We start from the raw sequence: 72,089 nt of genomic DNA on the forward strand, positions 1-72,089 counted from the left end.
CCACTCCAGAGCATTTACTATGTGCTTATACTCCGACAAACTTTTCTTCGCACCGCTGACAAAGCCTCCATGCACAGCCCCCCCCGGTAATTACATCGATAGTAATTTTGCGTCTAGGTGGTGTAGTAGCTTCCCGATAAACCTCAGTGTGTGCCTATTGGTAGGTGTCATCTTGCATTGACGAATCACCCTGTTTTCGATATTTTATCTGTCTCGTCGGCGGGGGTTGTTGACGGCTTTTAATTGCTTGAGATCGATATTGAGATAGGTGTCCTTTTCTAATGAGATCTTCAATATTCTCTTTCAACTGAATACATTACTCAGTATAATGGCCGACATCCTTATGGAACATGCAGTATTTCTTCACATCTCGACCCTTGGTTATCATTTACGCCGGCCGATTCCAATCTTCCTTGTGTTGGTTAATCGAATATATAGCGACCCTGGGTGTGTTCAGCTGAGTGTAATTATTGTATCGCCCCAGGCCTCTGGCGGGCCTATTCGCTTTCTGTTGATTTTGTTGTTGCAGTCGATTTATCCCACCGACATGTGTTTCAGGTGCTATATAAGTGCTTTGTTGTCGAGGTGGTTCCACCGATGCTATTTGGCTGCTGGTTTTCAGGAGCTTTTCGCTCTTGATATATTCATGAGCCTTGCTGAATGCGGTACCGATATTAGGGAAGGATTTTCGTGCCATGTACCTCTTGAAATCGCTGTTAGTCAAGCCGTTCATTAAGGCCATAACAGCTATTTCTTGCTGCAATATTGGTATAGTGTTAGCTTCATTATTAAAACGCCGGATGAAGTCCTTAGAGACTCATCTTTCCTTCTTAACCGTCATAAGCTCCCCTAACGTTCTTTGCCTCGCGCTGTTACTTATGTATTAGCCCGTGAACAACTCTACCAAGTATCGAAGCAGTCTATAGACCCCGGTTCCAGATTAGAGAATCAATCCGATGTCGCTCCTGTCAACGTCATGGGAAAAACCTTGCACCAGACGGCGTCGGTGTCGGTATACTTCAGCATGTGGCTCTCAAATGCCGCCACATATCTCTTAGGATCCCCCTTGCCGTCATACATGCATGACGGCATTTTGATCTTTTCCATTTGCTGGTCAAGGATTTCCTGAGTGAAGGGGGATATCCTTGGCCTGACTATAGCTCGACATATACGTCTTGGCGGCCCACTGTTGGCTTCTTACCGGTAAGATCTTGCCGGTAAGATCCTGAATCTCCCATTTGCATAGTTTGAGTGGCCTGTTGCTCGGGCGGTGTCACTGTCGCATTGGGTTGTGGTGCAACGGGTTGAGGCCGAGGTTGAGGTTGCGGCTCTGCATGATTGAATTGTCTTTCGAGGTTAACGACCACAGGTATTATCGGCATATTCCTCCCTTCCCTTGTGGCCGTTATTTCGGCCTGTTTTCTTTTTCGGGACATTGCTTGATGACCCTAGCTGTTATCTCTAGCTCCTATGGAGTAAATTCTCCCAAGGGGTATGGGGTTGGTGCTCGAATTCATTCCACTGTCATTGGTGTGTTTGTAGCGTGTTTGTGAAGAAGGTGGGTTTTGTCTTCCACTACAATCTCGGGCATACTGTTGATGATTTTATTGGCGTTGGCGTTCAGAATGCCGCTATCATAATTTCGGTTTTCAGTTTCCGGTGTTGGTTTCATTGTTTCCTTCCATGACTGTTAGAGGTCTTTTTGGACGATAAACGTTATTAATATCCCCTCCTTCTAGCTCTAATTGTTCTGGGTGATTTCCGATATCGTGATGTCTTGGGGTCGGTAAAGGTTTACCGTCCAAATTAATGCCTGCACAGTCAATACAGATTAGCTAGCCCGAGGGTTATCCGGGAATAACCACTCCGATGCTAAAGTTAGCAATCTGGGAAGAAGAAGGAATAAAAAGAGAAAGAGAGTTAGAGAGAGAAAGAAAGAGAGATTGTACCTTTATTATGAAAATGTGCTTGGGTATATATAGGAAAATAACCAGGCTGGTGCCACCTCTCAGCGTAGATGACAAACCGACCTTGTAGGTAACAGGTGCCTACGTGGTCTGAAACAACTCTCCACGTGGCCGAAATAAAGGCCGTTATGGATATTGAGCGATCGCGATAATTATTAGGTTGTTATCGGCTAATTAATATCTTTATTGGCTCCCTCCTGTACAATTTGTACGGAGTATTATTATATATATACAGTACTAGGTATACATTTACAAATAATTTAAACTCCGTTTAAAGTATTTTAAAATTATACTTCACAAATTAATTCAATAGCATAGGTATACATTTACAAATAATTTAAACCCCGTTTGAAGTATTTTAAACTTATACTTCATAAATTAATTCAATAGCATAGGTATACATTTACAAATAATTTAAACCCCGTTTGAAGTATTTTAAAATTATACTTTGCAAATTAGTTCAATAGTACAACATTTTAGATACAAATCATGCACACAATTATTTGTATAAATTGACAACAAATAAAAAAAAACATTTTTATAATTAATGCTCCGTACGTATATATACACAATATACACTACGTACGTACGTATGTCTTCGTACAAAACATCAAAATGTAAAGGCATTATAGGACTAAACATTAGCATTGGATTCCATTTTATTTCATTCATTCATTTCTCTTATCCTCAACACCTCAACATCTCTATCAGACTCTCACTCTCCAAAACATGGAGGGAGGAGGCGAATATTCGTCGTCGTCACCATCATCGTACATGATCCCAAACATCGAAATGCCGCCGTATCTTCCACCATCAATGCTAGAAGAACGGGTAAACTGGGACGTATTCTTAAGCTTTCGAGGCGAAGATACACGTCACAACTTCACAACACTACTGCGTGACGCCCTCGAAAGCAAGGGCTTAAGACCCTTCATGGACGACAAAGGCATGGAGAAAGGTGATACTATAAAGCCTACCCTGGATGAAGCTATAGTGGACTCCGCTCTTGCGGTGGCCATTATATCTCCTAGGTACGCTGACTCACGGTGGTGTCTCGACGAGCTGTCGAGACTTTTCGAGTGTCAAAAACGGGTCATACCCGTTTTCTACGGAGTTGACCCGTCTGATGTTCGGAGGCAGCGAGGGGAGCTTGGTAAGGGGTTTGAGAAACTTATAAATGATGAAGCGAAGAAGATTAGTGAAGCTGATATTGAGAAGTGGAGAAGTGCTTTGAAAGATGCCGGTAATATTTCTGGTTATACAGGCTATTCTCCAAGGTAATAATTAATTAATTAGAGGCAAAAGCTGACTGACTTGGTATTAGATAAGCTAACTAATAATATATATATTAAATTAAAATGAACTCTATTTCCAAATTAATGCTACTTTATAAAATATTTTAAATATTTTCGTTAGCAAAATCCTTAATTAAATCTAATTAATTCGGTTTTTTTAATTTGAGTTGATTCATGTTTGATTAGGGGATTTTGCTCCCACCAATCGGAATGCGCCACGTGGGCCAATCAGGTCCTGCCAAGTGTCCCCCAGTTGGACCTCTCAGGGCTTGTCACGTGGCACACGCTTATTCGTCCACCCTGGACTTATTATGTCATGACACGTGGCATACTCCATGCCTAATGGAGAAGCCGGTCACCTAGGCCCAACTTCCGAAGGAAGCCCAATCAGTCCAAGGTTAACCTAAACCTAGATTGGCACGTTTCCCGAGGTTATAAATACCTCCCTTAATCCTCATTAAGAGAGATTACGCAGATTACACACATTAAACACTCTCACCTAGAGAGACCCAATCACTTTAATTTCCGCATTAATTACTCCTTAATCAAGTACTAACTTGACCGTCGGAGGCGGATCTCCAATCATCCGGAGCATCCGTTTGTTTTGCAGGTACTGGCGTCTGGTTCCAGTCTCGGAATTGTAACTCTCCCGGAGGACATCAGAAAACCCCGAAACATTTTGGCGCCGTCTGTGGGGAGAGTACTTCTGAGATGGCACCCACGTTTGTACCGGCTCCTGAAGAGAGACGTCCCCTGGACGATCCTCTAGTTCAGTCGAACCACGATACTGAGAATGAATTTGAAGTTGAAGCTCACACAGCTTCAGACGGGACCCTAAGGGCCCGACGTACCCGTCATACCGAAAGGAGGGAACGGGAACATCTTCAAACTAGAAGCGAGCCAGCAGGCGCACCGCCTGTTCGGCAGCAGCCGACTGATGGGTCTGCTCCCATCACAGGGAACGAACTCATGACCTTCATGAGGGACTTCAAGGGAGAAATTCAAGAGTTGATCAACAAGAAGCCGCCTGCTCTGGACAAGGAGCAGTCGGCTAAGAAACCCTCCACTTCACGGAAGAGGAAGCCAGTTCAAGGGCGAGAGGCGACCCCTCATCCTAAATCTAGGAAGTGGGAGCCACCTGCCCTTGATTTCACAAAATACCGTTTTCCTACTCCAGGAAATAGGAAACCTGTTCGTCATATTCAGGCGGACGGGTCGAGGAAAACATACACAGACGCTCGGCTACTGCTAGAGCAGAAGAAGAGTGACCGATTGTCAGAGTCGGCCACTACTTCAAACTTCCAAGACAGTCTGCGAAATACCTCGATGAGGCATACTCAGTCGTATCATGAGAGTAAGTCAGGCGGCACCTCCCGTCTGCGAAATACCGCAACAACAATATTTTTTACAGCCACCTCCGTTTGGTGGACATGCAGCAAAAAATGTCCAACCTATGGACTGGCAGCTACAGTTGCTTAGACTTGGTGAACAACCGTCGGCCTTCTCCAAGGAAATTACTGAAGCCTCTCAGCCGACCAAAGTGAAAAATGTATTAGTAGGCGCCTATGACGGCACTACTAACCCAGAAGACCATCTGATGGCATTCACCAACCTGATGTACCTTCAAGGGTTGGATGATCCCACTTGGTGCAAGTGTTTCCCAGCGACTCTCAAAGGAATCGCACAACAATGGTTCGGCAACCTGCCGACTGGTTGTGTAAATAACTTCAAGACGCTTTCTTACTTATTCACCTCCAACTTCGCCATGAACATCCCTGCGAAGAAGACGACCCTTGATTTAGGAACAATTCAGCAGGGCGAGAAGGAGGGGCTTCGTTCTTACATCAGGCGATTTAACCTGATGAGAATACAGATTCAAGGGTTACCGGATGAAGTAGCCTATACTGACTTTTTCAGAGGTCTCAAAGACGGGTCGACCTTCAAATTTGATTTGGTCCGAAAGAGGGTGGAGACTCTTCAAGAGGCCTTGATTGAAGCGGAAGCCTATATACAGGCGACTGATCTTTGTAGTACGGTAAAACAGTCAGACGGGAAAAGGTCCGACAAAAGAGAAGGACGACAGAAGCAGTCGTCAAACAAAGACGAGAAGAGAAAAGAGGTCTGGGCAACTGATTCCTCTAAACAGCCGTCCCAGAAGAAGAAAAAAGAATTCAAACCATACTCCCCAAAGTATGTGTTTAACAAGGATAGCCAATTTATCCTAAAGGAAATCAAGGGACAGATCTCAATTGAGAAGCCGGTCCCCATGAAGGGTTCTGCAAACAATCGGAACCAAGAAAAATTCTGTGATTATCATGAAGATGTTGGTCATCACACCAATGAATGCATCAGTCTCATGTAGTATCTGGACCGCCTGGCTGAGCAAGGTGACCTTGACACTTATGTCAAGAAATCTACGGGGAACACTTCCTCGAAAAAGCAGTCGACCAAAAAGAATCAACAGGCCGACAGCTCCGATACAGATGATGCAGTCGTCTACACCATTGCAGGCGGCTTCTCAGGAGGCGGCCCCACTATTAGGGGCAACAAAGACAATATCAGACGGTTAGATGTAAATTCCGTTCACCAAGAACGACCCTCCAAATATTCATTTCCTGAGATTGTCATCACTGAAGAAGATCTAGGAGGGGTAAGAGGGCCGCATGACGACCCTATCGTTATTGAATGTAAAGTGGCCAACCAGAGAGTTGGCCGAATCCTCATAGATACCGGAAGCTCCTCAGATCTCATCAGTAGCAAATGTCTGTCGAAACTAAAATATCAGACTGCTTGCATACATCCGGCATCCCACCCTTTAGTAGGGTTTGGAGGAGGAGTCGTCCACCCAGTGGGACGAGTGGATTTACCCATCCGCCTGGGCGAAAAAGGGGAAGGACGACACATGGTAGTCTGGTTCCTGGTAGTAGAAGAACTATCGGCCTACAACATGATTCTGGGACGACCAACCCTGAATAATTCTAAGGCTGTTATAATCTCATCTCTTATGTTGCTCAAGTTTGAGAGGGATAATGGAACAGTCGGGTCCCTAAGGGGAGATCAGAGGATGGCCCGAGAGTGCTATCTCTCGGATGTCAAGCCCACTGTTATGGCCACTGGGTCGAGAGGTGGAAAAATAGACCTTGACAATGTCAAGGAGAGTGCGCCTGTTCAAGAAGCAGGCGACAAGAAGAGAAAGGCATCCCAGACAGGGGCCGCAAGAAAAGACAGAAAATAGCAATCATTGGCAGAGGAGCGGTCTGATGAATTCCGCCCTCAGCCAGCTGGTGAGCATACGGACCTGATCTTAGATGACTCGCGTCCTGACAGAACAATCAAGGTTGGGACGACTACTCTAAGGGACCTGGGTGACGACTTTCACAAACTATTGAAAGAATACAAGGACATCTTTGCATTCGAAGTCCATGAAATGCCAGGCATTAGTCCTGATCTGGCGGTACATAAACTGGCCGTGGATCCGAAAAATAAGCTGGTACGACAGAAGAAGCGGAACCATGGCGAAGAAAGAAGTCAGGCGGCAGCCGCCGAAGTTAAAAAATTACTTGATGCAGGGTTCATTCGGCAATGTTTCTTCCCAGACTGGGTTGCAAATGTGGTGCTTTTTAAAAAGCCGAATGGCACCTGGCGAATGTGTGTAGACTACACAGACTTAAACAAGGCGTGCCCCAAAGACAGTTACCCTCTGCCTAAAATTGATAACCTGGTCGACTCAACAGCCGGCCATGCTTTGATGAGCTTTATGGACGCCTACTCTGGTTTCCATCAAATTCCTTTATGGAAGAAAGATAAGGAGAAGACGGCCTTCGTCACTGATCAGGGGTTATACTGTTACACGGTCATGCCGTTTGGTCTTAAGAATGCCCCGGCCACTTTCCAGCGAATGATAAACACTGTGTTCTTTGATCAGATTGGGAGAAATGTCGAGGCATATATTGATGATATGATTGTCAAGTCTAAACTTCAAAAAGATAATCTGTCGGACCTCCGAGAAACTTTCGCCACACTTAGGCGGCACCATGTCATGCTCAATCCCAAGAAATGTGTCTTTGGAGTTGAGTCTGGGAAATTTCTCGGATTCCTTATCAATCAGAGAGGAATAAAGGCGAACCCTGAGAAGGTGCAGGCGGTCATCGACATGCAGTCGCCTCGTACCATCCGAGAGGTTCAAAAGTTAACAGGTTGTCTGGCGGCCTTGGGAAGATTTCTAAGCCGATCAGGCGACAAATGCCTATACTTTTTCCAGGCAATTAAGAAAAAGGCAAGGTTTGAATGGGGGCCGGATGCTGAGGCGGCCTTCCAGAAATTGAAAGTTCACTTGCATTCCTTGCCGAGGCTGGTCAGCCCTTTGCCCAAAGAAGTACTCTACATGTACCTGGCCGTCTCTGATCATGCGTTAAGCGCTGTTCTCCTTGCTGAAAGAGACGGCTGTCAGCTCCTAGTCTACTTTGTCAGTCACGTACTGAAAAATGCCGAGTTGAGGTATCCCTTAGTGGAGAAATTTGGTCTTGCACTCTTCATGGCTGTTAAAAAATTGAAGCCCTACTTTTTGGCACATGCAGTCGTCGTGTATACAAACCAACCTATCAAGCGGCCACTGACCGTCATGGAGTCGTCAGGCCGAATGATCAAATGGGCCATAGAAATACAGAGCCTCGAAGTTACCTTCGAGCCTAGAAAAGTAGTGAAGGGGCAAGCCTTTGCTGACTTTATTGTTGAGATGACTCGTCCTCCTGACTCTCAAGTTCCAGACCAAGTCTGGAAGGTATATGTGGATGGGAGCTCTACTGCAAATGGTTGTGGAGCAGGCGTCATATGTCAGTCGCCAGAGGGCGACAGGTACGAGTATGCTCTACGCTTCAGTTTTCAGGCCTTAAACAATGAGGCAGAATATGAAGCTTTACTAGCCGGAATCCGCATGTGCAAGGCGGCAGGGGCAAGAAAAATAGACGCCTGTTCCGATTCACAATTGATAGTGAGTCAGTACAATGGCGAATACGAAGCAACCCATCCGGCCATGATCAAGTATTTACAGGCGGTCCGACAAGCAGTCGGCTCCCTTGAGGATTTCCATCTGACCCAAGTGCCGAGATCAGAAAACAACCAGGCGGATGCACTTTCAAAATTAGCATCATCCGCCTCCTGTGATACTCCTCGAACTGTTTTTTGGGAAGTAATGGAGAGGAGAAGCATTGAGGAAGACCCTATTAGAATCTTAGACAGAAGCTCAACCTGGATGGATCCAATCAGGGCATATCTGACAAATGGTACCCTGCCGGATGATCATCAACAGGCGGCAGCACTGAAAAAACGAGCAACCCGTTTTGAAATAATAAAGGGAGAACTTCACAAAAGGGGGTACCTTCAACCCTTCTTAAAGTGTGTTACTCTAGAAAAGGGGCGAGAGATACTAGATGATCTTCACTCTGGTTACTGTGCTTCCCATATAGGCGGTAGGACGCTTGCTCAACGGGCAAGGCGGCAGGGCTACTTTTGGCCTACTTTAGAAGCAGATGCGATGGAGATGGTGAAAAAATGTGACAAGTGCCAAAGGTTTGGCAAAATAATTCACCGTCCGGCTACTGACCTCACTACCATTCATAGCCCACTACCGTTTGCTAAGTGGGGCATGGATATTAAGGGTCCATATACGCCTGCTACAGGCGGAAGGAGGTACATACTTGTTGCCGTCGACTACTTCACTAAATGCGTAGAGGCGGAGGCTGTAAAGGGAATCAAGACGAAGGATGTAATTTCATTCATTTGGAAAAATGTCATCACTCGGTTTGGGGTTCCCATGTCTATGGTTTTTGATAATGGTCCCCAATTTGAGACGCCTGTTCTCAAAAGCTGGTTGGGTGACCAAGGAATTGCACACTACTTTGCATCTGTCGGCCGTCCACAAACAAACGGCCAGGTAGAAGCCTTTAATAAAATCATCTCAGACGGTCTCAAGAAAAAGATTGAACGAGCAGGCGGCCTATGGGCGGATGAATTACCACATGTTCTCTGGGCCATTAGGACGACTGAAAAAGGGGCGACTGGAGAAACTCCATTCCTCCTAACTTATGGTGCGGAAGCTGTTCTTTCAATTGAACACTACGAGCCGACTCTTCGAGTAATGCTATATGACGAAGAGACAAACTGGGAAGCCATGCACCTGGCATTAGACTCACTTTCTGAAAAGAGGGGCAATGCTGTCTTGCGCCATGAAATTTACCGCCTGAGAATGACTAGATCATACAACAAAAAAGTACACAGGCGTCCACTCAAAGTGGGGGACTTTGTACTTAGAAAAATGGAAGCAGTTGGAAGGGCTAATGAGTCTGGCAAACTAACTCCCAACTGGGAAGGACCCTACCGAATCTGTGAAGAGGTCAGGGACGGTACCTACCGTCTGGAAACACCAGACGGCCAACCGTTGCCTCGAACTTGGAATGTAGATAATCTTAAGAAATATTTCTTTTGAATGATGTAAATAGTTAAGGGCTACTTAATAAAAGTTTGCATACTTAATATTCAATTTTGTACTAAGAGGGGCACGCCTACTAACAAACAGTCGGCTACTCTTCATACTCAGTTTTCATTTTTACTTAAGAGGGGCATGCCTACTGACAAACAGTCGGCTACTCTCCATGTTTAATTTTTATTCTTACTTAAGAGGGGCACGTCGCTTGTTTCACTCAACCGGCTACACTCCCATAATATAGTTCACCAAGAACTATCAAAGGCTCATAGCTAAAATGATCAGACCAGGCGCCAAGCCAACTGATCAAAATATAAAAACTCAATTCGACCTGTCCCAACGTTATAGCAGGCGTTCGACGACATCCATCCGGATGAAATTCGTCGCAGAGAGCAGCTCCCTTTTTGGGTGGAACATTGTTCTATAAAATCATTACACGGCACCTATACGACTGCCTAACCTAGACAACCACGTGGCCGTTTCCCGGACAAGGATATCTCTCACTTAACTGACTAATCACGTCAAGCAAGTGTTCGCAGTAACCATCCGGGTCAACCGACCGACTGAACTATTTGGGATAAGAACAGTTGGTATTTTATGAGTTAAAAGCCAACAAACATTGGCGAATAAAGGGGAACAACCGGTACCCACCGCTTGATACCTCTACTACTCAGTTACTTGGCGACTAGGTAACAATCATGTTTACTTGGTCACTCCTTAAAAATTTAGTGTGAAACTTAAAAGGTGTTCATACAACACCTGTTCACACTAGATTAAATATGGCGGGGAACAGTCGGCCTAGACGACCTAAAGTCTCTAGCCTAAAAACATGACAAGTAGGAAACCACTTTCCTACTTGGTTAATTTTACAAATGACAGGACCGCCTGCCTAAAGGGGATCCAGTCTTTAAAATGGTTCGAATACCGATTGGATAAATGGCCGACTGATTGTCTAGCCTGGAAACAGACAACCAGTCGTCCAGGGGCATAGGCGGCGTGACTAACTATCCGTACCTGTCTGCAACTATCGGCCATGTAAAACAGTCGTTATAGTGTACAATTGGATATCAGAATATTAAATACTTAAACAAATTTGAAGCAAAACAAAAATATTCATTAAAAGGAAGCCGGTCATTAAAGACCGGCAAAATATTCAGAGCCCCGGCCCCCTGGCCAGGTAAATACAAACAAACGGCACGCAGGCCGGGGAAAGAAGACATAAAGCTTATGAAGGGGGCAGATCTTCAATATTAGCAGCTGCCGCCTGGTCAGCACTCTTTTTGCTGGACTCGGCTTCAGCTGCATCCTTCTTCGATGCATTACCCCCAAGCGGCACAAGCGCCACTACCGACTGCTCCTCCTCCTCCAACGCCTCTTCCTCAGCAGCCGCCAGGATCTCTTGATTATATCTATCAGAACATTGGCGGTACGTTTTTTCCTAGGAGGCAAAGTCGGCATTGGGGAAGAGGCGGCCCCAAGTCATGCGCTGGATTTGAGTAGAGTCTTCCATCATCTCCCGGACCAGCTCTTTCTTTTCTTGCTCGGCCTTTTCCGAGAGCTCCTGAGTAAGACTCTTCTCCTGGGTCACCAGGCGTTCCTTTACGCTCGCCAAGGATTTCTCCAAGGTTTCGTATGAGGACATCTTTTGGCGAAGAGGTCTCAGCTCGGTCTTGAGGTTGTTGATGGTCGCCTCCAGCTCGCTATTCCTCTTCTGGGCCGCCTCTAACTGAGCCCGGATAGCGGCGGTAGCCTGCGCCCGATAATAAAGAATATCAATTGTCAGAACTTCATTTTGGGAAATTTGAAACATTGCCTTATCACAGTCAGAGGCGGCCATAGCTTTTGCAGCCTTTACCTCTTTGTTCTTCCGGTCAAGCGGCTTGCGAAGGCCGTTCACTCGGAGCAGGGCCTAAGTAAAAAGGGGAACAGGCGTCAGTTTCCAAACAAAAAAGAAAACAGGTGTCCTGGAATTCAAATACTCAAAAATATGCCAAGTATACCTCAGCAAGGACCCCTGCAATCCCGTCTAGGTCAAGGGTGCCGACACCCCTGACCGCTTCCCTTTCAGCTGGAGGTACGGCCTTGATCATAGACTTGGCCACTTCGACCAAGTCAAGATCTTGAGGGCCGGCTGCATCAAGCATAAACAAACGGATTAGACCTAGTAAAGGAGGGAGCAAGTCTAAAATTTACAAGGACAATTTCATACTTCTAGGTGGCCCAGCTGGAGTTTTAGAAGAAGTGGCCGGCTGTTTCTCAGTCGCCGCATGTTTCCTGGCAGAACCAGGAGAGCTCACAACAGTCGTCCTCCGGGCCTTGGGGTCCGGCTGTTGGGAAGAAGAAGCTCTTGGAGCGCCCGTCTAAAAAAGAAGAAAAGAGTCAGTTTATGCATAAACACAACTCCAAAAAGAGGGTGAAAGGTTCGAAGCCCACCAAGGGTGCCCCCTTGTTGGGGGAGTCGGTTGAAGACTGTTACATGATGGAGGCCCGCAACATGGTCGCCGCAGTCTTGGAGGCGGTAATTTTGCTCATGGCGTCCGCTGCAAAAACAAATAGCAAAGTTAATAGAAGTCATAACAAGAAATGCACGGAACAACAGAGTATTCGACAGGCCGGCTACCTCTTGAGCATCGACTGCTGAGGCCACAGGCGGCCAAAAAGTACTTGTCGTAGAGCCATTTGAAGCTCGGGACGCAGTGCAGGGGTACTTGCTCTCGTACCCCTGAAGTAGAGTTCACCTTCGACTCTACTTTGAAGAGTCCTTTATCTAGGATCTCTTTCTTAGCCTTGGGGGGAACAGGCGGCATGCTGCAGCCGCCTGCAAGAAGGGGCGGATTCCTGTTCCACCTGTTGAAGCGCTTGTTCAGCTCTGTGTCTGAACTCTCAATGATAAGGAAGGTGCTCCGCCAGTCCTTCCATTTGTTTGCTTTACCTCTCGTCATGAGGTAGCCCCTGTGGCTCGTCAATTGATACCAGCCGGTACCGCCTGCCTTAGGGGTCCGGCTGAGGTAGTTCATGTAGGCGAAAGCCTCGAAGTTCGGCTCCACCCCGTGCAGTTCGCACCCGGCCACATAGCCGAGTACGTTGACCCAGGAGTTCGGGGCTAACTGCCATAACCCCAACTCATACCCATCCAAGATCCGCTGAACAGCCGGATGTAGTGGGAAGCGCAGCCCAGCCTTGATGGCCGCCTCGTAGCAGCCAAAGCAGGCGCCATCATAACTGGTACCAGCCGGCCAGACGAATGTGTCTTCTGGATCCGGCACGAACAATAAAAATCCGGGGCCATTGTGTGGTTTGCGATAAAGCTCTCCACTTTCTCTTGCATGGCCGTGATCCGGCCCCGAGGTACCGTGCAGTAGTAGGGGGTATTTTGCTCTCGGTGAGAGGCGGATGGCTCCGCCCAATCGTCCCCCTTCTCAACTACGTGAGAAAGCCTCGCCTCTTGTAGGCGACTGTTTTTCTCTTCTGTGTCCAGAGAAGCATGGCCAGAAGAGCTAGACTCGGAATCGTCCTCTGACGAGTCCGAAGAGGTCGACTCGTCCCCTCTCCCGGAGGGGCCCGCCTCCTCTCCTTTAAAAGGAGCAGGAGAGAATGTAGAATTGTCAACTGTAAAATGGGAAGGGGTCACTTTGACTCCTCCCTCAGAACTGCCGGCTTTCAAGCCGCTTTGTTTCACTTCCACATCTGGCGCCTGGTCAGATGTTTCAATAATCAGCACCCTGTGGGAGGAGCTGTCTGAGTTTGAGATCCTAGCAGTCTTTTTTGTTCTGGCCATCATGCTCTGCATAGACACAGATACAGTCGGACTTTGTATAAAGGGCAAAGATGGGTCCAGAAAAGGGCAGGCGACACTCTTAGTCCTAGATTCAGCCGTCCCCGGTGACCGGCTGATCACTAACCTAGGTCGAGTCGTGTGCTTCCGTGGTGCCATTTCAAAAAAGAATAAAGTAAAGAGAAAATTAAGAGTAAGAGAACCGACGGTTACCTGAACGAGTGACGATTGATGAAGTTCTGAAAATCCTTTGCAGTTGGCTTGTCAGAGCAGGCGGTAGGCAGAAAGGGTCCAAAATGTCAGAGCAAGTTCAGGGGTCCGAATGTTCTCTCACAAAGTTTTCAAGTGTGAAAATGACCGAAGTCAACACTCCTTTATATAGGCGAAGTGAGAAGGCGAAGGGTCACTTCCAGAATTCAAAATTTTGGCGGGAGAATCTCTCGGACTCTCGCCGAGTGACACCTGTAGCAGGCCGTCGCCTGTTACAGGGCGACACCTGGCACAGGTAACACATGACCAGTCACGTGCCACCTGTGAGGGGCAAATGATTAGGGGATTTTGCTCCCACCAATCGGAATGCGCCACGTGGGCCAATCAGGTCCTGCCAAGTGTCCCCCAGTTGGACCTCTCAGGGCTTGCCACGTGGCACACGCTTATTCGTCCACCCTGGACTTATTATGTCATGACATGTGGCATACTCCATGCCTAATGGAGAAGCCGGTCACCTAGGCCCAACTTCCGAGGGAAGCCCAATCAGCCCAAGGTTAACCTAAACCTAGATTGGCACGTTTCCCGAGGTTATAAATACCTCCCTTAATCCTCATTAAGGGAGATTACGCAAATTACACACATTAAACACTCTCACCTAGAGAGACCCAATCACTTTAATTTCCGCATTAATTACTCCTTAATCAAGTACTAACTTGACCGTCGGAGGCGGATCTCCAATCATCCGGAGCATCCGTTTGTTTTGCAGGTACAGGCGTCTGGTTCCAGTCTCGGAATTTTAACTCTCCCGGAGGACATCAGAAAACCCCGAAACAATGTTCATAATACCAAACACATAAATTAATAAATTGAGTCGGCAGCACATTTGTATTGTCGTTTTTCGTCACTTGTTTATCATTAATAATGTGAGGGGAGTAGCCCCTTAGCCTTATATAGTGGTGGTAACTCTTGAATTCTTTCAATGTGGGATTTCATTACCACTACACTCCCCTTTTAGTGTTTAGTGTGGGACAAGAGAATGCTCACATGTAGGTTGTTCATGGGCTCAACACTCCCCCTCACATGTGAGCTGTCCATAGTGTTTGGCCTAGTATACCTTAGCCATTAAGGCCCCGATCGTGGTTCTAGCTCTAATACCATGTTAAATACGGGTATGGGCCGCATCCGTCACGGGAGAGTGTAAGTCTACTGCTTTTACAAGACCAAGGAGGTTCCACCTCAAAACCATATGGTAATGAGGGGAGTAGCCCCTTAGCCTTATATAGTGGTGGTAACTCTTGAATTTTTTCAATGTGGGATTTCATTACCACTACACTCCCCTTTTAGTGTTTAGTGTTTTAGTTGTGGGACAAGAGAATGCTCACATGTGGATTGTTAATGGGATCAACACATATATTTATTACTCTATAGGCTATACTCTATAATATCATATGTACGTAGCTAAGATATAAACTTATTGACTCTTCATTCTTAGTTCTCATTGTAAAAAAAAAATAAAATAAAATAAAATAAAATAAAAGAAACCCTTATTGACTCCTTAAAACTTCATCCGTAAGGCGATTCTCTTAGCATAATCATCATATTAACGTCTACTCTTATTCACAACTAGTTGGGATTAATCAATACAATCTCATAAATCTTACGTAAATCATTATCTATATGGTATGTACAAGGTTTTCAGAATTCTGTACCTTAATTAAAATCATCTAAAATACAGTAATGAGTTAACAATTATGGTATAATTTCAATTAGTTTAGTGTTAAATTTACATTTAACTTGTTTTACTGTCAGCTAATTATTAAGTCTTTTTTTTAAATGCTCAAACACATATGACTTGTGAGGCCTTGTTTGGTTGCACCAATTTTATGTAGGCACTCAAAATTTCCACTCGCATGATATTAATAGTGTTGGTTAACAAAAAAAATTGCAAAATGGAGGAAATAGAAATTCCTAGGAATTCCAATTCAATTTCCCACATAACGTGAGAATTCATTTACCTACCTCCCTTAAGGTTATTCAAATTTTATAGGAATTCAGCAAAACAAACTAAATTAATTTCCTAGAAATTTGAGAAGGGAAATAATTTTCCATGAATTATAAATTACTATTTCCCATTATAACCAAAGGAGTATTGTGCAATTATTGAGTTGTTTCATAGTGGTAGTAGTCTTTTGATGTGACTTGTGACAAGACTTCCATAATGCCAAATGAAAACTTGGTCCCTACTCCGTATCTCTTTTTAAGTTGAGGATCTTGAATTATGCATTATTTTATTCCCAAAAAAAATAAAATTATGCATTATTTGAAAAATAAATTATAAGTCTAAATAAGTACGAGTAATGCTTCCTCTATCTTATAAATTTATAATCATTGAGATCTTATTAGATTTGTCTTAGTATATTTTGTTAGTATTTTTTTTTGTTTTGAAATAAGTATATTTTGCTAGTATTTAATTTTTAATTTAATTTATGTTTTTTATATGTATAAAAAAGCAGATATAGACATTTTAAAATGCATTTTAAAAACCTTAAAAAGTCAAATGAGATAAAATGTACTTTCTCCGTTTTTTTTACTTACAACACACCCTTTAGCGCGGTAATTAAGAAATGTGGATTTTAAATGATATAATAAACTTTAAAATAGGATGAGTGGTTGTTAGGAGTGTAATTTAGTGGGCCATGTGCTTTAAATAAAGAAAATAATATAGTTTTTTCCTAAATTAACTTTCCTTTTATAGTGTGTTGTAAGTATTGTGACATTTCCTTTTAAAAAAGTGTTACAAGTAAAAAAAATGGAGGAAGTACAATATATTTTTCCAAGAGTAAAAATAAGTAAAAGACGTATGTGAAATGTTAACATCATGACATTAAAGAAAAAGAAAAAGAAATTAGTCTCTTTCAGTCTGTTATCATCCCTTTTGGGTCAAAATATGAAATTTTTTTGGAACTCCTTGGAAAAAATTGAAATATGTAAATGCTTTTGGTATATGAAGTATTTCCTAAAATCTTATACGAGTACTCCATAGTTTGTCAAAATATACCTTTTGACTAATACGAGTAAGAAAATGGGAATATCTCTTTGATGCGAGTAATATTTAATTTTTTAATTTTCTTTTTGGTAATGTTATATCATTGAAATATCAAATATAATTAGAGTAAGGGTTTGTTTACTTCAACTTAATTTCAATTTATTTCACTTCAGTTCAGCTATAATTAGTTATGTTCAGTTCCTAATTTTCTTCTCTCATAAAATATTCAGCTCCAATCAATTCACATTAGCTCAAATCAGTTAAGTTTAGATAAATTCAGTAAATCAGAGCAAACCCTAATTACGGACTTACGAGCATTTAATTAAACTCTTTAAATCTTTAATCATGATTAGATTTTTAACATTTAAAAAAAAATAAAAATAAACCACCCCCTCAACCACCAACCAGCCAGCCGCCGACACGCCCAGCCCCTCCATTTCGTACTCTCCAGTGACTCCTTCAACATATCTATGGTTGATTTCGACGATTTCTCAGGTTCAATCGATGTCTCGATTTCTTCATTCGTATTCTCAATCGATTTAAGCTTCACTTTTAATTGCTTACGCTGCTTTCCATAACCCTTGAAACCATGGCTTTTCAAGTTTTCATCGTCGTTTATCGGCAGGTAGAACTTCGCCGAAATTAGATTTCAAGCTTGTCAAAGAAGCTAGCATGGTCTTGAACTCTTGACTAAGTTTCCGGTGACCTCTGCGACGGTGGAGTCGTCGGCGGCGATAATAAGGTTGAATGCAAATCGGTGTAAGAGGGAGTTGTTTGTTTTTAGGGGAGTGGGGAGGGGATGGGTTTTATTTTAAGAAAATCATTTATAATTTAATCGTTAAAAAAAAAAAAAAACTATAGTTAAAATTTAATAATTTTTTTTATTATTTATATTCATATCATTCAACAAAAATTAAATATTAATTAAGATTTATATCAGGGAAATAATGCGGTTTGGGATAATCGTCCGAGCCTAAAACTACTTACTATACTTAAAAATTATTATTTTAAAAATATAGTGTAAGAGTGCATACTATTCTTGCTTAACTACAATGATACTTTTCATGTTTATATCTGAAATATTTTGAATGGTTTAGCGTTTTAATATTGTTGGATAAAGATCAATGCCTATATTTTGTGATTTTTTCTACCCTTTACCTCTATTAATATATGGTCATCTAATTTTGAATTTTCTAGTGGAAGTTGTAACCAAGAATATAAAATAAAAATATGGCCCCTTATTATTTTATTTTTCCTCTATCAATCTGTCCTGTTATTTGCAGATATAATTTTTTTTGGTTACGTGACAAATAACCAAGTATCATTAGTTCATCACCCTTGGTGGCTCTCTATGCAACGCCTTCCTTCAATTCCTTAATGTTCCTACTAATAAAACTTAATTTCAAATACAATGGCAGTGATGAAAGTGAGGATGTTATACAACGTATAGCTCTACAAGTCTGGAGTGAGTTAAAGAACACTCCAGAGTATGTGGTGAAACTTGCAGTTGGGTTGGATTCTCGTGTTGACAAAGTGATTGAAACGTTAGATCTTCGCTCACAGGGTGTTCGGTTTTTGGGAATCCATGGAACGCCAGGAATAGGCAAAACAACATTGGCTAAGGCGGTCTTCAATAAACTCGTCGTAAAGTTTAAGCATCGCTGCTATGTTTCCAATGTCAGAGAACAACTATGTACTAAAGAGGGTCTTATGGGTGTTCAAGACAAACTCATAAGTGATCTTTCCTTAAAAACAATGTTACCTGTGAAAGAAGACAATGTTGTGAATAGACAAAAGATCAAGATGATAATTAATGTGAACCGAGTCCTGGTTGTGTTGGATGATGTCTCTGAAGCAGGCCAGCTTGAAAAACTTGGCATTGTAAGAGAATGGTTTGTAGACGAGAGCAGGATAATTGTTACAAGTAGAAATGTGAACGTGTTACATGATTTTGCTCTTAATGATCGTGAACTATATGAAGCAGAGGAGCTTGATCCAGGGGAATCACTTGAACTTTTTAGCATACATGCTTTAGGAAGAACGGATCCTACACAAGAGTTTCGAGATGTTTCTGAGAGGATTGTTTCTCTAACGGGTGGACTTCCTTTGGCGTTAGAGGTGTTTGGTTCTTCCTTGGTTAAGAAGACAAAAAAGGAGTGGGAGGATGCTTTAATGAAATTAAAAACATTTCGACCATCTAATCTTCAGCAGGTGTTGAAATTCAGCTATGATGGGCTAGATGACCAAGAGAAAACCGTATTTCTTGACCTTTCGTGTTTATTAATTCAAATGAACCTAAAACGAGAGGATGTTGTAGATATATTAGAAGGTTGTGGCTTAAGGGCTGAGTTAGCAATAGGTAACCTTGTTACAAAATCACTCTTGAAGATAACAAAAGATAAGGAGCTGTGGATGCATGATCAAATTCGGGACATGGGAAGGCAAATAGTCATAGAGGAAAGCTTTCAAGATACTGGAGAGCGTAGCAGACTGTGGGACTATGAGGAGATAATGCATGTCTTGCGCCATGAAAATGTATACTCTCTCTCTTTTATATTGACATTGAGTAATAGTTTAACAAAATACAAAAAAAATTTGCATTAGATTAGTTGTTTAGTTTTTTTCAATGAACCAATGATGCATCACAGGTACTGAGTACTGAGTTTCAAAATATTTCAATGATACTGAGTATTCACTCTTGATCATGGTGTTTCAGAGACATATATACTTAAATTTGTGCAATGTGATGTATCACAGGTAACAGATGCAGTACGGGGAATTGTTCTGGACATAGAAAAGCCTCCTCTATGCTCCCTTGTTATAAAGAGTTATTGGAACAACTTCAAAAGGAATCCTGGTATCAGTACTTTTGTCAGGTACGTTAAAGAAAAATTCAAGGGACTACTTTCACAGCATCTAACAGATGAGGATCAAAAACCTGCTCTTCAAACAATTTGGTTTAAGAAGATGGTACATCTGAAACTGCTTCAAATAAATTACGCAAACTTGCAAGGAAACTTCAAATATATGTCCTCTGAGCTGAGGTGGCTGCAATGGAAAGGATGCTCTCAAAAGACATTTCCTGCTACTATGCCAGAGCAAATTCGTGTGCTTGATCTTTCGGAAAGCAGAATAGAACATTTGTGGTACTCAGATCAGGCATGTTGGGGTTTCAATTTCAACAAGGTAACTGTCACACTGAAGTGTTTAATGCTGACATAACTCGTAGTAGACCACCTCACCTTAAGTTTTGAGCTTTCTCTCTTACCATAAAGTCTTTATTCTGTTGTAAATTTGGAATATTCTTGGCTTGGCTTTCAGGTGGTTGGGAACTTGGTGGTGATAAATCTCTATGGTTGCCCTTGCCTTAAAGCTCTTCCTGACATGTCTGGACATCGACATTTGAAAAAGCTTACACTTGAGCTTTGTATGGGACTGACTAAAATTCATGAGTCAATCGGAAATATGAGCTCTCTTGTTCACTTGAATCTAAGAAGATGCTCAAATTTGGTTGATTTTCCAAGAGATGTGACGGGGATGAAAGGTCTCAGGGAGCTACTTCTATCTGAATGCAGAAAGTTCACAGGACTTCCCCATGATGTTCGTAGCATGACATCGTTGATCCAACTACATCTCGACAACACAGCAATTTCTGAGCTGCCTGAATATTTATTTCACCTATCACAGCTTGAAGATCTTAGTCTACAAAGTTGCTACCAGATAACAAGGCTGCCTGAAGAGATAGGGTCTCTTATCTCTCTGAAAAAGTTCTCACTTTCTCATACTAATCTTAAAGAGTTACCTGTATCTATTGGATCCATGACAAGCCTCGAGGAATTAAGTTTGTATTCCTGTTCCTCGCTTACAGCCCTTCCTGAATCAGTGGGAAGGCTCAAATCTTTGACTGAGTTGCACCTTAATTCTACTTCAATCCAGGAACTTCCTTCGTCCATTTGTGCACTATCCTGTCTGAAAGTCTTATCACTTGAAATGTGTCATTCTCTTGTCAAGCTGCCTGATTCAGTAGCAGGATTAGCTTCTATTGTCGATCTCAAGTTAACTAATACACCGATTAAATCACTGCCAGATGATATTGGTTGCTTAAAATTTATTGAGAAGCTTGAGATGACTGGTTGTAGTTTCCTTGAAAAACTACCAGAATCAATCGGGAAAATGTCAAATCTTACCAGGCTCACTGTTGCAGGCGCCGATTTAATACAGCTGCCAGAGTCCATAGGGGAGTTGGAGAATCTTACATGGTTAAACTTGAATAATTGTCAAAAGCTATGCAGCCTACCCGAGTCTATCGGATCACTGGGGTCCTTGTGTGTATTTATGATGGAGGAAACTGCCGTGACATGTTTGCCGGAAAGCTTTGGGTTGCTTGGTGACTTAAGGGTATTGAAAATGAAGAAGTCTTCCAATAAACTCGCAAGGCTTAGTGAACTTCCTGCTTCTTTCTGCAAGCTTTCCAATTTGGAAGAATTTGATGCTCGGACTTGTGGAATTTGTGGTCAGATAAGTAATGATTTTAACAAGTTATCCAAGCTGGAGATTTTGAATCTTGGATACAATGATTTTCACAGCCTTCCTGTGACACTGGAGGGCCTTAGTGCTTTACAGAAGCTATTGCTGCGCAACTGTACTGAGCTGAGGTCCCTTCCTCAACTTCCATCAACTTTGGTAGAACTAAATGCGGCTGATTGTTATGAACTAATGTGTATAAGTGACCTCTCAAATCTTGAAAGATTACAAGAAATACAGCTTGCAAACTGCAACAAAGTTATCGACGTTCCAGGTCTTGAATGCTTGAAGTCTTTGAGAAGGTTGTTTATGGGGGGCTGTAACAAAGCAATTAAATCAGCTGTCCGGAGAAGACTACGCAAGGTATCAGTACTCTTTCTTTATCAAATTGCATTTTTCAATCAGATTGATTAGAGTTTTCAGTCATTTGTCACTAACAGTCATCCAAGACAGCAACTGTGGATTCTGAATCGTTTAAGAAGTAAAGCGAGTTGCTGGTAATATTGTATGTATTGTGTTTTTCTGCAGGCAACTTTGAGGAATTTGAACAATCTGAGTGTTCCGGGAAGTGAAATTCCTGACTGGTTTTCTCAGGCTGCTGTCACTTTTGCAGCTCATCCAAACCTTGCAATAAAAAATGTGATTGTCGCTCTTGTAGTGTCTGTGGATCCTAGAGTATTAGATGAGATACGAGTTCATCAGTATCCTGGCATCACTGATATTCAGGCTTGTATATTTAGACTCGGAGAACCCATTTTCCGTACTACACTATACTTAATGGGAGTTCCACGCACGCAGGAAGATCAGCTCTATATGTGCAGATTCAAGGCATATAATCCTTTGGTTTCTTTGTTAAAAGGAGGAGATATAATAAAGGGAGAGTGGAGGAGAGGAACTGTCACCGGAATTGAGATCAAAAGGTGGGGAATTCATCTAGTTTTTGAAAATGATGATGATTTTGATGGTGATGAGGACTCGTTGTCAGTAGTCAAAAGCCATCAATCTGTATCCCAGAGGCTACTGAACTTTTTTCGCTCCATGGATCAATGATGTCAAAAGTTCTGCAGCAGCTGTAACTTTTAAATCATGGATGGTGGTAGAATGAGTATGTTTTCAGTATGATGTGAGCTTGAAGGTCTATATACATGATTATTTCTAGATTATATAAGATAATATTGCGATGAAACATGACCGAGTAGTTCTTTAACGGTTGTTTTCATGGAAGGTTGTGCATGATTTAGTAGTGTTACGCTTCTCATTCTATGATCTTCCAGCAGTACTGCTTATTTGACGCGACCTTCACTGAAAGTGTTACTAAGGAGTATGGAGTGCTAATGATATTACAATCTGGTTTATGATCAGGCTAGTATTTTGGTATCTCTCACAATATTCACAATAAATGTTTTGGATAATTATACTTACAAACTGCTCAATAGACCATATATCAATTGAAAAATTACCATGACTTGTTCACAACTTATTCATAAATATAGTAACTACTAAACACTTGATAAAGCGAGTTTTAAACAGTCCTAAATTGCGAACTAAGGAAGCAAGAACTTATGGGCTAGAAATTATGGCAATCAGTTTTCACCATCCCAAAGCTCCTCAATTGTATATATAGGACCTAAAGGTGAAGTGTAATCCAGTCCATCACATGTCCTGCCTTGTGGGATACAACAAATCCTCTCATGGTCATCTGAGCTCAGTTCAAAGTCGAAAATTTCAAGGTTCTGTTTCATCCTGTCTTTATTGAAGCTCTTCACGACGACTGTAATGCCAAGCTCATATGCCCACCTCAGTGCAACCTACAAACAATAACTTGTTAGGGGACTTCTGAGTATAAAGGACTAAATAAGATGTTATAAGAGAGCCTAACTACTCCAATGTATGATGATTTGAAGAAAAGTACCTGAGCAACACTCTTTCCTTTAGCCTTTGCTATGTCTTTGAGTATATCGGATCCCATTACTCCGTTGTGTCCTCCAAGAGGGCCACCCAACGGCGAGTATGCTGTTACTATTATTCTTTTCTCCTTGCAGAAGTCTATTAGTTCCTTTTGTTGCCATGTAGGGTTAACTTCCACCTTTACAAATATTTTGACAGTATAACATTGTTATATTGATCTTATATATGAATCTTTAAACAATTTTAGCTATAAATCTGAGTATTTGTGATAATGTTATATGTATTCAAAGTAAACCCGAATCACATTACATTTATGGAGCAAGTAGGCTAGTGGCCTTGCAACACAAATGCCAGCAATTATTTTGAGACGGAGGGAGTAATACATTATACAAATTATAACGTAGAGGACTCACCTGGTTGACTGCTGGTGGTATGGTTGCAGTTGCCATAAGCTGTTTAAGCTTCTTTTTTGTAAAATTGCTAACACCAATGGCTTTGGCGACGCCAAGTCGTTGGCACTCTTCCATGGCAGTCCACACACCCTTGATGTCAAAAGGAAGGAACTCGTCCTTCTTAATGGGATAGGCGGGTGGTCCTGGCTTGGCGCTTACAGGCCAATGTATAAGGTATAGATCCAAGTAGTCCAACTTCATGTTCCTGTATAAAGGATAGAAACAATAATGTAAGCTACCTTTATTTCTTGGAAAATTAAGGCTATTCCAAGATAATTTAATGCTAGGTTTTACTGATTTTGTATTCCAACAATAGTATGAAGTAGTTACTGGTTACATATACTATTTCAAGATCAATTAAGGCTAGGTTATACTAATGTTGTATTCCCTCCCATCCAAAATGAACTACTCGTTTATAATATGCATCTTAATTTTGGTTTTTAGTATTCTTCGAGAAACACAAGGAAACTCAAATCAATCTTCGTGAAAAACAAAAATTATTTGTTCATTACATGACATTTCATTAAATTATTTATTTAGTATTGCGGGGCCCACTTTTAAGGAAAAAGTTTTTAATTTATTTATGAGAATGTCATGTGATAAACAAAATTTGTTGATCTCAAAGATCAACTTGTATTTTCTCTAGAAAAACTAGTCTGATCCGTCATAGGTGGATCTAGGGGGGCCTACCCAGGCCTTGGCACCCCCTATGCCTAGATTTTGATGCATATAAATAAAAAAATTTGTGTAAAATGTATAAGTTTTATAATTGATTAGTAACTTAATGTATAGATATGGAAGGTCAAGGGTTCAATTCCCTTTTGTTTGCACATTTCTTTTTTTTTTTTCCCTTGTGGTGGCTTTATTAATTGAAATACTTTATAACTTCGGCCCGATCTATAAGTAAATTCTAGATCCGCCCTTGTGATCCGTCTCTTTTAACATAAATGTTAAATCAATCTAAGGGAAGATAATCACATAATTTCAACCTAATTCCTTAGAAAGTTAGAATGAACTTTAATCATATGTGTTCTAAAGGGACGACAAATTTAATCTATCATACAATAGTTTATTGGAAAAAACAATTGTTTGAAGTATAAGGAACAACTTACTGTAGGCTAGTTTTGAGAGCAGGAACAACAAGGTTAGGATGTCCAACACTAACCCACAACTTAGAAGTGATAAAGAGGTCCTCTCTTGACTTAACCATCCCACGTTTAAGCAACTCAGAAATGCCCTTCCCTAGAGCCTTTTCAGTGAAATAGATGGTAGCCGTGTCAAAGTGCCGGTAGCCTACTTCCACCGCGTCTAACACGACATCTTTTGTTACTTCATCGGGTACCGGAGGGTTCTAGGCCATGCCTAGACCCAAAACAGGCATTGACACTCCACCATGACTTAGCTGAATTGTTGGAATTTTTGGTGAAGTTGCCTCACTTGCCATGTTTTTTTCTTCCCTACTCTAAATTTCCCCTGATTTTTTGTTTAGTGTTGTAGTAAGAGTAGCTAGTAAGCTGAGTGTAGTGTCTTTATTATTGATGATCACAAGTTTGTGGGGTAATTGCCTAATTGGGTACAAGTACCTTTTTCTTTGGGTTGTATTTTGTGGGAGCCAAGTGCCACGTTAATGTTGGATTTGTTAGATTTGATATATATGTAATTGTTACTAACATGTGAGAGTAACAGAGGACACATGTAGCATTTTAATTTGAACTCGTGCATGTACAACTTTCAATTGATCAATTGATGCTGCCAATTTCATGATCATATGTTTGATCTTTTAGTCATGGTTGGTTGAGTCTAGACCACAATCATATTCAAAGGTAGAGTAGAACAACATCTTGTATATACCTGTTTATAATCTCATGTGAGTGGTCTTACGTTATAAGGGAAAAATAAAAAATACTTTATAAGTCTGAAGAGTTACTTTGATTATCACCAATAAATTAAGTATGAAGTCTCTTCTAGACATACAAATGACTAAATTTGTTGCGTTGTCAAGCTTATTTCATATTGCGTGACATCTTGATCAGTATCATGTATAGAGTTTCATTATTAATTAGGAAAAATATTCAAACTACAACAATAATACCAATCTTGTCCTTTGGAGCCTTGTACAATTATGAAATAAATTAACAACTTATTTACATAAGTTACACATATGGATATAGGACTATAGTCAGGAGTAAGATTAGAGCTGTTAATAGCTGACCCGATCCGAAATTAACTGACCCATCTGAACCCGAAAAATAGTGACCCAAACCCTACCTGACTCGACCTAAAACAAACCCTAGACCCCAATTGACCTGAGTATGTGAGACCCGAACCCAAACATGAACCGACCTGGAGATGACCCGACCCAAATGTAACCTGTAGATTATTAACCTGAACCGAAGCCGACTTGAACCGAAATTGACCCAAACTCGATTTAGCCCATCAAAACCCAAATTTAACCCAACTTGTTACTAACTCGACTTGAATTCAACCTGACCCGTTCTTTACTCGACCCGAATGTAACCCGACCTATTACAAATCCGACCCGAAATCAACCCGACTTGTTATTGACCCGACCCAAATTCAACCCGACTTGTTATTGAACCGACTCGAATTTTACTCAACCTATTACTAACCCGACCCAAAAATTCAACCCGATCTGTTACTCACCCGACCCAAAATCAACATGACTTGTTATTGACCCGACCTAAATTCAACCCAAATTGTTCCTGACCTGATTTCAAATCACCTTAAATTCAATTTAGACCACCTTGTTAGTTAAACTTGAATATGACCCAACTTGAAAATGACCTGACCTGATTGTAACTCGGAAATCATTGACTAGAACATAACCCGAATTGAACCCAAGAATGACTCGACTTGGAAATGACCCAACCTAATTATAACCCGTAAATTATTGACTTGAACCGAACCCGACATAAACTCGAGAATGACCCGACTTGATTATAACCCGCAAATTATTGACTTGAACCGAACCCACTCAAACCCGGCCTGATTCTAACCCGCAAATTATAGACTTGAACCAAACCCAACTCAAACCCGAGAATTACCCTAACCTATTTTAACCCGTGAAAACCCGAATTAAACCCGACCTATTGTTCACCCGACCCAAATGGAACCTGACCTGTTATGAACCCGACCTAAACCTGACCCAAACCCGATAAAATGTATGACCCGACTCAAGCATGACCCAACCCGAACCTGACCCACATAGGTTACGACATTAACCCGAATTGACCCGACCCGAGTTCACCCGACCCAAACCCGACCCGTTTACCCGAATTGACAGCTCTAAGCAAGATCATGACAATTATTAAAATTACAACATAACAATAATTAATTGTAGGACATTGTGTCAAAAAAAAAAAGAAAAAAGAAAAATAAAATGTAGGACATCAAGTGCAATTTGTCACATCTCACATGCTTATTTATTAGTAAAGTGGTCTCAAATTGAAGATCTCCATCCCAAAGCTCCTGGAATGTGCGGTAAGGCCCAATGGGTGAAAGGTAATCCAATCCAGTCAATGTTCTACCTTGTGGGATTTTACCAATCTTCTCGCTGTCTTCTGAGCTCAATTCCCAGTCAAATATTTGAAGGTTTTCTATCATCCATTCCTTGATAAAACTACTCACCACTATTGCTATGCCTTGCTCATATAGTCATATCCCCATCTCAATGCAATCTTAATAATACCAATGAACCATGCTTGCATGTAGAGCACAAATTCATTAGTAGCTGGTTTCTTGGCTAGTTTTTTTTTAGCTAGTTTGTTATTGTTAATTGTTCACTACTGACTTGTTCAACGATGAATGGATATGTTCGTGTAAATCATATAACATTTGTTATACATGTAGGCGTATATGATGCAGTAAAAAAGAGCATTATTTTAATCATGTGATTATATTTTTTTGTTGATTTGAAATTTAGAAATTAGCAAAAAGCATTAAATGAAAAAATAAATAAAAATGAAATACCACAACTCCATACACATAACTCCAATAGCGCAAATACACCTAAGTACATGTAAGTATGCAGAAAATGTGGGTAAGAAGCTCATGCTAGCATTGAAGATGGGTAAGAAGCTCAAGTTGGATGAGATAATCCTTGAATCTGATTGCAAATTCATCATTGACAAACTGTCTAAGGGTACTGTGCTCTCGGCTGACATTGATAAAGTCCTTGGTGATATTATCCTTTTGTGCTCCACGTTTAAATCTGTTTCGTGGTCTCATGTCAAGCGTGACGGCAATTGTGTTGCGCATTATCTAGCTAAGCTTATTCCTTTTGGTATCGAGCAATCTTGGGTTAATCATTGTCCTCAAGAAGTTGCTCCGTATGTACTTATGGACCGTATTGTTGCTAATTAATATATGAGCTTAGCTTGTTTTCAAAAAAAAAAAAAAAAAAGCAGAAAATGTGGGATTGATTTCAATTTTTTTTTTCTTAATGTAACAAGCAATAATCAACATGGTTTGATAGATTCTCAATTCACTATGTGATCAAACTTGTCAGTGATCCCGAACATGTAGTCATAATTGAATGAAATTTTTTATTGAAGGTGATACCAAAAAGAATATAATGATAAAAGAAGTAACAAAAATTAGGGATCATAATATGAATGAATCACCTATCTGTGCAACAGATTTTCCTTTGGCTTTTGCAATTTCTTGGAGAACATACATTATTCTCCATCACCAACTTGTGCTCCTCAAGAGGACTGCCCAATGGTGAGTGTGCTATCACCAAGATTCCATTGGTCTTGCAAAATTTTATGAGTTCCTTTTGTTGCCATTTAGGATTAACTTCGACCTTTTTCAAAATTTGCCACACATTTTTGTTATGTCTTTTCCTCTCCGATAGTCTTCAATTTCCATTTATTTCCGGAGGTTCAAATAAAACAAACATGGTCAAGAGTACTAGTAACGACATACCATATTAAGAATGATTATATGGAGTACCATTGTCTATATTCTAAACATATGCAATGATTTTCCGAGTATGAACTTTGACCATAAACTTAAATATTACTGCGTCGTGAATTGATACAATAACATAATAATATACAAGTATAAGTATATTAAGATTTAGCACAGTGGCATAAATTTCAATACAAATATTTTAACTATATAATTTTGTACTTATTTATAATTTTTAAGAGAGTAGAAGTGAAGTGGAAAATAATGTGTTTTTAATTTATATTTAAAGAAAAGAAGGTATATATACAAATTGTTAAAATCCATACTTTATTTTGAACTTTTCTATAGCCATTTTATTTTCCATTCATTCTAATATTATACATTACATTTGATTTTATGATCAAACTTTATTGTTTAATTCTAATTTGTATATTTGTGCATTGTCAAAACGATTATGATTTCTATGTATGTAATGCACTTATATACTTGTGCATTGTACGTCAATATGTGTTTAGTTAATAGCAAGAATGTTGATTATAACTCACCTGATTGACTGCAAGTGGGATGGTGGCTATGGCTAGAAGTTGCTTGAGCTTTTTACGAGTGAAATTGCACTCGTTGATTGCCTTAGTGAGGCCTAGCCTTTGGTACTCTTCCTGTCTTCCATGGCCGTCCAAACACCTTAGCTTAAGGTCTAATGGTAGGAAATCTTCCTCCTGTAGGGGATACTTAGCTTTGGTTAGAGGTGTGTATTATTCGGATAAAAACCAATCCAATCCAATCCAAACTGAATTATCAATTGGATGGGATCCAACTTTTAAATCGGATTGGATCAGATTGAATTTTTTTTAAAATTCAGATTTTCGGATTGGATCATATTGACCTTGTTCGGATCCAAAAAACCGAAATAACCGAATTATAAAAGCGTTATTTTACAATCAGATATTGTTATATTAATCATGTTAAACTATGTTTATGATTATAATAATATTAATTATGTAAACCTATGTTTTCAATACTTGTATAAATCATGTACTACTATACTTTCAAGAATTGAATTTTATTATTGCAATTTTATTTTTATAATCGCATTAGACCCAACAAAAAAAATCAGCAACGTATTTTAATTCGGATTTTCAGATTGGATCGGATTGGACTTGGTATGTAATTTGAATCGGATTGGATTTGAAAATTAAAAACCGAAATTTATTTCGGATCGGATTGGATTTGGGCTAAATCCAAACCAAAAACCGAATGGACACCCCTAACTTTGGTGGTATTGGCTTTCCACTTACTGGCTAATGTATCATAGGTATTCCAAATTCAAAGCCCTATAAATGTACCAAATGTAGGGATTTAGGTACTATAATGCGGAATTTCACGAATCATATTCGTTTGCACCTAAATAGGATCTACAAGCATAACACATAAAAAATCACATATACATACCTTTGACGGGTGATTTCCACAAGAGATGACTGTCAATTAGGGAGATAATAGAGCCCCAAGCGTTGCTCCTCTACTTAGTGCACGGGATAGGATTGAACCTCCACTACTGCTAGGTAGTTGAGCACGAACACTTCGAACCACTTTCTACTGAGAGGGGAGGAGGAAACCGACCACGAACACCACCACACCACCACCGTGCGCCACCTTGCACTAGGGGGGCTATACAGTTGTATGGACGGGAGGAAGGGAGTAATAGTTGCTCATATATATTTCGTGTAAATTTAATATATTATAAATGTTCATTTTAGATGGACTTTATGTTCATTTGTAGAATGATTAATGTTGAAATTATAATAATTAAAAATTTAAAACTAAAGATGAATTATCAATTAGATTATGGATCGAAACCTCAATTATCAATTAATATTGCTTATTTCAATTCATTAATTAAAATTTTATTTACTGATTTTTTTCTATACATGAAATGTAATCTATAGTATATGTTCATTTTAGGATGAATTCATGTTCAATTGTAGAAGGAATAATATTCAAATTATATATCATTAAAATTAAAGATATATAAATGTGACTTGTGGAATCAAAACGTCAATAATCAAGTAATATTACTTCATTCTTTAATTAAAACGGATAGTTGGAGAATTTTAGATAGTAAATTTAAGCTACAGTAAATGTTCATTTAAATGGAATTCATGTTCATTTGTAGAAGGAATAATGGTCAAATATAAAGACAAATTATCAATTTATTAATGGAATTGAATAATCCATTATTAATTATTATAACTTAATTCTTTAATTAAAACTCTTATGTGGTGAATTTTGGCTAATAAATTAAATCTATTCTAATTATTCATTTTAGATGTAATTTATTTTTATTTATGGTCATTTTCACATTGATATTTTAATTAAACTTGATACATGTTTATTCTCATATATATGTGTTAAAGAATATTCATTTGAAATTTAATACATGTTCATTTTCATATTGAAAGATGTTCATTTGCAATTTAATACTTGTTCATTCTCGTATCTAAACATGTTCATTCTCACATTAAAAGATACGAAGTATTTGTTTTTATTTTAATACTTGTTTGTTATCAGAAAAATGCTCAATTAAATTTCAATATTTGTTCATTACCGTATTAAAAGATGTTTGGTTGACTTTTAATACTTAGTTCATTTTTATATTGAAAGATGTTTATTTAGATTTTAATATTTGTTCATTCTCATACTAAATTATGTTTTTTCTAGCAATGTGTTCAAATTTGTATTTGTAAATGCTTATTATATTATCTTGCTTTGTTTATGGCGTGCATTTATTAGTACTAACGTATTCTTTTTAAAAAATTCTCTTATTACACGGGATGGATAATTAAATAAAAAGTTGAAGACGATAATAAATATATTGAGAAAAAAAAATATGTATCAAGAAAAGCACACAAACATCATACAACAAGGAGGATGATTCTATATAGTAGTATCTTTATTCACACTAAATGTATTAAATCAAAAGACGATGTTTAATTTGTAAAGCACATATGTAATACGTACATTATTTAAGTTTAATTTTTTTAAAAATTTTCCCTTGAAGTTTTTATTTTTATTTATTAAATTATTTATATCTACATTAAAAAAGTTGAGAAAAAAAGTTCCCTTTTATGCTTAAGAGACAATAAATATATATTTATTTAAAATAATATTTTTATTGTAATTGAATTACTTTTATTATTGAAAGATATTTTTTCACGAAATTTATTAAATTAATTAAATAACAAGGCAAATTAATAAAAAAATTATTTAACAAAAAATTTGAAAATAGTACGTCGTATTAACAAAATTGAACATTTAATGATGCAAAATTGAACATTTACATATATAAAAATGAACATTTTTCATGTGATCCGAAGTTGAAAAACTGAAAATGACGTCATTAGAAAGAGAAAGGGTGTGCAGGTAGTGCTACCTGCATTTGAGTGTAGGCAAAAAATTTGTATTTAAAACCCATTTGGTCGGCCACTCCACGATGCACAATAATGGGCTTCCTTATTTTGTCAATCCATCTTCCTTTTGTGTGACCTTATAGAATCCATTCGATTGAGCTTTAGAGTATTTGACTAGCCCAAAGATCATTGATCACGTCTAGCAACAGATAATGACGTCCCAAAAGAACGAACTTAATTATCTTCATAATTTGGTCCATTATATATCTAGTATTTGCACTTGACGAAAATATAAATCCTTCAACAACACTCGACATCATCACATGCTCTGGTTTCAATACTTCAGTGCATGATTTTGTCATAAATTTTATAATTGATAGGTTGTATATATATATATTTTTTTTGAGACACAAGCTTCTCAAAAGTTAGGTTTCAATTAATGTGTTAGATGATTGTTTAAAAAAAAGGTTAAAAAGGTACTCGTACGTAATTTAAGACAAATTAAATTAAATTAACATAACCTTTTAATTCATATATATCAAGACACTAAATGCTTCCTAACAACAAAGGTTTGCAAGCTAAGGTTTAGGCTCTTTATATTTATCCTCACATAAGTTTTTTCACGAAAACTAATATGAAAATATTTAGACAATTTCATTGTCAATAAAGGATAATCAATTTTGATTCACAATTCCAATAAGTGTGTTCTAATAAACTAAGTTCGAAGCCAATAAAATTTATAATTGTATAAGTCAATTTTTCATGTCTAATATTTCGTAATTAGTTTATTCAAGTAATTTTTCAATAGTTAGGGGAGAACACAACTTTATTACCAGTGTTGCTTTCAGTGAACCCAATATTTATGATGAATCTATCGATCCAAATTGCTTATTTTAGCTTTTCATTTTAACATACAAAGTTACAACCACTATATTATCAACAATACTATAACATGCAATTTTAAATGATGTTAGTTCTAGTTTCTAATATTGCTGATCAATTCTCATTTTATCATGCATGTTTAATGTGAACTAATCTCAAATTCTCATTCATCAATGTAAAATATAAATTTTATTTTAAAAAAGATTAATAATTATCTAATCTCACTAACTAATTCAAAGTTAATTAAATGATCTTAGGGTTGATGATTGTACAACGGAAGCAAATTAAGGATGTAGAGATTGATAAATAATAAGGAGATAGATAAAGCCAATATAAGTAGATTCAAATTGGATACACAATATTTAACGTGGGAAAAATTATAAAAAAACCCACGAACGACGAGTGTCGAAATAATCCACTATATGAAAAATAGGAGAGTACAAAAACCCTTGAAAAGGTGAGTATTACAAGAAACTCTCACTATAGTAACTCACAAAGGAGTAATACAAATAATGAATAGTGGATTATGGAGATTGTGTGTTGGTAGAAACTCCGATCATGATAGTTATCTTAGAAAGTAGTATTTGTAGGTAAATTCTCTCTAAGCATGGAGGGACACTCATAGAGTGTATGAGAGTATCAGAGTATTGAAGGATATATAGGTGGAAACATACTCCAAATGATGCCCAACACCTTATATTTATAGGTGATGTAAGGAGGTGGAGGAAGTGTGTGGAATTTTCTTTACACAGTTGTCCACATAAATATAGAACTTTCTTGACCATTCATTGCTTCTAGATTCTTCCACCATTCTCCATCAATTTCTCGATTATTTTAGAATTTTGTACAAACCTTGACATATAATGAATTGGGCTATGGAATTTGGGCCACACTTAACCCACCAAATGCCATTGATTAAAAGTCGCACTAACAAAGTACAAAGTATATTTGATTTGGAACGAATATAATATAATGTGTAACTTTGTTAATAAGCAATAGGAAAAATTGATGGGAATAATCCCACCTTTGGGGCATCCGCGAAAAATAATCCCACCTTTGGGATATTTTTAAATATTCCGACCATTATACTAAATCTGCTCAAAATGGTCCCAAGTGACTTGTAACCGGTTGATTAGGTAATTTTATTTTTAATTAACCCTAATCTACACATGTCACAACGTTATTGGTCAAGAAAAAAACTTTTACTTTTATTTTTTTTTGAAGAAATAATTATTACTTTTTTTTTGGATTCTTTCCCTAAAAAATGTTGATTTTTTTTATCTAATTCCCAAAATACAGCTATTTTTTAAAAATTTCCCACTATACCGTCCACGTCATCGGTTTAGTATGACTTTTTTTATTTACTGTTTTATTGCAAAACCGCTACTTCAAGTAGCGGTTTATACTTGGTATCAATTTTAAGCGAAGCAAGTTTCCTTTCTTCGCTCTAAATCTCTACAGCCAACCAACCTTCTAGAGTTCTAGTATGTTAAGGAGAGCGCCTCAATCACCATGGCAGGAGCAATCCGCCGCCGACTAACCTCCACCATCGAGCCGCTCCTGCGACAATTCTGCTACTGTTTTAATTTATCCTAATTTTGTTGGTGAATTGTTAGTTAGTTGCCTTAACGTTTTTTTTTTCAATTGAATTATTATGATTGTCAAATAATTATCAGAATCGTAAGTTTGATGAATGAAATTAGAATTGAGAGAAAGATGTGAGAGATGAATTTGGAAATAAATGGAGTTTGATTGACAAGTGATGGTTTCAGGGATGGTTTTCGTTGAGAAAAATGTATGTGAGTGTGTAGACACCCATTTGTGTCTCCCCAAAACCAAACCCGGTGATGAGTACCTTTCACGTCGAATCATAATCGAATGAAGTGAAAGTGTGGAAAGTTTAGTGTTGCGGATAGTTTTAATTCTTTTTTCTTCTATCTGTTTTTGAAAATTTATTTTAAGAAAACAGCCAATCCAATTTGGTTGGTTCATGATATGGGTCCAATAGTAGTGTAGTTGGATGGGGCTTGACAAGAGCTTTGATATATTATAAGCCCAATTCCGATGAATATTGAGGAAGTTATGGCCAATTTAATAAACTGGGCCCGGTTTGAGCCTCATGTGCGGCCCAATGATCTGGGGAGGGCCTAATATGATTTATCATTCCTAATGCAATTAGGTATGGTTTTAGTCTTCTAGATTCTTCTAGAAGGTTATTTTCATTCCTAATTCAATTAGCATTGATAAATTGACTTTTGTTGACTTTTTAGAGTTTTAATTAAAATCAAAGAGCATTTTTGAGGGAAATACGATTTTATCCTCCTGTACGGCAATTTTTATCTGATTTTAAGAAAACGCGTGAAATTCCAGATCAGCGACAAACGCCAGCTGTAGTGCCTGGCGCTACGCTTGGCTCCTGGCGCTAATGTTGGCGCTGGTTCAATTTTATGTGCGCCAGACTCTGTTTTGATATTTTATCTTTTTGGCTGATTTTCTCTATAAATAACATATTAAAAACTCCTTTTTTGATAACCAGTTTTCATCAACAATCATCTATAACCAATTTTGATTAACCAACTCTCATCAAGATTCTCTTGATTAGTCTCTCTCTCTCTCTCTCTTTTCTAAACTAGCTTCTCTCAAATATAAAAATTCCGCATTCATTAGATCTAGAAACACCTAGCCATATTCGAAGTTGCCTTCGCCCTAGACGTGAAAGGTTTAATTTCTAAGGGTTTGGTCCCAAATCTCTCTTTCAATTATTTAATTTAATTGTTTGTTTATTATTTTCCTTGAATTTACTAACGTGTGTATTTTGTTATTAGTGTAGGGAATAATTTCAAGCTTTTAAAATCCCACTAGCTCGAACCCCACTGTGATCATACACTAAAGTACGGTGGCGTCCAAAAGGGAAGAAGATAGAGCAAAAGAGTCGCCAACAAGTTTTTAAGGAACTTGTAAACCGTTCATAGGATGAAGGTTACACCCCTTAACAATCCAAGAGATCGTCAACTCCATAAGGTCATGAAACAAATAAGGGTCCGGGGATGAAGGTACAAATCCAACCTAAAAAAGATTGAACCTGCCCTAATAATAGGCCTCTACTTTATTCTGATCGTATTCATGTGCGCTTTTTAATTAACATGCAATCATTAGATTAACCCTAAACATGTTTATCTATGTTGGTTGAATATAATGCACAAATAAACTATTATTGGCGATCACTTGAATTTATAATCACATTAACCCTAAACAAGATTATTAATTATCTTATTAAGCGTGATTACAAGTATAAAATTCCCTTTAACATGCAATAAAGGTGATCAAGCAATAAAAAAAAATCAAGCAACATAATAATAAATTATCATAATAATAATTAAAATCATCATAAATCATAACAAATATAATCATAATCATGTTCATGTTAATATTAAAGCATAATAGAAGCAAGATCCTAGGCATGATACTAACAAGATTAATAACAAACCCTAACATGTCACTAAGCAAATAAAAATCAAATCTTTAACCCTAACATGATACTAACAATCATAAATATTAGGAAGAGCATAGGAAGCATCATAGGAATCATATTCAATATTAAAAATACCCTAGACATGATACTAGGAATATAATAATAACAATATAAACATGATTTCTACATCATAACATCAATTAAAACCATTAAAGCACTTACTTTGATGCCTCGTACCTCTTTCTAATAACAAAATACACACGTTAGTAACTTCAAGGAAAATAATAATCAAAACAATTAAATTAAATAATTGAAAGAGATATTTGGGACCAAACCCTCAGAAATTAAAAACCTTTCACGTTTAAGGACGAAGGAAACTTCGAATATGGCTAGGTGTTTCTTGATCTTTTGAATGAGGAATTTTGTATGAAAACAAAGAAAGAATTGAAAGAAAGATGAATGGAAGAGAATGCTAATTAAAACTTGTGAATGAGGAGAATTGGTGAATAATAGATGTAGATGATGAATGAAAACAGAGTTTTTGATACGATATTTATAGAGAAAATCAGCGAAAAAAGATAATTTAACAAAACAGAGCCTGACGCACGCAAAACAAGGTTGGCGCCAACCTTGGCTAGCTGGCGCCAGCCTGGTTCCAGGCGCCAATGCCTGGGGTTGGACGCCAAACTGGATTTTAACGCGTTTTCGAAAATCTGATAAATTTCCCGTACTAGAGGATAAAATAATATAATTTCTTCGAAAATGCTATTTGATTTTGATTAAAACTCTGAAAAGTCAACAAAGTCAATTTATCAATGCTAATTGAATTAGGAATGAAAAGAACCTTCTAGAAGATTCTTGAAGACTAAAACCATTCCTAATTGCATTAGGAATGATAAATCACATTAGGCCCTCCCCAAGATCATTGGGCCGCACATAAAGCTCAAACCGGGCCCAGTTTAGTAAATTGGCCATAATTTCCTCAATATTCATCGGAATTGGGCTTATAATATATCGTTGGAAAGGTCTTTGCAAGCCCCATCCAACTACACTACTATAAGACCCATATCATGGACCAACCAAACTTTATTGGCTGTTTTCTTAAAATAAAGTTTTTAAAAAAAACAGAGAGAAGAGAACAGAAATAAAAACTTTCCGCAACACTAGACCTTTCCACACTTTCGTTTCATTCGATTATGATTCGACGTGAAAGGTACTCATCACTGGGTTTGGTTTTGGGGAGACACAAACGGGTGTCTACAATTAGAAAGAGGTACGAGGCATCAAAGGAAGTACTTTAATGGTTTTATTGATGTTATGATGTAGAGTTTATGCTTAGTTTGTTATTATGATATTCCTAGTATCATGTCTAGGGCAATTTTAATATCAAGTATGATTAAAAGTACGATGTCTTTTATGTTCTTCCTAATATTTATTCATGTTAGTATCATGTTAGGGTTAAAGATTTGATTTTTATTGCTTAGTGACATGCTAGGGTTTGTTATTAATCTTGTTAGTATCATGCCTAGGATCTTGCTATTATTATGCTTTAACATGATTTATGATTTATAATTATAATTGTTATAATTATTGTTATGATGATTATTTTTTAATTATGATTGTTATGATTATAATTATTGATTATTATGATTATTATGTTGCATGATATTTATTTTTTATTGCTTGATCACCTTTTTTATGCATGTTAAAGGGAATTTGTACTTGTAATCATGCTATATAAGATAATTATTAATCTTGTTAGGGTTAATGTGATTATAATTCAAGTGATCCCCAATAATAGTTTTATTTGTGCATTAATATTCAACCAACATAGATAAACAGGTTTAGGGTAAACCTATTGATTATATGTTAATTAGAAAGCGCATATGAATACGATCAGAATAAAGTAGAGGCCTATTATTAGGGCAGGTTCAATCTCTTTTAGGTTGGATTTGTACCTTCATCCCCGAACCCTTATTTGGTTCAAGACCTTATGGAGTTGACAATCTCTTGGATCGTTAAGGGGTGTAACCTTCACCCTGTGAACGGTTTACAAGTTCCTAAAACTTGTTGGCGACTCTTTTGCTCTAGCTTCTTTCCCTTTGGACGCCACCGTAATTTAGTGTATGATAGCAGTGGGGTTCAAGCTAGGGGATTAACGCTTGAAATATTCCCTACAGAGTGATACTTACTACAGTTTCAATTTTGGGTTGGAATATTAAATTATATACTACTCCCTCCGTTTTTAAATACTTGCTTCACTTTTCTTTTCCGGCCGTTTTTAAATACTTTCTCCATTTCCTTTTTTTGGAAAACTTTTACAATATTTAATTCCTTTCTCACACTTAGTGGACCCAACATATTACTTTCTCTCCTCCTGTTCTTCCACTACTTTTGCTTTTCACAATTTTTTCATTTTCTCAACTACCCCACTACCTCCATATTTTATTACTTTCACCAATTTCTCCTAAAACTCCGCGCATGGAGAAACGGAGCAAGTATTTAAAAATAGAGGGAGTACATATTTGAATTAGATTCATGCATATGTCAAAGAAGATTTACTATGGAAAAAGAGGAAGGATAGGGTTGAGAAATGCAGGTGTTGAAGATGCTCAAAGCCTTTAACTTGGTTTTTTATTTTTTTTTTATTTGTTTTATAGTTCAGATGAAAACTGCCACTTCAATTAGCGGTTTTCACTTGAACAGTAAAAAAAATAAAAAAACTCCTGATTTTTGTATATTTGCTGACGTGGACAGTATAATGGGAAATTTTAAAAAAAAGTGGCTGTATTTTGGGAAAGGGCTCTTTTTTTTAAGGAAATAAAGAAATAATTATTACTAATTAAACTTAATTAACTTATTTAAAACTAACTTTTTAAAAACTAATTAAAAATTTAAAACAACCACCACCACCAGCCCTAAACCTATCCACCTCTCCGCCCTACCACTGACCCAAATCGGTCGCCGGCCTCCGGCGCTGAACGCAACTCCCTCACGCCTATCGCCGCCACTCCTGTACCCTTTTCCGGTCACATCTCTTACCGAAATTAAGGCTGGAAAAGGAGGGGGACGAAATCGAGGCATGGGAAGGGTGGTGTAGGCAAAAATTTGGCCGAGGAGAAGGGGACAAGGCCGAAAAAGTGACAGGGGAAGGGGTGGACTTGGTGGGGGAAGTAGGATGCCGGGATTGGGATGAGGAAGGGTTTTGAATTGAAGGTTCTTAGTTGTTCAGGGAGACGAGGAGGGGGTTGGGGTCTGGATGAGAATAGGGTTTTCAGAGGAGGGAATTAGTGGCGACGTCGGCGCCGGCGCTGGTTAGGGCCTGGGTATGTAACTTGTTATAACATGTTACATGACCGGTTGAGACCGTTTTGAGCGGATTGAGTATAAAGGTCAGATTATTTAAAAATATCCCAAAGGTGGGATTGTTTTTCGTGGATGCCCCAAAGGTGGGATTACTCCTAGCAATTTTTCCTAAGTAATAACTTATCATTCATGGAATTGAAGTATATATGCAAGAATTACGTACTCTAAACTCCTTTTTAGAGCAGGGACAACAAGATGAGGATGAGCATCACTACACCACAACTTAGAAGTCACAAAAATATCCTCTCTTGATTTAATCATCGATCCCACGTTCAAGTGCCTCCGAGATAGCCTGACCAAGACCCTTCGCAGTCAAGTAGATGGGGGTTGTGTCAAAGTGTCGGTATCCGACTTCAATAGCTTCGAGGGCCACTGCTTTCGACCCCTCGTCAGGGACTCGTGGGTTTGGCCCCATGCCAAAACCCTAAATTGGTAATGACACTCCTCCATGGCTTAGTTGAACCATTGGTATACTTGGTGGACTTGCCACATCTCCCATTTTTCTTTATTTTCCCTTTTTTGCTTGCTTGTTGAGTGCTTAGAAATTAACAGTATATGCTAAAATTAGTTTTTAAAATTTTATTCCTTCATTTTTGGAAAAACTAGAGAGTTATTATGAGAGTGACAATGACAAGTAAATAAGTGGTGAATGCATAATTGATTTGCCATGTGATATATGGAAATGTGTGAATTGTGATCCATCTATTTTTGTTTTTGTTTTTGTTTTTTTTTTGACAAAAGCAAATGTATTTATAAAATCAGAGTTTACAACATACAAAATAAGAACTAAAACTTAAAGTATGGCTTTTAACACTTCAGCCTTTACAATAACTTTGACATTAAAAATAAAGATAAACTTGAGTTGGCCGGACTTGTCGCGGATAAGGGATTCCTAACAAACCAAGGAGCAAAAATATACTACACACCATAAAGAGAGCAACGGAGAGAATCAAAACTGTTTGACCATGGCTAGCTTTTCTTTACGTGGCGGGATCAACTCATCACCAAGTAAGGTCATCAAACGGGTCATTTGAACTAGTGACCTTCCAACCAATAGCTTTCCTTGTTGGAAAGAAAGCTTTGACAACGTCGAGGCTCGAGAAACCCCAAAACAAAGTTTGGGCGCCTGCTTTAGATAACAAATTTCAAGAGTAATGATCCCAAGAATCATTACAACTAAGGGAAACAAAACCATACTAGTACCACTCCAACAACATACACACTTCACCTTAGCCAAGACCAACTTTTTGTTCAAATCCCCACCTACCAAACCTATAAACTCTCTTACCACTAAAACCACACCACAATCCTTAACAAAGGATTCTAACTCCCTCTGCACACAAACATCCATAATATTATAGCCAAAACAACTTAAAAGCCCGGAAAACAACCAAAGGGGCCTAAAAAATACCATAAAACAAACTAAAACAAGTAAACTGTGATAATTACCAACTAAAAACATACTTAGGAAAGAGAAAAAACCAGAGAAGAGCACCGTCCAAACCGAAGTATTTGAAACCAAGAACACAAGGGCCTCGAAACCGTAGCCTTAACTTCACCGTATCCGTCACGATCTTCTCTTGACGACGACATTAGGCCTACCCCTCCAGCGCAAGGACCCACAAAACCCTAACCCTAACTTCACCGTTTCCGTCACGGTCAAATTTACCAATGACCTATGACGACGGCATTAGGCCTAGCCCTTAGGCCTTGTTTCACCGTCGGAGAAACCCTTTGAATAAACAATAACCTTCCACGTAAAGGTGGGAAACGGTGTCGGAGTTGACGATCTGAAAACTCCCCTCGAACTCTTTATAAACTAGGATAAGCTCACACAAACACCTCAAATTAGGATCAAAATCCTCAAGAAAGAAGGAGACACCTTCTTCGGCTTTTAGAGGGTGGGGGATCAGAATTGCCTAAAACAAGAGGGGGAACTGAGATGAAAGGAGAGGAGAAACTGAAGAAAATAAAGGAACAAGAAAGAGGGGGAGGAGGCTCGCCGGAGTACGGCCGCGGCGCCGGAACTTTGGCGAGCTCCTAGGGTTTAAAAGGGGGAAGTTGAAACAGAGGAGAGAGAACAGAGGTTTTTAAGAGAGGAGAGAGAAGCGCTGCTTGTACTTGATCCATCTATTTTAGGAGACAATATATTTTGATTTTTGATTACATTGTTTTATTATTGTCCATGGGGTATCCGGTTATGGACTCATTCTAGCTTACATTGTAAATTTTGTGATCATGTGATGGGAGTCTAATGGTGCAGAAGTGTGCAATTGAATTGGATTAGATTGAATTGAATTGGATTTCATTAGAGATGGGTTGGTGAGTTCGTTAGGTGGGTCATGAAGTTCGACGATCCAATTTTAGTCCTAAATTGACTGGGATATTGTCATTGCTTAGCAATAATAGTTGAACGAGAGTTGAAGTTATTGTTAAGTTAACTTAATGTGAAATAATAATAGTTAAACTTAATAAATTTTAGATGATATCTAAGGCATTCCATTCACCTTATTTTCACTTTTTTTTAGATTTAATAAATTAAGTAAGTTTAAGAAAAATAATTAATCCTATTAAGGGTAATTTTAGTTCATATGACAAGTAAAATAAGTATTAAACAAATTCTAAAAATTTATAATAAATTCAAATTAAATAATGGCCTGTTTGGATACATGGATTTCATTTGAAATCCTAGAATTGGGCCAAATACATTGTTTGGTAAGTTTAGGAATTTGGATTTTTATTTGGCCCAAATCCAAACCAAGCCAAACTTAAGTTTAATGTTATGAATTTCAAATTATCATTAAAATTACGTCATTTTAAATCCTTCATCGTATATCTCTAGTTCTCTACCTAACCTCTTCAACTCCTCCTCCATTACCATCATTACACCACCACAACGTTTCTCTCTCCTCCATTGCTCTCAACTACAACAAATTTTTTTTTGGAGATTCGTCAATCAACTACAGAATGAAGGCAATTGCAACAATCTCGATGTTTACAATTTTTTTTTTTTTTGCTCAATTTGAAGCAAGATTCAAGTTTTAATGTTGTAGACTCATCTTAATTTTACAATTTATATTATTTGGCATGTAAATAAAAAAAATTCATTTGAAAAATAATTTATGGGTAGAATTAGGGTTTATAAATTCAAGTATTATTTTCATTTTGATTCAAATCGATTAGATTGTAATTTTCTTAGAATTAGCATGCAATTTTTTTTGCTTCTGTAATCGTTAAAGAAGAGCGAAGTCGCATTGTTTGCCTAGTTTGTCGGATGTCTGTACTTTGAGCTTTTCTTTTTTTCTTTTTTTCTTTTTTTTTTTTGTGAAATTTTGTGGTGGAGTTTATCCTTTCTTATCAATTATTAGTTATTGATAGTTTGATTGTTGTAACTATTGTAAATTGAATCTTTTATCTCCCAAATCTTATTTGTCTCCAAATATATTGTTATTGTTGAAATTCTAAATTGAAATTCTAAAATTGAAATTCTAATGCTTCCCAAACATGTATATTGAAATTGAATTCCAGATATTCAAATTCTGAATTTGAATTCAATCATTTGGAATGAATTACCCATATCCAAATAGAACCTAAGATAAATTTAGAATAATGCAAATCAGGTGAATAAACATACACCCTTAAGCATTATTACAAGTATCATATAATTTTTTAAGTTAGTTTTAACAACGTAAATATTATTTCATCTGCATGTCATACAATTCTTAATAATTAAGATATCTGAAATTGTAAATAATTTATCATTTATGATGCTGAAATTTATGTTACTCGTAGAAAACATAACCTGATATTAGGCTGAGCACAGTTTTAAAACCATGGAATAAATAATGGACAATTTAAATATATTGATGTTCAAATGTGTGCATTGTATTAAACTCAAGGAAATACTAGAGAAAATGGCTTAGCCTTTGTATTGATATTAAACACATATATGTACTCAATACAATAGAATACCTAACTTGCCTAAAACTCCTAACAAGATAAACTTTCCAAATATACTATATTAATATATTTAACCAACCAAACTCTAATACTCCCCTCAAGTTGGAGCATGTAAATCACGAATGCCCAACTTGCGTAAGAGAAAACCAAACTGTTGTTGTTCAAGGGCCTTGGTATGAATATCTGTCGAAACATATGAGGTAGTAATATTACCGTTTAACAACTCATCACGAACAAAATGACAATCTACCTCAATATACTTCGTATGTTCACGAAACACTGGATTCTTAGGTATATGAAGAGCCGAATGACTATCACAAAACAACTGCATAGGCTTCGAGTGACACCAAGAACAAACAACAATTGCATCAACCACTTCAATTCACGAGTAATAAAAGCCATAGACTTGTATTCGACTTCTGCCGAGGATGTTGATACGGTAGGTTGTTTCTTAATCTTCCAAGAAATAGGGGAACGACCTTAGAACACAAAATAACCTGTCAAGGATCGCCGAGTCAACGAGCACACCGCCCAATCACTGTCACAAAATGCCATTAAGCGTGAATCCTTCATAAGTCATAACAAAATACCTTGTCCCGGACTACCCTTAAGGTAGCGCAGGACATGAATGGCTGCATCCCAATGTGAAACCTGTGAAACACTAAAAAAACTATGCCAAAACATGCACTGAATAACTCAACTCTGGTCAAGTGACTGACAAATATACTAACTGTCCAACCAAACGACGATACTGTTCTAGTTGTGCGAACTGCTCACCGGAAGCATGTGCAAGATGATGATTCTGCTCCTTAGGAGTATCAATGGGTTTACAACCAAATATTCCTGCCTCAGTTAAAACATCTAGTGCATACTTTTGTTGTGAAAGAAAGATACCCTCTAGACTCTGAACAACCTCAATGCCTAAGAAATACTTAAGCAGACTCAAATCCTTCATATGAAAGAATTTACACAAATAGGCTTTAAACCGAACAATGGCCTCATGAGAAGAGCCTGCAATAATCAAGTCATTGACATATACCAGTACATGCAACAAAACACTACCTTGTACATAGCTAAACAAAGAGTAATCAACATATGAGTTTTTAAACCCAAAACCTTGCAGAGCACTAGACAATTTTGAAAACCACTGTCTAGGGGCTTGTTTCAAGCTTTATAAAGATTTTCACAACTTGCAAAATTTTCCAGATGTCGGAGTGCCGTAGCCTGGAGGAAACTACATATATACTTCTTCATCCAAATCGCCATGAAGAAATGCATTGTGAACATCCATCTAATGTAACTCCCAATTCATAGACACAACAACAGCTAAGAGAATACGTACCGTGTTTATTTTTTCAACAGGAGAAAACGTCTCATTATAATCAACACCTTTGACCTGTCGGTTGCCATGAACAACAAAACGAGCCTTGAGATGCTCCACCTTTGACTTATCAGTATACTTAATTTTGTACACCCAACCACTACCAATTACTCTTTTGCCGGGAGGAAGATCCTTAACGGTCCATGTGCCATTACGATCGTTCTAGAGCATCAATCTCATCTTGCATAGCCTTACACCAACTGACGTCTTTCACCTCCTTTTGGAATGAAGTCGGTTCCTTTCCCTTGGTGATCGTCGCCAAAAAACACATGTGTCTCATAAAAACAGGATTATATTTAACATCACAAGCCATAGGGAAAGGTTTACCTGAGGAAAGTGATTGAGGAGGGCCGACAACTAATGTAGCGAGGTCTATATTTTCAATGATGATTGTATGAGTAACATAATTTCAATGCCACAAAGCAGGGCGTTTTTCTCGATGACCACGATCCAAATTATCCGACGAACTCCCCCCTAATAGTCCAACGATATAAAATATTTTACCCGTCTAATTCTTGCTCAACAATAGTAATCGATCGCTTGTCACTACCAAAACCACCACGAGACAGTGAACCACCTTCATCGGCCACCCCCGGCTGCCGGGGTACCACCACAGGCTGCCTCACGGTGGCGGTTGTGTCGGACAGCCTGACCAGGCCAGGCTGGGTTGCGGGCTGCCCAGCACTGGCTGGGCACTGTGTTGCTGCTGCTGGCTGCCACGGCCCTGGCCAACTGCCGCTGGAATTCCAGCAGGCTGGGCAGTGGCCTTTGTTGGAAATTCCAGCGGCCTGCCAGCAGGCGCTGGCTGGGGAGGGGTTTGACCTGGGCAGGCTGTGCCGCAGCTGGGTTGTGGTGCGAACTGTTTCGAGGATGGCACACCCCCACACGCATCATAGCACCAAACGCATCAAAATTATTGTCCTCCCAAGCCGGCGGATTTGCAAAATACTTTTTTCACAATAATCTCCGTTCATCCGGAAGAGACTCAAGATACGGGAATTTATCCTAAAAAAACTAAACATCCCGACTTACAAAAAAACATTCGTCTTTAAATCATAAAGACGCCAACCTTTCTTTCCATGAGGATAACCGACAAAAATACACCACCGACTGCGAGAATCAAACTTGTCCTTAACTCGAGGACGATTCGCAGCATAAGCAAGACTACTAAAAATCCGCAAACTATCATAAGAAGGAGATTGACAAAATAAAAGCTCATTAGGGGTTTTACCTTTCAAAACCGGACTCGGAGTGCGATAAATAAGATGCACCGCAGTCATAACACACTCACCCCAAAAATACTTTGGCAACTTTGCCTAAAATAGAAGAGCACGGGTGTAGGGAATATTTCAAGCGTTAATCCCCTTGCTTGAAACCCACTGTGATCATACACTAAAGTACGGTGGCATCCAAATGGAAAGAAGATAGAGCAAAAGAGTCGCCAACAAGTTTGTTTTATGAACTTGTAAACCATTCACGAGGTGAAGGTTACACCCCTTAACGATCCAAGAGATTGTCAACTCCATAAGGTCTTGAACCAAATAGGGTTCGGGGATGAAGGTACAAATCCAACCTAAAAGAGATTGAACCTGCCCAAATAATAGGCCTCTACTTTATTCTGATCGTATTCATGTGCGCTTTCTGACTAACATGCAGTCAATAGGTTTAACCCTAAACATGTTTATCTATGTTGGTTGAATATTAATGCACAAATAAAACTATTATTGGCGATCACTTGAAATTATAATCAAATTAACCCTAACAAAGATTATTAATTATCTTATTAAGCATGATTACAAGTACAAATTCCCTTTAAACATGCATAAAAGGCGTGACCAAGCAATAACAATAAATATATCAAGCAACATAATATATAATAAAAATAATAATAATCATAATAATAAACAAAACCATAATCATCATAAATAATTATAATCATAAATCATAAAAATAATCATGATAATTATGTTAAAGCATAAAAATAGCAAGATCCTAGACATGATACTAACAAGATTAATAATAAACACTAGCATGTCACTAACAATAAAAATTAAATATTTAATCCTAACATGATACTAACAATCATAAATATTAGGAAGAACATAAAAGGCATCATACTTTTAACTATACTTAGTATTAAAGTTACCCTAGACATGATACTAGGAATTTAGTGTTGTCACCCTAAACATGATTTCTACATCATAACATCAATAAAAATCATTAAAATACTTACTTTGATGCCTCGTACCTATTTCTAACAACAAAATACACACGTTAGTAACTTCAAGGAAAACAATAAACAACAATAATCAAATTAAATAATTGAAAGAGAGATTTGGGACCAAACCCTCAGAAATTAAAACCTTTCACGTCTAGGGCGAAGGCAACTTCGAATATGGCTAGGTGTATCTAGATCTAATGAATGCGGAATATTGTATTTGAGAGAAGGCTAGTTTAGACTAGAGAGAGAGAGATAAAGGAAATCTTGATGAGAGTTGTTAGATTGTAGATGAATGAAAATTGGTTATCGAAAACGGAGTTTTTAGCACGTTATTTATAGAGAAAATCAGCCAAAAAGATAAAATATCAAAACAGAGTTCAGGCGCACATAAATCGATGTTGGCGCCAACGCTGGCTATTGGCGCCAGACGCCAATGCCAGCGCCAGGCACCAAGCGTAGCGCCAGGCGCTACAGCTGGCGTTTGGCGCTGATTCAGAAATTCACGCGTTTTCTTAAAATCAGATAAAAATTGTCGTACAAGAGGATACAATCGTATCTTTCCTTTAAAAATGCTCTTTGATTTTAATAAACTCTGAAAAGTCAATAAAAGTCAATTTATCAAAGCTAATTGAATTAGGAATGAAAAGAACCTTCTCGAAGAATCCAGAAGACTAAAACCATTCCTAATTGCATTAGGAATGATAAATTTATATTAGGCCCTCCCCTAGATCATTGGGCCGCATATAAGGCTCAAACCGGGCCCAGTTCAGTAAATTGGCCATAACTTCCTCAATATTCATCGGAATTGGGCTTATAATATATCGTTGGAAAGGTCTTTTCAATCCCCATCCAACTACACTTTTATTGGACCCATATGATGGACTAAGAAAACTGGATTGGCTATTTTCTTAAAATAAGTTTTCAAAAACAGAGAGAAGAGAAAATAAATTAAAACTATCCGCAACACTAGACTTTTCACACTTTCACTTCATTCGATTATGATTCGACGTGAAAGGTACTCATCACTGGGTTTGGTTTTGGGGTGACACAAATGGGTGTCTACAGAAGCCCCCACTTTGACTGAGTTTGGAGAAACGCAAGTTTCGAAAACAAAAGTAAAAGTATCGATAGGGACGGAGAATGATTCAGAACGTTCTGCGATCCTAAATCACTCTTGTAACGCCGATACCTGCAAACTAGCGTTAGTTAAATAGATAAAAGAGTTGAGAAACACGTATCTTGCACCGTCGAGCACACGTCTCTGAAAGTAACCGATTTGCTGCTGCTTTGCTGTTGTTTTGATGACCTCCTGCCAAGAGAATTCCATCCCTCTTGAAAACCGCTACGCTTGTAACTGCTTTCATCCACGTCCAAGGGAATACTATCGAAGATTGCTTCACCTGAAACAATCCTCTTCCGCTTTGATAATATTCCACGTCCAAGGGAATACTATCGAAGATTGCTTCGCTTGAAACAATCCTCAGTTATTTTTGACAACTCTCCACAATTTAGGGAACGCCGTCTTGCTGTTTTGATGTTTACTCGTCTCTGAACAAAGAGCTTCTCTTTTTTGGATATGTCCACGCGTCTCTGAACAATAGAGCTTCTTTATTTTTTAATATGAACTTCTGAATGACGTGTCCACGCGTCTTTGAACAAAGGGCTTGACAATAGGATGCCCACGCGTCTCTAAGCAAAAGAGCTTGAAAGAAATGTTCACGCGTCTCTGAACAAAAGAGCTTGAAAGAAATGTCCACGCGTCTCTGAACAAAAGAGCTTGATGGAAGTGTTCACGCGTCTTTGAACAAAAGAGCTTGAAAGAAATGTCCACACGTCTCTGAACAATATAGCTTTGATAATATGCCCACGCGTCTCTGGAACAAAGAGCTTTGATGATATGTCCACGCGTCTCTGAACAAAAGAGCTTGAATGATATGCCCACGCATCTCTAGAGCAAAGAGCTTTGATGATATGTCCACGCAACAAAGGAGCTTAAATGACATGTCCACGCGTCTCTAAACAAAGAGCTTCGATACTTGAACGTTTGTTGCGATAATATTCTGAAGAAGAAAAATTTCCGAAGACCAACACTTGCCGATCTCTTAAAGCTCGCTTGAACTTTGCTTCCGCTAAAACCAGTATGTCGGTGTCTCCGTGATAAGCCAATTCTTAGGCGCTTTAAGCTAAGTGAGACGATCTTTCATCAGGTCTATCACTTATTGTGATTGTAATCAAACTGAATACTTAATCATGTCAAATTACTTATAGGAGCTAACTGGCGTACCAAGGAACCCGAAATTGCTGTATGAGGTCGAAATCACCCTTATGAGAGGCTTCGAGCTCTGTCGCTGCTAAAATATCTCTGGCGCCAAGAATTGACTCTGCCGTCAGACGCTGTGATCTAGCGCCAGGCGCTGAAATCTATTTCCAGACGCTAGATGTTGTCATCTGGCGCTCGAGTAGGGTCTTCCCTATTCTGCTGCACCTGTATTTATTTTTTACTATAGAAATTTGACAATCTCTTCAATTATCTTAGGGTTGACCTAAGGTTTAGCGTTGCTTGACTCATTGACTTGACACGACTCAAGGTATAAACTTGACTTGCTGTGATTGACTCGAGGTTGACTCGACTCGAAGTGAAATGACACGTGTGACTCATGACCTGTGTGTGCATTGTATTGATTCAATGTGACTCAAAACTGCAAAAAAGCAAAAAAATTCCAAAAATTTTCCGTTATTTTTGTGGAGGGTACCGACTTTCTCCCGAAAAAGAAAGACACGAAAAAGAAAGAAGCGAAGTTTTTGAAGGTGCATGTTGAATGAGCTTAGTCAAATGTTGTTTCTCATAGTACAAGGATTGTAACATCTTAGACTATCCTAGTTAACTCGATAATGAAAGTATTTAGGTAACTTAGGCACGGAGGCTAAGCACTTCATACTTCAATGCAATGATGATTATGATTGGTGAGTGATTTGATATGACAATACATGCTTCAACGTTGTGTTAAGATTTCATGACAAAGGGTTCCTAAGGGAAAGTATATTTGGTCATGTATCTGTGCAGTGTGTGAAAGTGATACTAAAGTTAGGCCGCAAGGGTTAAGTGTGTGGAAAAATATTAAAAGAGTCAAATGGCGGTGACTCTTAGGCTAGCTAAGCTAATGATGTAGGGATCAAGCCCCCAAGTCTAGCTCTAAGTGAAAAGGGATGAGCATAGGGAATCCCTTGATATGATCATGGTGTAAGTGTGTGAATGTGAATATGGATGCATGATTATTACGGCCGCACCTCGATGTGAGGTTTCCTACGTATCCGTTAGGAATCAAGCCGAATGTAGCTCTAGCCGAACCTCACACAAGCGTGTGTATACCTCAAAAAGGTCTTTTTAAAGGTTGTAACGTGGTTAGGCTAAAGGTTTGAAGAAGAAGTGGATAAAGGTTCAAGACCCTTGATAAGCCCCCAAGGTGTGCAACCTTGCTTTTGAATCTTTATATTTTCATGCTTGAGGTTTTCTACTCTTTTTTAGCTCTTTCTTTTGCTTTAGCATTTATTTCATTTTTATAAGTGTGAGCAATCCCGATCATGCGGTCTATCACTCACTTGGCATTCATGTTTCTCAGGCACGGTACCGAGCACTCGATAAGAGACACAATCTGAGACGTGTTCATATCAAAGACATTGGAACACTTGCCCTTTTGTACACTTGTATTTATTTTTTTCTTTTGCTTATTTTTGCTATTTTAATTTTTTGAATCACTCAAGCTTTTTATGAAATAGAAAATCGCATAAGTTGCACATCATCCCATCCCAAAGTTAGGTAGACGTAGGTTGAAAAATAAAAGGTCTATCGTTAGACGAGGCTCAAAGTGGTTTATGAAGAAAGGATCGCATATTTGAAAGGTGAAAGGAGATATGATGTGGCTACAAGAGGTGCCTCAAATCATTGGTATACCTTGTACTTAATTTGACATGGATTTTTTTTTTTTTTAATGCAATGTAATGAAATGATCATATGTAAAAGAATAAACGCTCATTTTATTAAAAGGGGGAAAAGGAAAAAACTACAAAATTAATCTAAAGGAAAAGAAATGTACCTATGCTAGACTCGTCGTTGAAAAAAGAGGTCATGAAATCTCGTTGTTGAAGCTCGCCTCTTGTCTTGTGTTGTTTGCTTTATCATTACTCGCTCTTCTTGTTAACTAGAGGTATGGGAAGCTTGTTATTATCAATCAAATGTTGGATAGCTTCCTTTAGCTTCCAACAGCTCTCAGTAGCGTGACCCCTACCTTGATGGTACTTGCAGCGCACATTTGGATTCCAACTAGGCAATCTCTTCTCAAGCGAGGGATCTTGAAGAGGTCCAATAGGAGTAATGAGTCCCTTGGCATGGAGTCGATCGAAAACTGTAGGGAATATTTCAAGCGTTAATCCCCTAGCTTGAACCCCACTGTGATCATACACTAAAGTATGGTGGCGTCCAAAGGGAAAGAAAATAGAGCAAAAGAGTTGCCAACAAGTTTTTTTAGGAACTTGTAAACCGTTCACGAGGTGAAGGTTACACCCCTTAACGATCCAAGAGATTGTCAACTCCATAAGGTCTTGAACCAAATAGGGTTCGGGGATGAAGGTACAAATCCAACCTAAAAGAGATTGAACCTGCCCTAATAATAGGCCTCTACTTTATGCTAATCGTATTCATGTGCGCTTTCTGACTAACATGCAGTCAATAGGTTTAACCCTAAACCTGTTTATCTATGTTGGTTGAATATTAATGCACAAATAAAATTATTATTGGCGATCACTTGAAATTATAATCAAATTAACCCTAACAAGATTATTAATTATCTTATTAAGCGTGATTACAAGTACAAATTCCCTTTAAACATGCATAAAAGGCGTGACCAAGCAATAACAATAAATATATCAAGCAATATAATATATCATAAAATAATAATAATCATAATAATAATCAAAACCATAATCATCATAATAATCATCATAATAATAATTATAATCATAAATCATAAAAATAATCATGATAATCATGTTAAAGCATAATAATAGCAAGATCCTAGGCATGATACTAACAAGATTAATAATAAACCCTAGCATGTCACTAACAATAAAAATCAAATCTTTAATCCTAACATGATACTAACAATCATAAATATTAGGAAGAACATAAAAGGCATCATACTTTTAATCATACTTAGTTTTAAAGTTACCCTAGACATGATACTAGGAATTTAGTGTTGTCACCCTAAACATGATTTCTACATCATAAAATCAATAAAAAAATCATTAAAATACTTACTTTGATGTCTCGTACCTCTTTCTAACAACAAAATACACACGTTAGTAACTTCAAGGAAAATAATAAACAATAATAATTAAATTAAATAATTGAAAGAGAGATTTGGGACCAAACCCTCAAAAATTAAAATCTTTCACGTCTAGGGCGAAGACAACTTCGAATATGGCTAGGTGTATCTAGATCTAATGAATGCAGAATTTTGTATTTGAGAGAAGGCTAGTTTAGAAAAGAGAGAGAGAGAGAGAGAGAGAGAGAGATCAAGGAAATCTTGATGAGAGTTGTTAGATTGTAGATGAATGAAAATTGGTTATCAAAAACGGAGTTTTTAGCACGTTATTTATAGATAAAATCGGCTAAAAAGATTAAATATCAAAACAGAGTTCTGGCGCACATAAAACGATGTTGGCGCCAACGCTGGCTATTGGCGCTAGATGCCAACATTAGCGCCAGGCGCCAAGCGTAGCGCTAGGCGCTACAGCTGGCGTTTGGCGCTGATTCAGAAATTCACGCGTTTTCTTAAAATCCGATAAAAATTGCCGTATAGGAGGATAAAATCGTATCTTTCCTTTAAAAATGCTCTTTGATTTTAATTAAAACTCTGAAAAGTTAATAAAAGTCAATTTATCAATGCTAATTGAATTAGGAATGAAAAGAACCTTCTAGAAGACTAAAACCATTCCTAATTGCATTAGGGATGATAAATCTATATTAGGCCCTCCCCTAGATCATTGGGCTGCATATAAGGCTCAAACTGGGCCTAGTTCAGTAAATTGGCCATAACTTCCTCAATATTCGTCGGAATTGGGCTTATAATATATCGTTGGAAAGGTCTTTTCAAGCCCCATCCAACTACACTATTATTGGACCCATATCATGGACCAACAAAACTGGATTTTCTGTTTTCTTAAAATACGTTTTCAAAAACGGAGAGAAGAGAAAAGAAATTAAAACTATCCGCAACACTAGACTTTCCACATTTTCACTTCATTCGATTATGATTCGACGTGAAAGGTACTCATCACTGGGTTTTGTTTTGAGGAGACACAAATGGGTGTCTACAACGGGCCACATTTAAAATATGACGATATTTACGCTTAACTCTACCATTCTGTTGAGCCGTGTCAACACACGATGTTTGATGCAAAATGCCCTTCTAAGCAAAGAATGACCCCGAACTCAAAAATTCTTGGCCATTATCACTACGAACGACCTTCACTTTCTTTCCAAATTGAGTCTTAACCATAGCACAGAACTCACAAACCAACTGAGAAGCTTGATATTTACCAACCATCAAAAACACCTAAGTAGCACGTGTAAAATCATCAACAATGGTTAGGAAATAACGAGCATCACAACTAGAAACAATCTTATTTTGACCTCAAATATCACTGATTAGGGGATTTTTATCCACCAATCACCGTCTGACAAGTGGACCAACCAGGTTCCGCCACGTGTCCTTCACGAAGGCCAATAGGAGCCTGCCACGTGTCAATCACAGATACGTCCTCTACGGACCAATCGAGGCACGCCACGTGTCCACCCATGCCAAATGGGAAAACCGGCCAACAAGGCCCAATCCTGTCTAGAGGCCCGGTCAGCCCTAGGTTTACCCTAAACCTAGAGAGTGGCACGCATCTCAAGACTATAAATACTTAATTAATCCTCATTAATTAAGCAATCAAAAAATCAAGAGAACATCAAGCAATTGAGAAGCAATTAATCTCACCTGAAGAACAGAGAAGAACAGAAACATTACGGAACACTAATAACCGGCTAATCTCGCTAACAAAGCAGATTACCAACATTAAACACTCTCACCTAGAGAGGTCTTATTACTTTAATTTCCGTATTAATTACTCCTTAATCAGGTACTAACTTGACCGTTGGAGGCGGAGCTCTCAGGAGTCTCCGTTATTTTGCAGGTACAGGCGTCCGGTTCCAGTCTCGGAATTGTAACTCTCCCGCAGGACATCAGAAAACCCCGAAACAATCACAATGAACTAAATTTAAAATTCGAGATGCTTTATTCATTCTTAACGGAAAAGAGTTTCAGGGTTGTTTCCCCATAAAACAAATAGAAGAATCAAAAGAACAAACAGAGTCACTACTATGAGTACTACGACTAATAGAAACTCCCGAAAGAGAGCTCACAACTTGTATTGATGGATGCCCGAGACGCCTATGCCATAACAAACTTGCATCTGAAATAACCACTTTGTTCACCTGTTGATTTCGAGCACGAACCAGACGAAAAATATAGACCCCATCACATTGGACCCTCGCTCCAATCAGGTTCTGGTCCTGAATGATGCATAACTTGTCATTGAACATAATAAAATAGCATTGTTTTTCTAACAATAGAGACACATATAACAAGTTGCATATAAGAGCAGGAACATATAAAACATTATCAAGAGTTAAATTATCAGACAAAATAACTCTTCCTTCCTTTGTTACCGTCGTGCTCTTCCCATTGGGCAAACCAAAAAGTGAAGAAATGTTATGTATGTAAATCAGTAAAAAGATCAATATTACCAGACATATGATTTGAAGCTACAGTGTCAATGAGCCAATCAGTGGAATTATACATACCCAGTTTATTGCCATCTGACGAAGAACTAGACTTAGCACCCTTTACAGCAGACATAAGTTCCTTCCATTGAGCATTAGATATCGTGGAACACTCCCACAATCAGAATTAGAAACCGGGTCATTATTACCACGAGAGCTACCAGCAGCACCAGCAAACTCACCCTTGCCTTTACCAGACGACCGATCACCCCGACTTCCACGACCACCACGACCTCCACGCCCCCCACCTAGGAAACCACCAGACTTCTTACAATAAGTGCACTTTATCCGTTCGGAAATCGTACTTGTTGCATTAAAACCAACAGTCGCAGCAGAATAAGAGGTCTCATGTGCCTCAGACACAATTTGCTTATGCTCCTCTACAACAACTTTAGCATAAGAAGCATTCATAGAAGGCAAATGATCACTCATCAACAATGTTGAAACAACATAACCAAACTTCTTAAGTTCTAGGCTAAGACAAAACTGATGCAAAAACTCATTCTCATGCAACTTAGCATATTCTTTCGGATCGAAACAAAGACAAGCAGAAATTTTCACATAACTAGATAAAAAATTCTGCAATTTATTCAATTCACCATAATAAACTGCAACCAAACGACCCTTTTTCTTACAATCCGCAATATCACGTTTCAATTCAAAAAGACGAGGATTGTTACTGTAGAATCCCATTTGTGATTCCCCAAAACCAAACCCAGTGATGAGTACCTTTCACGTCAAATCATAATCGAATGAAGTGAAAGTGTGGAAAGTTTAGTGTTGCGGAAAGTTTTAATTTCTTTTCTCTTCTCTCTGTTTTCGAAAACTTATTTTAAGAAAACAGCCAATACAGTTTGGTTGGTCCATGATATGGGTCCAATAGTAGTGTAGTTGGATGGGGCTTGACAAGAGCTTTCAAACGATATATTATAAGCCCAATTCCGATGAATATTGAGGAAGTTATGGCCAATTTACTGAACTGGGCCCGGTTTGAGCCTTATATGCGGCCCAATGATCAAGAGGAGGGCCTATTATAGATTTATCATTCCTAATGCAATTAGGAATGGTTTTAGTCTTCTAGATTCTTCGAGAAGGTTCTTTTCCTTCCTAATTCAATTAGCATTGATAAATTGACTTTTGTTGACTTTTTATAGTGTTAATTAAAATCAAAAAGCATTTTTGAGGAAAAATACGATTTTATCCTCCTGTACGGCAATTTCTATCTGATTTTAAGAAAACGCGTGAATTTTTGATTCAACGCCAAACGCCAGCTGTAGCGCCTGGCGCTACGATTGGTATTTGGCGCTAGCATTGGCGCCTGACGCTAATGTTGGCGTTTGGCACCAATAGCCAGCGTTGGCGCTAATCAGATTTTATCTGCGCAAGAACTCTGTTTTAATATTTTATCTTTTTGGCTGATTTTCTTTATAAATAATCTAGTAAAAACTCCGTTTTCATTTATCAATTCTCATCAATTCACCTACAATCTACCAATTCTTTCTCTCTCTCTCTTTTCTAAACTAGCTTTTCTCAAATACAAAATTCCGCATACATTAGTATTAGATACACCTAGCCATATTCGAAGTTGCCTTCGCCCTAGACGTGAAAGGTTTAATTTCTGAGGGTTTGGTCCAAAATCTCTCTTTCCGTTATTTAATTTAATTTAATTTAATTGTTTATTATTTTCCTTGAAGTTACTAACGCGTGTATTTTGTTATTAGAAAGAGGTACGAGGCATCAAAGTAAGTACTTTAATGGTTTTTATTGATGTTATGATATAGAGTTCATGCTTATGTTGTTATTTTAATTCCTAGTATAATGTCTAGGGTAAATTTAATATCAAGTATGATTGTTATGATGTCTTTTATGTTCTTCCTAATATTTATGATTGTTAGTATCATGTTAGGGCTAAATATACGATTTTTATTGCTTAGTGACATGCTAGGGTTTGTTATTAATCTTGTTAGTATCATGCCTAGGATCTTGCTATTATTATTATGCTTTAACATGATTATTTTAATTATTATTTTCATGATTATATTTATTATGGTTATAATTATAATTATTATTTATAATTATTTTGTTTGATATATTTATTGTTATTGCTTGATCACACCTTTTTATGCATGTTAAAGGGAATTTGTACTTGTAATCATGCTATATAAGATAATTAATAATCTTGTTAGGGTTAATGTGATTATAATTCAAGTGATCGCCAATAATAGTTTAATTTGTGCATTAATATTCAACCAACATAGATAAACAGGTTTAGGGTAAACCTATTGATTGTATGTTAGTCAGAAAGCGCATATGAATACGATCAGAATAAAGTAGAGGCTTATTATTAGGGCAGGTTCAATCTCTTTTAGGTTGGATTTGTACCTTCATCCCCGAACCCTATTTGGTTCAAGACCTTATGGAGTTGACGATCTCTTGGATCGTTAAGGGGTGTAACCTTCACCTCGTGAACGGTTTACAAGTTCCTAAAAAAACTTGTTGGCGACTCTTTTTCTCTATCTTCTTTCCCTTTGGATGCCACTGTACTTTAGTGTATGATCACAGTGGGGTTCAAGCAAGGGGATTAACGCTTGAAATATTCCCTACAGTTTTTGGCGACTCCACTGGGGACGATTTCTATTTTAATTCCTGAATTTGTTTCGGCAATGATTTAGAATGAGTGGATGAGACTCGAAACGTTCTTAGTATTTCGTGTGCGTAATTTTGATTAACATTATTGTCATATGCATAAAAAATATCTCATTGGAAAGACCATCTGTAATGAGTTAAAAACATAGGATTTTTCACGTAGGAAATTTGAGAAATATCTTTCACAACTAGGACCGAAATAACATTGCGCGAAACCGGAAAATTTTATCGAGCACAGAAAGCTGCTGAGGCATGTAGGAATTAGCATCACCGAACAGAAGCTGGCGCCAGACATTTAACTGTAGCGCCAGACGACAGCTCTGTCACCAGGCGCTACAGCTAAATACTGGCGCCAACCTCTGTTTGCTGGCGCTAACTTCTTCCAATACCGAGCTAGAAATATGCGTTCTAATTTCGACCAGTTTTTCGTATTGTTTGCTCGATCCTACTTCCTGATTGAGTTTTTCTCACTTTTCTGAAACCCATATGTGTTCTACATATGGACATAACCCTCTGGGAATTCATGCTCCATTTACCTGATTGAACGCTCTAAGCAACAAAGGGTACATCCGAGAATGTTGAATTCACCAAACCACGGAAGCGAGTTTTTTCTAAAACTCGCGGTGTCCCATCCACTCGCGCCAACCCTTCACGGTTAGGCTTTCGCGCGGTGCATCCGGACAATTAAGCATGGACCCTCTATTGACTAAACCATATCACGAACTTTAGAGAACTAGAGCCATGGTTAGGTTGCAAACTCATTGCATCATATTGTGCCTACTTGACTAATTGTGCATTATTTGTTGCCCATATATATGTTTTCTTAACCGTTTGTTTGACTTGTGTTGAGATTTAATAAATTGATGACTTAAAGAACTTTGCCTAATTAATTAATTGATTAATTAATTTGAGTAAATAAAATCTAATATTTTAATCAGAATTGATCTAGTACGACTTTAGGCATACCCCTGTTGATTAATAACACCGAAAACAGTTTCAGATTGAAGCTCCAGCATTGAAGCCAAAATCTGAACTATAGCGCCACTCTGTGGGGTGTGGCGCCTGGCGAAAGCTCTGTCGTCTGGCACTACACTGCAAAGAGAGACGCCAGTCCTGTCGTTTTTACGACAGTTCGGATTATTGATTGAGTCATCACCTAGTGTCTAATTAACCAGTTTGCTAATAAATTCAGTTAAATTTCGTTGTCAATAATACCTTGTCAAGTCATTAATTAAGTCTAGGCACCAAGTCCCATGGTCTTACACACGAGTCTTAACATGTCACCTACACTCACTAGTCTTAGCACACAGTTTGAGTATATGTCACCATGACCATGTCTTAGGTTCATGCACGAGTTGGTTTTTTTTTTGTCGTTCGAGTTGGGGGTACATTCCATTCCTAATTTTTCATATCCCTCCACCGACATCATTTTTCTTCACTTCCTCCATCCATTGCATGTTGAATAAAGTTTGACTCAAATAATTAACAATGAATATCCCCAAATTCCTTTTCCACAGTACATGGTCGAGGAGAGAAGGGCGATTAATCAAGGACAACCTCTTTATTCAAGTCTCACTTTTTGATAAAACAATTCGTCAAAAGAGGAAGGCTAAAAAGATAATGGCAAGTCAAGAAGAGGTCAATGAACTTAGGAATCAATTGAATGACGTGACTGAGGTGTTAAAGGATTTAACTCTCAAAATTGATGACCCTGTGAAGCAACAACAAATGAACCTCATGCAAGAAAGCTTGAGCAAGCTATCTAGTGACTATAAATTTCAGGGCATTAATTCACAAGGGGTCTCGCTGGACAAAGAACTTCTTCCGCATAAGTTCAACGCCACTGACATCCCAAAATTCAAGGCAACAGATAACCCTTACTTTCATCTAAGAGCTTTTGAAACTATAATGAGCATTAAGGGTATCGATAAGAAGGTTTTCCCCTCTCTGTTCCCACTATCTCTCGAGACCGTTTGCCAGCAATGGTTCTTTTCTCTCGAGAATCTCTTCTTGGGAGTCGATAACAAACGCTTTCATAGATAGATATAAGTGCAACATCCAAGACGAAACAGACCATAGACAACTCGAGATGTTAAAACAAAAAGGAAACGAAGGGTTCACGTCTTTCTTTAATAAATGGAGGGAAACTTCCGCTAATATGGTCAAGGCTCCTACCGAAAAAGAATCTGTGAGGATGTTTATCAAGAATCTCCAAGGGAAGTATTCAAAGCACTTAAAGTACCAACACAACTTAAATACTTTCAAGGCTGTCTATATAATATAGGCATTGACATTGAGGATGACCTTCTGAAAGATAATAGTGCGAGAGGAAAGAAGAACGACCATCCTTCTTCTTCCTCTCCCATTAATGAGGTACATGCCACGAACGCCTCTAAATCACGAATCCAAAGGTCAAAAAGAGTGTTCACCCCACTCGATATGAGTTATGAAACGGCTTTCGAGAAGCTACACCACAAAGGACTAGTCATGCCCATAGGGCCTATTAAAGATCCAGTTCCCGAAGCTAGGCCACCCAAGTGGGACCCCAATAAGCACTGCAAATATCACCAAGGAAAGGGTCACAACACTGAGGAGTGTTGGAAACTCAAAGAAGCTATTCAAGATCTGATCGATAACAATGAAACTTCCGAAATTCTAGCCATCGAAGAAGATCAAGTATCCTTTGATCCATCACTTCTTATCACACCTGTAGGTGAGCCCATGATCGAGACAACTTATATAACCTCTCTCGATGAAGTGACCATGATTGGGGGGGATGAAAGTCTTTTCTTAGATAATACCAGGGAAGACTCGTCAAGTCTAAAAGAGGACGTTCGAAAACTGCAAGATGTCGTTGCCATGCTCTTGAATATGGTAGAAGGATTAGCAAATCGGGTGATGGTCATCGAACAAAATCCTCGCCTTTAATGAAGAACTCAATGCTCCTAAGCCACGGGCAAAACGAACCATTGAAGAATACACACCAATAGGAATGACTTACAATGAAACTTTTGACTGTCTTCATGATCAAGGTCATATTCACTCCATTGGTCCCAGTCAAGACCCTCCATCTGAAAAACGTTTTCCCAATTGGGATCCAAATTCCTGTTGTCGGTACCATAGAGGTCGTGATCACACTACCGAAAAATGTCTCGCCCTCAAGGATCGTGTTCAAGACTTCATTGATTCTAATCTCCTTCATGTTCCTCTGCGCGACAAGAAGGACAAGATTAGTATCGATAATAACAGTGGTTGTAAAGGGAAGAAGAACGACTATCCTTCTCCTTCTGAAAACACCTACTCTAGCAACAGTGTTGGTACTTTCGACCTTAATGTGATCTTAGGATTTAGAAAGCAACACAAAAGGGATTTTACCCCTATTGGAATTAACTATGATGATGCTTTCGATCGGCTCCATGCCAAGGGACTCATTACTCCTATTGGACCTCTTCAAGATCCCCTGCTTGAGAAGAGGGTGCCTAGTTGGAATCCAAATGTGCGCTACAAGTACCATCAAGGTAGGGGTCATGCTACTGAGAGCTGTTGGAAGCTAAAGGAGGCTATCCAACATTTGCTTGATAATGACAAGCTTCCCATACCTCTAGTTAACAAGAAGAGCGAGTGATGATAAAGCAAACAACACAAGACAAGAGGCGAGCTTCAACGACGAGATTTCATGACATCTTTTTTCTTTTTCTTTATTTGCCCTTTCCCCAATAAGTTTAGCATAGGCACCTTTCTTTTCCCTTAAATTAATTTTGTAGATTATTTCTTTTTCCCTTTTAATAAAATGAGCATTTATTCTCTTACATATGATCATCTCATTATATTGCATTTAAAAAAAAAATCCATGTCGAATTAAGCACAAGGTATACCAATTATTTGAGGCACCCTTTGTAGCCAAATCATATCACCTTTCACCCTTCAAATATGCAATCCTTTCTTCATAAACCACTTTGAGCCTCGTCTAACGATAGACCTTTCTTTTTTCAACCCACATCTACCTAAATTTGGGATGGGATGATGTGTAACTCATGCAATCTCAAAAGCGTGAATAATTTCAAAAAGATTAAAATAGCAAAAATAAGCAAAAAAAGAAAATAATAAAAGTGTACAAAAGGGTAAGTGTTCCAATGTCATTGACATAAACATGTCTTTGATATGAATACGTATCAAATTGAGTCTCTTATCGAGTGCTCGGTACCGTGCTTGAGAAACATGAATGCTAACTGAGTGATAGACCGCATGATCGAGATTGCCCACACTTATAAAAATAAGATAAATGCTAAAGCAAAAAAAAAGAGAGCTAAAAAAGAGTAGAAAACCTGAAGCATGAAAATACAAAGATTCAATAGCAAGCTAAGGTTGCACACATTGGGGGCTTATCTAGGGTCTTGAGCCTTTATCCCTTTCTTCTATAACCTTTAACCTAACCACGTTACAACCCTTAAAAAGACCTTTTTGAGGTATACACACACTTGTGTGAGGTTCGGCTAGAGCTACGTTCGGCCTGATTCCTAACGGATACGTAGGCAACCTCACATCGAGGTGCGGCCGTAATAAAAATGCATTCATATTCAAATTCACACACTTACTCCATGATCATATCAAGGAATATCCTATGCTCATCCCTATCCATGTAGAGCTAGACTTGAGGGCTTGATCCCTACATCATTAGCTTACCTAGCCTAAGAGTCACCACCATTTGACTCTTTTTTTTTAAAAAAAAATAATATCTTTCCACACACTTAGCTCTTGCGGCCTAACTTTAGAATCACTATCACACACCGCACAGACACATGACCAAATATACTTCCCTTAGGAATCTTTTGTCATGAAATCTTAACACAACAATGAAGCATGTATTGTCATATCAAAATCACTCATCAATCATAATCATCATTGCCTCGAAGTATGAAGTGCTTAGCCTCCGTGCCTAATTTACCTAAATACTTTCATTATCGAGTCAACTAGTATAGTTTAAGATGTTACAATCCTTGTACTGTGAGAAACAACATTTAATTAAGCTTATTCAACACGTACCTTCAAAAACTTCGATTCTTTTTCGCGTCTTTCTTCTTCGGGAGAAAGTCGGTACCCTCCACAAAAATGACGGGAAATTTTTGCTTTTTTGCATTTTAAAGTCACATTGAATCAACACTATGCACACACGGGTCATGAGTCACACGTGTCATTTCACTTCGAGTCGAGTCAACCTCGAGTCAATCACAGCGAGTCAAGTTTATACCTTGAGTCATGTCAAATCAACGAGTCAAGCGACGTTAAACCTTAGGTCAACCCTAAGATAATTAAAGAGAAATTAGCAAAGTTCTATAGTCAAAATGAATACAGGTGCAGCAGAATAGGGAAGACCCTACTCCAGCGCCAGACGAAAACATCTAGTGTCTGGAAATAGTTTTTAGCGCCTGCCGCTAGATCCCAGCGTCTGGCGACAGAGCCAATTCTTGGCGCCAGAGATATTTCAGCAGCGACAGAGCTCGAAGCCTCTTAGAAAGGTGATTTCGACCTCATACAACAATTTCGGGTTCCTTGGTACGCCAGTTAGCCCCTCTAAGGAATTTGACATGATTAAGTAGTCGGTTTGATTACAGTCGCAATAAGTGATCGACCTGACAAAAGATCGTTTCACTTAGCTTAAAGCTTCTAAGCGTTGGCTTATCACGGAAAAAATGGTTTAGAAGCAGCAAACCGTCGACGTATTGGCATAGCGGAAGCAAAGTTCAAGCGAGCTTTAGAGATCGGCAAGTTTTGGTCTTCGGAAATTTTCTTCGGAATATTATCATTCAAGCTCATTGTTCAGAGACGCGTGAACATTTCAGCTCTATTGTTCAGAGACGCGTGGACATTTCTTTCAAGCTCTTTGTTTAGAGACGCGTGGACATTTTTTTCAAGCTCTTTGTTCAGAGACACGTGGACATATTAAAAAAAGGAAGTTCTTTGTTCAGAGGCGCGTGAACATATCCAAAGGAAAAAAGAAGCTCTTTGTTCAGAGACGAGTGAACATCGAAACAGCAAGATGGCATTCCCTAGATTGTGGAGAGTTATAAAAAACAACTGAAGGTGATTTCAAGCGAAGCAATCTTTGATAGTGTTCCCTTGGACGTGGAATATTATCAAAGCGGAAGAGGATCGTTTCAAGCAAAGCAATCTTCAATATTGGAAGCAGTTACAAGCGTAGCGGTTTTCAAGCGGGATGACATTTTCTTGGCAGGAGGTCGTCAAAACAACAGTAAAGCAGCAGCAAATCGGTTACCTTCAGAGACAAGTGCTTGACGGTGCAAGATACGCGTTTCTTAACTCTCTTATCTTTTTAACTAACGCTAGTTTGCAGGTATCGGCGTTACAAGAGTAATTTAGGATCGCAGAACGTTCTAAACCAAACTAACTATGTAGCCCTATTGTAGACACCCATTTGTGTATCCCCATAGCAAAACCTGGTGATGAGCACCTTTCATGTCGAATCATAATCGAATGAAGTGAAAATGTGGAAAGTTTAGTGTTGCGGAAAGTTTTAATTTCTTTTCTCTTCTCTCTGTTTTTTGAAAACTTATTTTAAGAAAAAAGCCAATCTAGTTTGGTTGGTCCATGATATGGGTCCAATAGTAGTGTAGTTGGATGGGGCTTGACAAGAGCTTTCCAACGATATATTATAAGCCCAATTCCGATGAATATTGAGGAAGTTATGGCCAATTTACTGAACTGGGCCCGGTTTGAGCCTTATATGCGGCCCAATGATCTAGAGGAGGGCCTAATATTGATTTATCATTCCTATTGCAATTAGAATTGATTTTAGTCTTCTAGATTCTTTTAGAAGGTTCTTTTCATTCCTAATTTAATTAGCATTGATAAATTGACTTTGGTTGACTTTTTAGAGTTTTAATCAGAATAAAAAAAGTGCTTTTAAGGAAAATATGATTTTGCCCTATGTACGGCTAAATTTTATCAAAACTAATAAAACGCGTGAAATTAATGACTAGGACCAGACGACAGGGATTAGCGCCTGGCGCTAATGCTTGGCGCCTGGCGCTAGCCTTAGCGCATGGCGCTAATGACTAGCGTCTGGCGCTAATCGAGTTTTATTCTCGTCGAAACTCTGATTTGTTTTCCTATCCGTCAGGCTAATTTTCTCTATAAATAGCCTCCTAAAACCTCCGTTTTCAATCATCATCAACAATTATTTTTCTTATTCTTTCTAGCTTTCAAGATTTCTCTCTCTCTTATTCTCTCTAGCTTTTGCATACAAATTTCGCATTCACAAGATCTAGACACACCTAGCCAAGTTCAAAGTTTCCTTCACCCTAGACGTGAAAGGTTTTAATTTCTGAGGGTTTGTCCCAAATCTCTCTTTCAATTATTTGATTTTATATCTTTCCTTGAAGTTACTAACGTGTGTATTTTGTTATTAGAAAGTGATACGAGGCATCCAAGTAAGTGCTTTAATTGATTATTTATATTATGATATAGAAATCATGCTTAGGTTGTTATTATGATTCCTAGTATCATGTTAGGATGTTTTTCTTAATTTGATGTTTTGAATAACAACAATGATTCGTAGTATCATGTTTAGGGTAACAACTATAATTTCTAATATCAAATATAACAATTGTGATTCCTGTGATGATTCCTATTTTATTTTTAATATTCATGTTAGTATCATGTTAAGGTTAAAGTTTTGATTTTTAACTAGCCTTTTGACCCGTTCGATGCACGGGTTGTTACTTGGATAAACTTTTGATATAGTTTACAATGTAATTGTTTCATTGCTAAAAAAAAAAAAAGGTTAGAGTAGAACTTTGAAAGAAGATGAAGGATTAGGTATATATATATATATATGAAGATTGTGGAATATGAAATGACGTATTAGTTTAAGTTTTAAGTATAGGAGATGAAAAGACAATTTTGATTATAATTCATATGTTTTATGTAATATGTACTAATTATGATGGAAATGAAACATTTCATTTTCTTTATTGAATTTCCAAGTTATAGAATGCATAAAGACTTGAACAAAAAAATTAAGGGAGGTGATATGTGGCATATATGGGGTTAATGAGTGACTTGTGATAACAGTATATGTGTCATGTGAGAAATATGTGGTTTGTGTTTTTAAATACTAAGTATAGATGTTTAGTGACATTCTAGGGTTTGTTATTAATCTTGTTAGTATCATGCCTTGGATCATGCTATTATTATGCTTTAACATGAATATTATGATTATAATTATTATGATGATGATTTATGATTATTTTAATTCTGATTATTATGTTGCTTGATGCTTATTTATTGTTATTGTTTGATCACGCCTTTTATGCATGTTTAAAGGGAATTGGTACTTGTAATCATGCTTAGTAAGATAACTAATAATCTTGTTTAGGTTTAATATGATTATAATTCAAGTGATCGCCAATAATAGTTTTATTTGTACATTAATATTCAACCAACATAAATAAACAGGTTTAAGGTTAATCCTAATGATTACATGTTAGTCAGAAAGCGCACATGAATACGATCAGAATAAAGTAGAGGCCTATTATTCGGGCAGGTTCAATCTCTTTTAGGTTGGATTTGAATCTTTTTCCCCGAACTACCAGTCATGGTTCTAGACCTATTGGAGTTAACGATCTCCTGGCTCGTTAAGGTGTGTAACCTTCACTTCGTGAACGGTTTACAAGTTCCTAAAACTTGTTGGCGACTCTTTTGCTCTAGCTTCCTTCTCGTTGTACGCTATCGTACTTTAGTGTATGATCACAGTGGGGTTCAAGTTTGGGGTAATGCTTGAAATATTCCCTACACTAACTATGTTGCACGCGTAAGTCATCCTATTAATTTTATAAGTAAATTATGAACATTTTATAAACTTATTATGTCTGTATTTCATCTCATGTGTTCCAAAACAATGTGTACATTTTTCATCTTTTCATTTTTATTTCATGCAAATCTATGTTTCTACATCTATTTTTTTACCTTTGATTACACTATATTCTTCCAAATACCTTACAAAGATGATGTACACATATATTTAAGGCATGTTCTCTTCAACTTAATTTTAGTTCATTTCATTCATCTCTAATAGTTCACTTCAGTTCAATTCATCTCCAATAGTTCACTTCAGTTCAGTTCCTAATTTTCTTCTCTCATAAAATATTCATTTAAAGTGCATTAAAAGCATGCAATAATTTTATTATTGGTTTTAATATAAAATATGTGATCTATTTAAGTGGGAAAAAAGCAATCTAATATGGGTAGACCTAGCCTATATATATATATATATATATATATATATATATATATATATATATATATATATATATATATATATATATTGAAAAACGTAGTTTATATAGAAATTAGAAAATGTTGCAAAGTTACAATTATGAAAATCCTTAGTCCTTAGATTATTAGGATTGACAACTCGAGTATACAAGTCAAGTGAGATTTCATTCTAAAACATACAAGTATGAGAATTAGAGGATCAACAAACAACTCTAATATTTCCTTCATTTCTAAATAATTGACACAGTTAAATTTGACACACAAGCTAATGTACTAGTTTTTATCTTAGATATAAATATCATCAATATTAATAAAAAAATATAACAAGTTAATATTATAAAACTTTATATTAATACCTATTTAATAGTATATCTTAAGATAAAATTTGTGTTTTATACGATATTAAAAAAAATAGGTCAAAGTTAGTTTATGTATAACGAAAAAATCAAACGTGTCAATTACTATTTAAGAACATATGGAATATATATGTTAGTAAACTTCTTTCCAATCTTTCAGACAATCTTAGCTTCTTCCCACTACAAATTCTTAAATGGACCTGGTTCACACTAATTTATTGTGGACCACTAACATTAGAGAAAGTATGGTTGTTTTATTAATAAAAAAAAGGGTCACTATAATTAAAAAAAAGGTCACTATATTGAAATAAAAATCATTTTGGTAATATATATGCCTAAGTGGTTATTTTTGTAATGAAATATTTTATATACTGATCAATATGAATAATAAAGGCCACTATGTTAAAATTAGGGTAATAGCGTCATATTTCAAGTTCACAATATTATTAAACGTTGTAGTAGTTTTAATAAGGGTTACTAGGTAAAAAAATAAGGTTACTATGTTAAAAATAATGGTCACTTTGTTCAATATAATGTCAGTTGCATGTGTATAGATCTCGGATCCACAATAATATTATTGTGGACCAGGTCCACGCAAGTCTTTTTGTCTTCCCACTATGAAAAACAAATCAAAAATAATAAAAGGTAGCCAAACGAAAAATAAGGAAAATAACCAAAAAAAAAAAAAAAAGATAGTTGCCATAGGAGTTTATTGTGCAACATCTATCATGGACGATTAAATTATACTACTAGTAATTTAGTAGGCTTTGATATATCTGTCCTTTGTAGTGCTGTCAAATTTCAAACCGAAACCAACCGATCCAAATGAGAACCGAACCGATTAAAAATCGATTTTTTTTGAAACCGAAAACCGACCCGAACCGTATTTTAGTAAACCCGAAACCAAATCGACTCGAATAATGTTAAACCGTATAAGAACCGAACCCGTTAACAAACCGAACCAAATATAAACCGAACTGAAAGAAAATCGAACCGAAAAAGAACCGAACCATATCTAACCTGAAATCGGTTCCAACCCGAAACCGTTTAAACTGTCAAAAAAACCGCTTACACCGAACCGTTAGCAAACTGCTACCCGTTTGCACCGAACCATTTAAAAACCGAACTGATTGTAAATCGAACTGGTTATAAACCGAACCGTTTATGAACCAAACCGATTCTAAATCGAACCGTTTACAAACTTTTTTATATAATTAAATGGATTTTTTTTTTTACGAGAATATAATTAAATGGATTAAATATTAGAAATCTTAGAATATATTTTTTTTTTAAATAGCAAAGCAAATCATTCATTAAGGATAATCAGTGTTCACAAACAAGAGCAAAACAAGCAGGCTCAGGCCTTGCCTCAAACTATTAGCAACACTACTGCCTCTAGTCATGTATACATTTGAGGTGATGAAACCAAATGAACAAAAAGCTTGTAATATTAAGTACCAAGGCTTGACTGAAGGCGTAATAAATAAAATTAATTCACAGAGACTATTAAGCATATGATTACATTGATTCTGTGAGTAATAATGAAATAAAGATGAGAGTGTGCTACTGACATAAATATACTATTAGGCTATGTTTTAATTCAGATTCAACTATAATTTGACTATTGAAAATATTCCACGATAAATACAATTGAGCATAGCCCTGATAATTTGTAAATTGCAGTATAATGGAACCAACAGAACTCGCTTATTATCAACATTAATTTAGAAAGTTCATTCTCCATGTCTTGCGAAAGATTTCTGATTATGAATGCCACCATTATTTCCAAAGAAAAGCAGAAACATCCAAATTCAAACAATATATCATGGGATTGCTGAATATTGGTTGCTCATCATAATTTCCAAACCCTTGCTCCATTACTAAAAAAACAGAAACAAAACAACACATTTCATCATAAGTGGATGTAGTTGAGCAAACCATATTCCATTATATGTCAACTCATCAGCAAAGAACATGGTATATATTCAAAACTGACCAGAATTCTTATTATTTTAGCACTATTGATAGTTTGATACCAGTCATACCACATTTGAAAGAAAATCAATACTAGGCCACATATTGATACATATAGATGGCCATTTTATCTGATCAGGGATAATACAAAGTGTCAATTTAATTAATTTAATTAATTTTCACCTTAATATTTCACAGCAGCAACTAATAGAAATGTACTGAACAAAACAGTGTGTTAATTTTGTATGAATAAACCAAAGTTCAGGCAATAATGTGCTTAATAAACTTTTAAAAATCGCCGGCAAAACAGAGCATTTAGTCACCTAGAGACAATGAAGCCAGCCACCTTGTATAAAACTTGCTATAGCAGCTGGAGCACAAAAACTCATAATACTGCATGTAATAAGTTATATATCCTTAATTCCTTATAAACAAAACCCCATTCTTCAACACTTTCAGTCAATTTATTCATTTATATATATAAAATCAACAACTTGGCCATCTTTTATATACTGTTACTATCATCCATTCATCCCCAAATTTACATTTTCAATTGCCATGCATTACAAGAAATACATATACAGAATATAAATAATAAAAAATAAAAAAAAAAACCAATTCATACCAACAAAAAATATCAATTAAAATCGAGAAAGAGAGAGTGGTTACCTGAATTTGGAGATTTAGGGCAGCAAACACCGATGAGAGAGAGGCAGAATCAGGACAGCTTCAAGGTCCACCGTGAATGAATGTATGAGGGAGACGGAGAGGCGCTGAGCCCGTGAGAATGAAAGGCGCCGTGAGCTCGTGAGTGGTAAAGTGAGAGTGAGAGTGAAAGGGTTTCATGTAAATCTAACCATTGATTTTTTAATCTATGGTTCAGAATGGTTATCTGTTTGTGTTGTGGGAGAAAGAATCTAACCATTGATTTTTTTAATCTATGGTTGAGAGTGGTGATTCGTGTGTGTTGTGGGAGAAAGAATCTAACCATTGATTTTTTAATCTATGGTTGAGAGTGGTGATCCGTGTGTGTTTTTGTGTTGTACATTCATCTACAAAAATATTATTCCCTCAATTCTTTAGTATTTTTTTGCCCCATTTGATCGGGATCAGTGCCCAAGACACGTATTAAAACATCTACTAGTATATCTTTATTTTCATACACGTAAAAATTATAAAAACGTTATATTAATAAAATGTATAAATAGATAAATTTAAAAAATCACTAATGAGTCTATAACTTTGTACTAATACATACGAATAACGATGATACGGATATTTAACTATGAGATGGTTAGATGCCATGTGTTAATAATGTGTACATATGATCGATTGAACTAATCAATATTACCTTGTTAATTAGTCATTAGTGTTTTCTTTCATTATATAAATCAAAGCACTTTGTAATATCTTCATAATTTTATGAAAATATATAATGATAAACGAGTCATAATTATCAGTCTTATTGACTAATCAAGTATCGAATTACCAAATTGCAAATTTCCATTTCACAAGAACTCATCAAATCATGATTATGATACTATGCATAGTATATAAATGATTAAATAAGAAGCATATAATAACCTAATTGTAAAACAATAATACATTAATACACTAACTCTTATAATCTACTTCGTAATAAACTAGTAAGATCGGTATGACTAAACTTGAAACAGAACATAATATGTATTTATAATATCAATGAGAATTTGTTTATAATATGATGCCTAAATAAGTAAATATGAAATGATTCAGGACTTTATATAAAACTTGTGAACGCAAAAGGTTAGCAAGTACTATCAAATTTGAAACCAAAACCATTTAACTGCTCGAATCCAAACAACTCGATAAACAATTTATCTTTTGAAACCGAAAACCGACCCGAACCGTAATTTAGTAAACTTGAAATGGAACCGATATGAATAACGTTAAAGTGTTTAAACCATCGAAGAACTGAACCAGTTATAAAATGAACCGAAAAAGAACCGAACCAGTTAAAAACTGAACCGAAAAGGAACCGAACCAATTATAAACTGAACAAAAAAAGAAACGAACTGTTTCTAACCCGAAACTGTTTGAACCGGGATAAAAACCGTTTACATTTTACCGTTAACAATCCGCAACCCGTCTGCATCGAACCGTTTACTACCCGGACTGTTTACAACCCGAACCGAATTAAAACCGCTTAAGAATAAACCGAAACCGAATCGAACCGATAACTATTTAAACTGAACCAAAACCGACCCGTGAGACAATTAAACCGATTCCAAACCGACCCGATTAAATACCGAACCGATTTCAAACCGAACCGAAACCGAACTGTCAAACCGTTTTAACAATGCGGGTCCTTTGTTGTTTATTAACTTACTGTGAGTGCCCAATAATTTAAAACCCTTGTTTTCTTGTTTGGTTAAGGGGGAGGTGTTATATAGTTGGTCAATGTCTCAAAACTTTTAATCATTCCTTTCTCCATTAGACACAAATTATTATTAGCAAATAATTGATCAGTTATATAAGATGGCTATGTTTGAACAAATTAAACATATAATAATATATCATACATTATTTATTTATTTATTTTTTAAAAAAAAACCAAAAAAAAACAAATAATTTACGTGGTACAACATTGCAATTATTGCAAATGCATGTGCATAA

The 72,089-nt window shown here is 37.6% G+C and overlaps 2 protein-coding genes and 1 pseudogene across 4 annotated transcripts; 1 reads left to right on the forward strand and 2 right to left on the reverse strand.

Moving 5' to 3' along the window:
• The first annotated feature begins 2,490 nt into the window (after positions 1-2,490).
• Positions 2,491-22,677, forward strand: LOC110713856 (disease resistance protein TAO1-like). Of its 3 annotated transcripts, none has more exons than XM_021892292.1 (5): positions 2,491-3,244; positions 18,193-19,309; positions 19,532-19,960; positions 20,096-21,661; positions 21,827-22,677. In XM_021892292.1, exons 1-5 carry the CDS (start codon positions 2,697-2,699, stop codon positions 22,346-22,348), a joined length of 4,182 nt encoding a protein of 1,393 aa, XP_021747984.1. In that variant the 5' UTR covers positions 2,491-2,696; the 3' UTR covers positions 22,349-22,677. The 3 variants fall into 3 exon arrangements, with proteins under 3 accessions (XP_021747984.1, XP_021747985.1, XP_021747986.1); XM_021892293.1 differs by lacking the exon at positions 2,491-3,244 and adding an exon at positions 16,546-17,269 and having other exon boundaries at positions 17,400-19,309; XM_021892294.1 differs by lacking the exon at positions 2,491-3,244 and adding an exon at positions 16,546-17,269 and having other exon boundaries at positions 17,404-19,309.
• An 86-nt stretch (positions 22,678-22,763) lies between these two features.
• LOC110713857 (non-functional NADPH-dependent codeinone reductase 2-like) lies at positions 22,764-25,330 on the reverse strand. The gene is made up of 4 exons (XM_021892295.1): positions 24,771-25,330; positions 23,620-23,863; positions 23,211-23,384; positions 22,764-23,106 (listed from the first exon to the last, which is right to left on the reverse strand). The coding sequence occupies exons 1-4, from the start codon at positions 24,866-24,868 to the stop codon at positions 22,882-22,884; spliced, it is 741 nt and encodes a 246-aa protein (XP_021747987.1). The 5' UTR covers positions 24,869-25,330; the 3' UTR covers positions 22,764-22,881.
• A 1,397-nt stretch (positions 25,331-26,727) lies between these two features.
• LOC110713770 lies at positions 26,728-42,632 on the reverse strand (annotated as a pseudogene).
• Positions 42,633-72,089: the final 29,457 nt, after the last annotated feature.

This window comes from Chenopodium quinoa, unplaced genomic scaffold (assembly GCF_001683475.1).
Source record: "Chenopodium quinoa cultivar QQ74 unplaced genomic scaffold, ASM168347v1, whole genome shotgun sequence".
Classification (NCBI taxonomy): Eukaryota; Viridiplantae; Streptophyta; class Magnoliopsida; order Caryophyllales; family Amaranthaceae; genus Chenopodium; species Chenopodium quinoa.

Bases quoted from the DNA above. Each gene is read 5' to 3' on its own strand.
- LOC110713857 (XM_021892295.1), bottom strand. From the start codon at position 24,868: ATGGTTAAGTCAAGAGAGGACCTCTTTATCACTTCTAAGTTGTGGGTT. The intron at 23,385-23,619 runs GTGAGTCCTCTA...ATATTTGTAAAG, and splicing joins TACCACCAGCAGTCAACCAG to GTGGAAGTTAACCCTACATG. The intron at 23,107-23,210 runs GTACTTTTCTTC...TATTGTTTGTAG, and splicing joins AAGGAAAGAGTGTTGCTCAG to GTTGCACTGAGGTGGGCATA.
- LOC110713856 (XM_021892292.1), top strand. From the start codon at position 2,697: ATGGAGGGAGGAGGCGAATATTCGTCGTCGTCACCATCATCGTACATG. The intron at 3,245-18,192 runs GTAATAATTAAT...ATACAATGGCAG, and splicing joins TATACAGGCTATTCTCCAAG to TGATGAAAGTGAGGATGTTA. The intron at 21,662-21,826 runs GTATCAGTACTC...GTTTTTCTGCAG, and splicing joins TCCGGAGAAGACTACGCAAG to GCAACTTTGAGGAATTTGAA.